At 36.8% G+C, this 72,089-nt stretch overlaps 2 protein-coding genes across 5 annotated transcripts; one reads left to right on the forward strand and one right to left on the reverse strand.

Annotated features, from left to right (window-relative positions):
• Nucleotides 1–4,438: 4,438 nt before the first annotated feature.
• LOC107609496 (RAP release 2, galactose-binding-like domain protein, putative (DUF1997)) lies at nt 4,439–33,010 on the reverse strand. Of its 4 annotated transcripts, XR_002350105.2 has the most exons (8): nt 32,702–33,010; nt 32,382–32,572; nt 32,146–32,191; nt 23,553–23,573; nt 23,382–23,464; nt 23,154–23,270; nt 9,060–9,281; nt 4,439–4,919 (listed from the first exon to the last, which is right to left on the reverse strand). XR_002350105.2 is itself a non-coding variant. In XM_016311484.3 (7 exons), the coding sequence occupies exons 1-7, from the start codon at nt 32,889–32,891 to the stop codon at nt 4,848–4,850; spliced, it is 720 nt and encodes a 239-aa protein (XP_016166970.1). In that variant the 5' UTR covers nt 32,892–33,010; the 3' UTR covers nt 4,439–4,847. The 4 variants fall into 4 exon arrangements, 3 of the variants coding, with proteins under 3 accessions (XP_016166970.1, XP_020961651.1, XP_016166972.1); XM_016311484.3 differs by lacking the exon at nt 9,060–9,281; XM_021105992.2 differs by lacking the exon at nt 9,060–9,281 and having other exon boundaries at nt 4,439–4,948.
• A 308-nt stretch (nt 33,011–33,318) lies between these two features.
• On the forward strand, nt 33,319–35,280 carry LOC110264675 (uncharacterized). The gene is made up of 5 exons (XM_021106755.2): nt 33,319–33,502; nt 34,099–34,133; nt 34,216–34,492; nt 34,584–35,074; nt 35,149–35,280. Exons 1-5 carry the CDS (start codon nt 33,319–33,321, stop codon nt 35,278–35,280), a joined length of 1,119 nt encoding a protein of 372 aa, XP_020962414.2.
• Nucleotides 35,281–72,089: the final 36,809 nt, after the last annotated feature.

Genomic DNA, 72,089 nt, shown 5'->3' on the forward strand with positions numbered 1-72,089 from the left:
ATACACCTAATATTTTAATATTTTTTTAAACCACCACCCACACCAGCCAATCACGGCTCTCCCTTCAACCCCAACACCTCCAAGGCTGTTTCATTTCCTCTTTGTGGCCAAAAACTTAGAGACAAAAGCGAGAAAAATTCTTGGTTGTTGATCTTCAATGCTTGATTTTCTCTGAACTAAAACCCAAATCAAAACTCTAATCTCGTCAAAATGATCCTCTCTTCTTTCTTTTCAGAACCATGTGACTTATCGAGACTAGAAATAAGGTGAGATGGCTATTCTCCTTCCCTTTGAATTCGGTTTCAAGAACACATGCATAAACGTGTGTTTTCTTGATATTCATCCATAGGTATCATGCTTAGCTTAACTTGAGGGCCAAGAAACGTCAAATTTCAGCACGATTAAGGTGAGAAATCTCATTGTAACTGGTGAGTGAAGGTTTGGTCAGTTAGGGTTTTGAGGGTTTAAAGTTGTTTTTGATGTGATTTAGGAGGAAAAAGTCCTCTAGGAACACCTTGAAGCATAGCCGAATAAGAAGCTAAAAATCAAGGTAGGGTTTGGTAAAATTTATCTTGATTTTTTGTGATTATGATATGGTTTGGTTATGCTTGAAATTTATTGCTTATATGAGAGATTCATGATGAAATTTTGGTGAAAATTTGATAAAAATCAAGCTATGAATTTCATGTTCTTGGAAGCTAGAAAAACCAAAATCCTAACCCTCAAATTAAGATCGAAATTGTGTTGAAATTAAGTGGAAATTAAGGGGTTTTGGTGGCGGTAAAAACCGGTTACCGAAAAGATTGAAAAACAGGTAAGAATCTGAAGAATTTATGAAGAACAAGAAGAACACTTTGAGTTTGATGAAGAACAACGAAGAATCACCTTTTATCTTGGGAGGGGCCAAAGTGCAAATATTTTTGTGTTAGAGGGTATAAATACCAAAGTTTAATGGGTTAAAGTATAAATATCAAAAGTTAAGGGGGTCAAAATATACTTTTTATAAAATTTGCAGGGTCAAACTATAATTTTCGAAAAATTGGATTAAAATATTATTAAAATAATAATATAATAGCAAAAGGCAATTTTTCGTAAAAGCCTTTAGAAGACAACTTTAAGCTCAGAATCTCATAATTATCTTCATAAATTACTTAGAGAGTGGTGATAACATATTAGTGAGATAAAGATAAAAGAAAGATAAAATGTTGAAGAAAAGATAAAAATCAAAGAGAAAGTCGGTAAAGTCTTAATGGTAAAGATAAATGGTGATTAGTGAAGTGTTCTAGGACCAATATAGTTAGTATTTGAATTGCAGCTAGGGTTAGGTATTACATGAAAAGTCGTATTAGTTTAGCATAGACATAATGAACCTATGTTTGGGACAGGCTAACTATTCATACCGAAATTGACATAAGTTATATATACAAAAGTTAAGAAGAGAAACAAGAGCAGCACAAAGAGGCAAAGAGAAAAGAGGTAAATTAGAATGAGCATAAAGAGTTGAATCTTATGGTATAATCATCTATTGTATGTTCATCTACTGCGTGGTGAAGGTAGTCAAATATAGATAGTGGTACGACCACAGAACGCTTTCCAGTGATACACAGCTATTGAGAGCTGCACCTGCAACTGATAGCCTGGGGTCACTTGCAGAGGATATCAATTCATACATGGCTAGGAATGTCATACCTGTAAGGCGGAGTCTGCTTACAGAGAATATGATGGATATGTCAGTTAGGGGTCATATGTATGTGGTGGTTGTGGTTGACAATTACAATGAGGGTTACCACAAACATTAGATTGGTATGAATCATGGTATGGCTCTTGATCGTAGTACATTGGGGGAGGTTGTTGCCATGAAGGTTGATCAAATGCTTGAGGCTCCTCCCATCTTTGATTGCTCTATCCTTGATGCATGTTGTCATTGTAGCTTCCATTCCCTACAACATAGTTTGAACCAAACTCATAGCCAAAGGAGTGAGAATTCATAGTAGCTAGAGGAAATGAAAACAAAAACTAACAAGAAACAAAGAAAACCAAAGCCTAAAACTAGCAAAAACTAACAAAGAAGCAAAAAAGCAAACATATTCACAATATTCACATATACACAATAACCAATAACAAGCACACATTGCAATTCCCCGACAACGGCGCCAAAAACTTGATGTAGTATTTTCGTCGGTTAGGAATTTCACACAAATAATTCCGTTGATAGTATAGTTCCCAACCAACAAATAATACTCAATCAAAGTTTAAAAGTTTTGGTTGTCACAAGTCCAACCCAATAAAAGTAACCGAGAGTATTAGTCCCGGGTCGTCTTCTCAAGGAATTGCAGTGAGGTATACGTATTATTGGTTACGGTATCCAATGGGTGGGTCGGTAAAAGTGCAAGAAATTAAATGGCTAGATAATAAAGCAAACAATTAAAGAAAGCAATTAATAAAGACAGACATTCATGGCAAGGATTGAGAATATAGGCTTTCTATCCTAGTCACTAATCATAACAATAATTAACAAGAGCTTATCCTATTTCATCATCTCCAACATTGGAAGAAGGTACAATAGAAAGTCAAATAAGACTAGTTAATCTCAATCCAAAAGTCCTAGTCAACTTACTAATTGAATTAGCAAAACACTAGCGTCAATGGAAACAATATTAACTAACAACTCTAGATCACCAACATAAGTTGGGTATTAATGACTCAATATTGCCTAATTTCTCTTTCCAAGCCAAGAATGCTCAAAAATCTATTCTAACATCCAACCAAGCATTTTATCAAACACTTGGAAGGCATAAAAGGAAAGCATAATAAATTGCAAGAAATATAAATTCTACAACTACCAATTGTAAGAAAATAACAATGACAACTCAAATCAACAATAAAAGAACATCAAACATCAAAATGCATTAAATGAAAGCCAAATCCAACAATAGATCATACACATAAAAAGAGGCATAAAGAGAAAAATTAACAAGAAGAAACTAGGGAATTAAACTACTAGAACATGAAAATGTAAAAGAAACAAGATGAAAACAAAAATTTAAACCTAGATCTAAGATGAAAATTAACCTAAGAACCCTAATTCTAGAGAGAAGAGGGAGATTCTCTCTCTAGAAAACTAACCTACATGCTTCCTAACCTAATCTAATTGCTATCCCCTTTGTCCATTCTTCAATTCTGCATGAAATAACCTCAGAAATGAGTTGGATTTGGGCCTGAAAAGGTCAGAAATCACCCCCAGCGAATTCACTTTAAGTGAGTCACATGCCGCTCGTCACGCGTGCGCGTGGACGACGCGTGCGCGTGGCTTTGCAAATGTCCTTCTCACGCGTACGCGTGGGTGACGCGTGCGCGTGGCCTTCAATTCTCCAAATGCTCATTTCTTCATTAATTCTCCACTTTGCATGCTTTTCTCTTCACTTCTTCCATCCAATACTTGCCTTATGAATCTGAAATCACTCAACAAACATATCAAGGCATCGAATGGAATTAAGGTGAATTAAAATTGGCAAATTTAAGGCCTAGAAAGCATGTTTTCACTCTTAAGCACAAATTCAGGGAGAATTACAAAACCATGCTATTTCATTGAATAAATGTGAGATAAATTAATAAAATCCCCCAAATTAAGCACAAGATAAACTACAAAATTGAGGTTTATCAAAATGACAACCTATAGAGACGACAGACCATAGAGGAGATAGGTCACTTAACATTTTTGTGTAAAAAATGGGAATGGAATGAAAAAGAAAATACTCAAATGACTTAGATATGTGCAGATTGTATTAGAAAAATCTAACTCGCAATTAGATAAAATCTTCAATCTAAATCGTCACTTTACAATCTCTACAAAATTTTCTATGTTTGATATTTGGAAATATCTATTAGATACAAATTTATAGAAAATTGAGTTTGCCTTAAAACTAAGTTTAAATATCTATTGGAAATATCTATTGAATAACTATAGTTTGAGATATTTATAGAATACTAATAGTATGTTAGACTAATTGATTACACTAATTTTCTATTATAAATTTGTAACGAATTTATCTACCTAATTAAATTTAAATTTGATTTTGAACTGAATTCAGACAATATAATTTTCTCATCTTTTCATATAGTCAAAGATTATTTAGATCCAATAAATATAAAATTATGACTATATCAATACTAAAATTAGTGTTGCCATATTTTCAAATTTTAAATTAGATATGTTAATTTTTTAAGTACATTATCTTAGTTTTTTTGAGTTTAAATTTTAAATTAATATAAATTTAACTAATTAATTATCAAATAATAAATATGATCCAAAACAACTGAGATATTACAGGATATGTACTAGTAAAGTAAAGAGGCAATATAATGTTCAATATTTAACTGAAATCTCATTAGTAAACTCATTTTCTATTATCTTGACAGGAGAAGAAAAAAAAAAAAAGAAACAAAAGAATCATTTTTTATTACCCAAAAAAATGTCTGCAAGTCATAAAAGAAGAAAATAGCAGCATTTTGTGAGAGACTTATGATAGAACACATTCCCCAACCCTTAAACAAGCTCTGCTGCATTTTCTTCCCCCAACCTGCTACTTACTATAGTATAACGCATGCACAAAAGTTACATTGCCATAACGCTTGCAATTACCACTATGTTGTAGTGACTGACTGAGTAGCTCTAATTTTGCTGATTTCCACACTCCTACTATTACGTCGAAAAGGTATCATAAAAATATAGTGAAATAACAAACCAACTTGCATGCATATGCTACAATCGGATTTTGTTTAAACTATAACCAGTTAACCACTAGAATTTACTTCCAGCACCAGCTGCAATCGCTATTGACGAGATTTCATATTTCACCAGTACCAAGTGGCTCCCTTGAGGTATCGCCAGAAGCCCACGCATGATAATCCTTCACTAACTGCTCACAGGAATTTGACAAAAAATAATCTAAAATAAGAAAAATGAATAAGATGTGTCATAAAAATTATTGGGGTAATAAGAAAGAAATTATACGCAAACATACTTCAATATTGAACCATAAACTCTAAGCAGAATCTGTGAACACTTTTGTTTTCTTTTTAACCCGGAAATGCACCTCAAATATGTCTCCGCAACTCAATCTACACAACTATTTGGTGATGACAGGTAATGCTGCCATTCAGGCGAGTAACAGCAACTTTGAACAATTTGTACAAAAATTGGCTAAGTTGGATGTTAACAAATAGGATGAAGTGGAATATTCAAAGGAATAATTCTTCAAAGGAGATGGCAGCGAGCAAAAGTATGATGACGGGGTAGAGCTCACCATGAAATCTCTTCAGGTTTCACTCAAAAGGCTTAACGGCAGAATGGAAACGTCACACTTCGGAATGGTCCCATCACTAGAGCACGAGCAAAGAAGTTCAAGGAGAGCTTTGAAAACTTGACAACACTCATACATGAGGAATTAAGCAAGTTTTAACCAAGAGAGAAAAGACAAAGTCCATTTGGCTAAGTCAGGACAGCAAGAGGCCCAATAATACTTTTCAAATTCAGTGAAAGGCATAAATTATTATTAATTTTCAAAATTATTAGACCTATATTTTAATTTGCTTTGTTATTAAGGTTTATTAGAAGATTTGATTTACTTAATAATATTTTTAAGAATTTTAAATTTAAATCAAATCTGATCTATTCTAATAAGATCAAATTTGATTTAAATTATCTTATCTTATTTTTTAGCTAATTTGTTAGGAATCTATTTAAACACTTTTTGTGACACAATTTACACTTTTTGATGAATAAAATTTTCAATTGCTTTATGCACGTTTTTATATTGTGTGATTAAGTGCTTGTTTGGGCGCCATTAAATCGATAAAAAAATATCTTTTCCAATGAAAAAAGATCCTTTTTTTTTATTTTTTACCGTATTTGGCAAATTTCTAATAATAAAACTAAAAGCACTAGAAAAAAATCATTTTTTTGAAAAGTTAAAATTTACATCTTTTTTTAAGAGATCTTTTTCCTTAAAAAAAAGATGTTTTTTAAAAAATAAATGAATAAAAAAGTACTTTTATCTTATTTTACCCAAACATAATTGATAGATAAAAAGATCTTTTTACATGAAATATCCAAATATAAAATCACTTTTACCAAAAATGGCGTCTAAACAAACCCTAAGTGAAGTGAGTGATTTGCTACGCTTGTTGCATGAAGAAGATTGAAAAATTCAACCTAAGGTGACTCTGCGTGGTAGTTTCTTCAACTTCAGCCTTCTGATCTAGGTTGTCAAGGACAAGTTCTTTGAAGGTCTAATAGGGAATCTCTTCCAGTGACCTGAATTGCTAAGAACATGTATCTTAGAGGTCTAGTAGGAAAATCTATCCTCCTCTTTAATTCTTCAGATTTTTTCATTAAGGTTTTCATCTGCCAATTTTGTTTCATCCTACTGCTTCCACTACTTTTCTACACCCTTTCGTTCCCGTGCTGTCCTTTCTTATTCTTCTTCCTTCTCCCTTCCAATCCTTCCCTTAGGACTTTAATGCTTTGTCTTTATTAAACTCCTTAAATTTATCATCTGGTATCAGTTACAGGTCATAGGTAAATTCTTATTTATCTACACGTTCTAAGGTTCTTGTTTAGTCTCTATTTTTCTCTTCAATTTTTGTAGATTTACTTTAGAGAAAAAAAACCAAAATTATTATTTAAATTTTGTTTCTGCAATTACTATAGTCTACAAAAAAAAACGTCGCCCAAAAAAAGTTGAAAAAAAAGATCAATTATACAGTTTTCAATCTTTTTTTTCAAGATTCTACAAAAAAAATCATAAATTTTTCACATTTGCCTTTAGCTTTTCCAGAATTACTTTGGGTTTAAATTAAAATTCAAATTTTCTAATTTGAATCACCTTAGTGTCACTCATTGTTTTCTTTCCTTTGTCACATACTTTAGTTGTCTTCGTGTCAAATTGAAAGTATCTATCATTCAGATTATCTTAGTTTGGTGCCTCAATTTCTTATTTTCTTAAGTGCAACTTGTTAATACAATTCAAGAAAGGAAAAAGACAAGAGCGGTAAGATCAAATGAGGATAAAAGCCAGAAATTGAGTGTAAACACGAGTGTTCTAATCCAAATGATACACGTGAGAAGAGTTCTGTGAGGTTTTTTTCTTTCATAGGTTCTTCAATGGCAACAAAACCAACCCAATATGTGATGGATGAAGAGGAAGAGATTCAAGATTCAAAACTTACTTTCCGATTCAACGCAATCACTGCCATACTCGAAAGGGTTCAACATCTTGATGACATGGATTCAAGAATTAATTCTTCATCCCCTACTCGAAGAGCGCAATCCCAAAAATCTATTCATAATTATTTTGAGGAGTCTGAGAAGGAGGCTTCGTCCAGATTTCAGCGTCATTGACAACGGAAAGATGTTGATAGTAACATCAATGCTATCAAAATGCGCATCCTAGAATTTAAAGGCAGAAGTGACCTTGAGGCTTACCTGGAGTGAGAACGGAAGGTGGAGCTCATATTTCAGTGTCATAACTACTCTGAGGTGAAAAAGGTGAGACTCGCAGCTGTAGAATTCTCAGATTATGCCCTTGTCTAGTGGAGGAGCAAGAAAAAAAATAGAAGACGGATTGAAAAACCACAAATTCAATCTTGAAAAAAGATGAAGAAGGTTATGCGACAGCGGTTCGTACCTTTTTACTCCTATAGGGAGATACATCATCGGCTCCAATGGTTATACCAAGGATCTAAGTCCGTAGATAAATATCATAAAGAGATGGAAATGCTGCTAATCAAGGCAAATATCGAGGAGGAATCCATAGCTACTATGGCACGTTTCTTAAATAGGTTAAACTAAGACATTGCAAATACCGTTGAACGTCACCCATTTGTGCAAATGAAAGACTTGGTGAATCTAGCTATAAAGGTGGAAAAACAACAAAGAGCGAAGGAGCTGCGAAATTCTTCCAACCCTACTTCAAGGTGGGATTCTAGATGTGCTAATTTCGGGGAGAAAAATGGCTCCAAAACTACTGAATCAAAGGAGAAGCCTACAGACCAACACAAGATGAACTCACCTAATTCTACATCTAAACCTCCCTCACAGCAAATTGAAATTACTTGCTTTAAGTGCTTCAGAATAGGTCATTATGCTTCTGAGTGTCCAAATAAAAGGACAATGATCATCATAGTAAATGATTTTTTCTCCAAAACTGTTAACTCAGATAAGTGAGGACAGACCATATTTGGCGGATGCTACAAATGATGATGTCGTTGAGTATGCTGTTAGCGGCAAGGCCCTTGTACCTAGGAAAATCTTAAATGTCGAAGCCAAGGACGATTGTCTAAAATAGCGTGAGAACATCTTTCACACGAAAATTATGTTAGGAAGCAAGGTTGAACTCATGATAATTGATGTTGGAAGTTATACAAACGTTGCTGGCTCTACCATGGTTGAAAAATTGAGATTGAAATGCACCAAATACCTTAACCCTTACAAACTGGAGTTGCTAAGTGATGTTGGCAAACTGAAGATTGTGAAGCAAGCCCATATACAGTTCTCTATTGGGAGATATAGTGATGAAGTACTATGTAATGTGGTACTCGTATAAGCTTGTCATCTACTCCTAGAGTGTCCATAGCAGTTTGATAGGAGGGTGTTTCATGATTGTTTCACAAATCGATATTCCTTTACATACGTTGGGAAGAATATTACTCTTGCACATTTATCTCTTAAAAAAGTGTACTTGGAGCAATTGAGCATGCACGAATCCACGAAAGTTTTTACGACGAGAGAATTGAAAAACAAGAGTGTAAAAAGAAGGTTCTGAGAGAATAAAAAACTGAGAAAAAGAGTCAAGGTCTGAGTGAAAGAGAGTGGTAAGAGAGAAAAGTCCATGGATTTAAAAGAGAGTAAGAATGAAAACAAGATGTGTTTTTATGCAAAAGAGAGGGATCTGAAGAGTGCTAGTTTAGGGAAAAAAGCATTGGTGTTAGTGAGATCTAGAGAGTCACTATTGAAAAATTTTGAGATGTCTTTTCAGAGGATATGCCACCAGGTTTACCTCCTTTACGAGACATTGAACATCAAGTTGACTTTGTCCCTAGCACAAGCATTCCAAACCAACCATCTTACCAGACCAATCCTGAGAAGACAAAAAAGCTGTAACAAGTCGAGGACCTCTTGGCTAAGGGTTTTGTGAGAAAAAGCATGAGCCCTTGTGCTATTCCAGTACTTTTAGTGCCCAAGAAGGATGGCTCATAGAGAATGCGTGTTGACTGCAAAGCTGTAAACAAAATTACGGTAAAGTATCGTCATCCTATTCCTAGAGTTGATATGCTTGATGAATTGCATGGTTTTGTTATTTTTATTAAAATAGATTTAAGGAGTGATTATCATCAAATAAGAATGAAACCTGGTGATAAATGAAAAATAACTTTTAAAACTAAATATGAATTGTATGAGTGGTTAGTTATGCCATTGGATTGACTAATACACCTTACATTCTTGAGATTAATGGATCACGTTTTGAGATCATTTTTAAGAAAATTTGTAGTTGTTTATTTTGATGATATCCTTATTTACAGTAAATGTCTTGAATGATCATATTTTGAATGTTCAGTCTATTTTAGAGGTATTTAGAATGAGAAAATTGTATGCTAATCTCCAGAAGTGCTCATTTTGTTTGAGTATAGTAGTGTTCCTGGATTTCGTGATAAGTTTTGAGGGGATTAAGGTAGATGACAAGAAGGTGAAGACTATTAAAGAATGGCCCACACCTCAAAGTGTCTTTGACATTAGAAGTTTTCATGGCCTTGTTTGTTAAAACAATTTTCACTATTGCTACACCTTTAACTGAAATCATCAAGAAACATGTAAACTTTAAATGGGATCGAGAACAAGAACTTGCTTTTAACACTTTGAAAGATTTGTTGTGTTCTGCTCTCATTCTCATTTTTCCCGATTTGTCTAAGACTTTTGAAATCGAATGTGACGCTTCTAAGATTGATAATAGGTGCTGTTTTGATACAAGGAAAAGCGAGCAATCGCCTATTTCAGTGAGAAATTGAATGGAGCTCGCCTCAACTACTCAACTTAAGATAAGGAGTTATACACCTTGGTGAGAGCTTTAGAATTATAGCAATTTTACTTGCTACCTAAGGAATTTTGGGTGCACAATGACCATGAATCCCTAAAACACTTGAAAGGCCAAGGAAAGCTAAACAAACGCCATGCTAAATGGATAGAATTTTTTTAATACTTTCCATATGTAATTGCCTATTAGCAAGATGAAAAGAATGTGGTTGTTGATGCATTATCTAGGAGGTATTTCTTAATCGCTACTATTACTTCTAAGTTGTTAGATTTTGAGTGTATGAAGGAATTATATGCAATTGATTTTGATTTTGCCTCTATATGTGCTGCATGTGAGCATGATGGTTTCCTTTTTTGAGGTAATAGGATTTGTGTACGTACTTGTTCGATTAGGGAGTTACTTGTTCTAGAATCATATAGTGGGGGTTTAATGCATCATTTTGATGTGTATAAGACTTTGGATGTTTTATCTGAGCATTTTTATTGGCCAAACATGTGTAGAGATGTTAAAAAATTTTGTTCTAAATGTGTTGCATGTAAACAAGCTAAATCTAAGTCATTACCACATGCTTTGTATACTTTTTTATCCGTTCCTATGCATCCATAGGTTGAAATTATATGGACTTTGGTCTTGGTTTTCCTAGAACTAGGAGAGGTCGAGATAGTATTTATGTTGTTGTAGAATGGTTTAGTAAAATGGCTCATTTTATTGCATGTCATAAAATTGATTATGCAACAAACATTGCTGATCTGTTCTTTAGAGAGATTGTGTGTTTACATGATATTCCCCCAAACTATTGTTTTTGATCGTGATGTAAAATTCTGAAGTCACTTTCGAAAAGAGTTGCGAGGTAAGTTGGAAACAAAATTATTATACTCCACTACTTGTCATCCTCAGATTAATGGTCAAACTGAAGTAGTAAATAGGACATTGGGTACGTTATTGTGTGTTGTTGTCGGTAAAAATTTGAAAACCTGGAAGACTGTTAACCTTTTATTGAGTTTACTTTTAATGGGACAATTCATTCTTCCACTGATTTTTTGCCCTTTGAACTTGTCTATGGTTTTGATCCTCTAACTGTTTTGGATTTAATGCCTTTATTTTTGAGTAATCTTGTTAGTTTAGATGGAGCAAGCAAGGCTAGAAAGGTTAAAGCAATACATGCAATAACTCGTGACCTGATTGAGAGGAAGAACAAAGCCACGACTTAAAGGGTAAATACGGGTAAAAAACATATAGTCTTCGAACCAGGAGATTGGAGTTGGGTTTATTTAAGAAAAGAGAGATTTTCTACTCAAAGGAAGTCTAAACTTGATGCAAGAGGAGATAACTCATCCCAAGTGCTTGAGAAGATCAATGATAAGACCTACAAAATTGATCTACCAGGTGAATATAATGTCTCCACTACTTTCAATGTTTCTTATCTCTCTTCTTTTGATATGGAGACAAATTATAGAACGAATCTTTTTAGGAAAAGAGAGAATAATACATGTTCGGGAAGACAATTGGAGCATTTTAAGACAAAATGATAGAATGAAAATTTCACACTTTCGAAGAGCCCCATCATTAGAGCACGTGCAAAGAAGCTCAAGGAGAGCTTTGGAAACTTGATAGCACTCATACATGAGGAATTGCAACAAATTCTAATCAAAGGAGAAAGGATAAAGTCTATTGGGCTAAATTAGGACAACAAAAAATTCAACAATACTAATTCAATGAAAGGCATAAATTATTATTAATTTTTGAAATTATTTAGTCTATATTTTAGTTTGCTTTGATGTTAGGGTTTATTAGAAAATTTGATTTGCTTAATAATATTTTTAAAAATTTTAAATTTAAATCAAATCTGATCTAATCCAATAAGAACAAATCTAATTTAAATTCTTATCTTTTAGCTAGTTTGTTAGGAGTCTATTTAAAAACTTTTTGTGAGACAATTTACGTAATTTTTAATGAATAAATTTTTTAGTTATTTTATGCACATTTTTATTGTGTGATTAAATGAGGTGAGTGATTTGTTTCGCTTGTTGCAGGAAGAAGATTGAAGAATCCAACCTAAGGTGATTCTGCGTGGTGGTTTCTTCAACTTCATCCCTCTAATATAGGTTGCCAAGGACAAATTCTTTGAAAGACTAGTAGAGAATCTCTTCCAGTGACCTAAGTTACTAAGAACAAGTAAGTATTTTAGAGGTCTAATAGAAAAATCTATTCTCTTCTTTAATAATTCAGTTTTTTTATTAAGGTTTTCATCTGCCCTTTTTGTTTCATCCTACTGCTTCCACTATTTCTCTATACCCTTTCATTTTTGTGGTGTCCTTTCTTATTCTTCTTCCTCCCTTTTTCCCCTCCCCCAATCCTTCTGTTGGAACTTTAATGCTTTGTCTTTATTAAATCCCTTAAATTTATCAAAAGGGCTCATTTTAGATATTCAAGAAGTCGATATTCAACACACCTTTTGGCTTGAGTTGGGGATGTTGATTTAATCTCGATAAAGGATTCGATTGAGAGCTTGGAGGACATTGGGGCCAACTTCCATAAGATGAGCATTGTTTGGGGAGAAAAAGGAATTCTTAGAAAAATTATAAAAGACCCTACACTTTACACGTCTAAAATTTCTTGGACGACCACACTCAAGACCTTATGGAATAATGGAGAGGGGTACATGGTTACCTCAGCTAAGCCTTACTTGGAGAATGGATAGCTAGAGAAAGGCAACAACTCATTTGAAGAATTCAACCTCCTAAAAGCCACCAAGGAGGGAGCAAGACCATGCGATAAATCTCAAGGAAAGAGCATCCATGCCTCCTGTTAGGTCCTATCGGTACCCGTTTTCTCAAAAGAATGAGATCATTGAGCAAATGTTAGGTGCAGGAATTATTCGGGACAACACCAGTCCCTGTTCAAGCCCTGTCATATTAGTCAGGTAAAAGGAGGGTGGCGTTTTTGGGTAGATTACCGAGCTATAAACAAAATAACAATTCTTGAAAATTTTCCTATACCAATCACAGCAGACTTGTTAGATGAAATTAGGGGGGCTTTTCGGAGCTGGACCTAAAGTCGGGGTACCATCAGACTTGTATGAGGAAAAATGGACATTGAGAAGACAGCATTTGTATTCATGAAGGGCATTATGAGCTCTTAGTTATGCTTTTTGGGTTAGAAAATGCACCATCAACTTTTAAAGCACCAATGAATAAGGTGCCGAAGCCCTTGTGGAAATTCACCTTTGTATTCTGCAATATCATCTTAACACAACTACTCAAAGAATAAGTTCCGGTGGAATGTGGAGGCCCAATCGGCATTTGATAGTTTCAAAAGAGCTTTAACAACACTTTTGATTCTTCTTGACCCTTGTTTTGAGAAATCTGGCAAAGAGAGTAAGGGGTTGTACTAATTCAGGAGGGCAAGCAGTACTTGAGCCACATACTCTCAGATCCCAACAAAAACCAGTGCACGAAAGAGAACTTATGGCAATAGTGTTGGTTGTCCAAAAGTGGAGGCATTACTTGCTGGGCAGAAAGTTTACTTTGCACATGGATCAAAAGAGGCTCAATTTTTTTTGTGATCAAAAGCTAATGAGGGAGAAAGAGTATAAGTGGGTGGTAGGCTATGATGTTGAGAGAAAACACAAGGCAGGAACTGAGAATTGGGTGGCTGACGCACTCTAATGCAAATTGAATTTTTCCGCAATTTCTGCAATATATTTCATGTCTGTCTAGGCCTTGAAACTAGGGTTAAGCAAGACGAAAAGCTGGGAAAAATTCAATAAGCACTATTGACAAGAGAAACTGCTTCTCAAGTCTTCGATGTGACAAAGAGATGGTTGTATTATAAGAATGGCATAGTGGTACCGAAGGATTCACCAGAGATAACTCTTATTTTACAAGAATTTCATGATAGAGCTTTAGGGGATCATTCAGAATTATTTAGAAATCATAACAAGGTGTTCGCTTTGCTTTGGTGGAAAGGGATAAAGCGTAGTATCCATAACTACATTCAACGGGGTGATGTTTGCAACCGGAATAAGTACGAGAGACTCTTTCGCCTGCAGGGTTGTTACATCCGCTATCAACACCCTCTCGGGTGCGGGCAGATGCGTTCATTAGGGCTGTGTTTGGTTTTAAGAACATGACAAAACAAGACAATGATTACAAGACACAAAGGACAGAAACACAACAATTAGTGTTTTTGTATTTTGTTTGGTGATGAACTAAATATAAGATAAAACAAATCATAAAAAGTCTAATTTATCTTCATTTTTTTCTTTACATAAAATTTAGAATAAAAATTAAAATAATAAAAAATATAATTATGAAAATTTGATGGTGATAATAAAAGAAAAAATAAGTCGTGTCTCCATTCAGTGTCTCTGTCCTACCAATAAAAAAGACACAAAATATACTAATTCAATGTTTTATGACATAATGTCTCTGTTCATGTCTCATCTGCCAAACACGATTGTGTCTCTATATCCATGTCTTAATGTCCTGTGCTTATAAACAAACGCAGCCTAAGAGATTGTGAAAGGCTTGTGGTATGGACACCATTATAGTGATGGTGGATAAGTTCACCAAGTACAGGCATTTTATTGGTTTCTCTCATCCCTTCTCTACTCCAGACGTAGCAACACTATTTGTTAAAGGAGATACAAAAATTGCAATGCTTTTCCCACTATCATTGTCACTAATCGGGAATAGTTGTTTTTGTGTACATTCTGGTCTGAGGTGTTCAAAGAAGCTAGCACTAAGCTCAAATTTATCTGAGCTTACCACCCTCAATCAGACAGTCAAAAGGAAGTAATTAATAGATGCTTGGAAACATACCTTTGATGTTTGTTGGTACTATACCAAAGCAGTGGCCAAAATGGTTGAGTTGGGCAGAGCTCCGGTTCAACATTACTTGCAAACCCGCAGCCAACACTGCATCTTTCAAACTCCTCTATGGAAGAAATCCTCCCACACTCCTCAATGGGGACAGACTTCCCTCAGCATTAGTAGAGGTAAATCGGTTGGTGAATGAATCGGGTGCTATGTTACACAAGCTTAAGTGGCAATTGCAAAAGGCCCAAAATTGCATGAAATCGCTGGCCAACAAGAAAAGGAGGGAAGTCAATTTGAGGAAGGAAACATGGTTTACTTGAAGTTGCAGCCATATAGGCTAAAATCCTTTGCCAATAAGGTTAATCAGAAATTAAACCCAAGGTATTATGGTCCATATGAAGTGCTTGAGAAGATTCGGACAGTTGTATTTAGGCTCAAACTTCCTCCAAATTCAACTGTGCATCCTGTATTCCATGTATCTTTACTCAAGAAATGCATGGCAGAAAATGTAACAAGCAAACCATTGCCACTCGAATTGACAATAGATTTGGAATTGAAACTGCAACCATCTGAGGTCTTGGCAGTGCATTAGAACTCTCAGGGACAGTTTGAAGACTTGACATGCTGATTAGGTGGCCTACATGGCAAATTTTGAGAGCTCAAAGAGTTAGAGAAAATCATCATGTTCAACTTTCCAGACTTCTACCTTGAGGACAAGGTGGTAGTTCAGGAAGGGGTATTGGTTAGGGACAAAGGTCCTAATGGAGTTAAAGTTCACAAAAGGAACAGGTCCTTAGGTATTTCGAGCAGAGTTAGAAATATGACTAAAGCAAAGATAGCTGAGGGGGTCTCTAACTAATTGTTGAGTTAAGCACTAGGTGTGTGAGGAATGTAAGGATTGCATGTGAGGGCGTAAAACCGTTAGAGCAGAAAGGGGATACTTGTATGGACGTAAGAGAGTAGAGGGTTAGGCTGAATATTGGTTAGGTATTTTCCACTCTTATTGCTTTTCTTTCAAAAGTTCTCTTCCAAATTCCTCTTCACTGATTCTTTAATATTAGTGTAATAGGTACTGAAAAATGCAATTCCTTGTATTTCTTCTTTGTGGTTGCTACCATGGAGCTTGAATACAACTTTTGGGAAGTATTTAACGCTATTAAATGAACATATATGTGTTTGCTGTAACGGGCTAGGATTGTGTTACCGTTGTGCTATGCTTTATGCTTCAATATAAAGAAAGACTAGATGACTAGCAATGATAAGTTTAATCATTCCTTTTTCTTAAGACTTTAACATGGCAAAACAAAATCATTAGAATTAGCCCATCTAGTGTTCCAAGGGTACCACATCCTTTTTGTTCACTGACAAGGCAGTATTTATCTGTCAATTCTTCTGTCTGGGCAAGTCTTCTGCCCATTGATGCACTGACCAGTGCCTAGCAACAGACCGACGCCCACCATTGTTTCCGTGTTTCATTGTTTGGGACAACATAAGCCACGCAAATAAAACTTAATCCCAAAGTTATCACGCTTTGCTATGATAAGTGACTTCACGATAATTTAAATTACTTTTTCGAGAGTTACGACAAGTATATATTTCTAAAATAAAAAAGTTGACTAGATCAAATCAAAATCAGATTTCTAATTTCTTTCATAAATCTTTTATGTAAATAGAATTAGTTATAAATCTTTTTCTTTTAGTTTAGCTTAATTTTTTAGAAATTTTATGATTAGAAATTTTTTCTTTATTTTAGACTAGTATTTTTTCCTTCTTTTCTATTTTCTAATTATTTCTATTTCTGTAATTCTTCTATAAAGAGGATGTTTCCTGTACATTTGACAGAATATTATATTCAAACACTTCAACTTGGTATTAGAGCAGGATCTCTGTACTGTGTCTCTGATTTATAGCTATGGCTGACTATTCCTCAGTCATTAATCCTGAACAGAAGGAGAACACCACTCCTACTCCATCAGATTTAAAATATGAGCAACGGGTACTAGTTAGTGGCGACTCCCATTCAGTTCAGATCACCACATTTCGACTCAATGGGTCAAACTACCTGAGGTGGTCTCAATCAGTTCAAATGTGTATACATGGAAGAGGGAATATTAGATATCTCACTGACCCACTATATAATGTGTGGGATACCGAAAATTCCATAGTGATAACATGGCTGGTGAACTCAATGGAGGAGGATATCAGTAGTAACTACATTTACTATACCACTGCCAAAGGATAGTGTCAAGGAGATATATTCCTATGTCCCTTAACTGCACCTCAAACTTGAATGCACCATGGATTGTCGATTCAGGTGCATCTGATCATATAACCAGTCTCTCCCCTTTATTTAAAACTTATTCTCCTTACTTTGAAAATGAGAAAATTTGAATTGCTGATGGTAGTTTTTCATTTATTGCTGGAAAAGGTACAATTAAATTGTCCAAAAATATTGACCTAAGAAGTGTCCTACATGTACCAAAGCTTTCTTGTAATCTTCTCTCTATTAGTAAAATCTGCAAGGATTCCAATTGCGTTGTGACATTCTTCGACACTCATGGTATTTTTCAAGATCGGACCTCGGGGAAGATGATTGGCAGCACTAATAATGGATGGGCTTTATCATTTTGAGGATATTTCGAAGGATAAAGTAGTTCAAGGATTTAGTGGTATAAGTTTTATGCCTATAAAGGACCAAAGAATGCTCTGGCACAATAGACTAAGACACCCTAATTTTTCATATCTCAAGCATTTGTTTCCAAGTTTGTTTAAGAATATCGATTCTTTCTTACTTAAATGTAAAAGTTGTATTCGTTCAAAGAGTCATAGAGTTCCTTATTACTCTCAACCTTATCATGCATTCAAACATTTCCACTTGATTCATAGTAATGTATGGGATCCATCGAAAATAACAACTCAATTTGAAAAAAAATGGTTTGTAACTTTTATCAATGACTACACACGACTATGTTGGATCTATCTCATGCATGAAAAATTCGAGATTTTTCTAAAATTTTTCAGTATTTTTCAACAATGGTAGAAACACAATGACACAAAAATTTCAATATTAAGTGATAATGGCACTGAATATTTTAATAAAAATCTTGGTGAATTTCTTCAAAAGAAAGGTATTCAACATGAATCTACAAGCTCCAATACACCCCAACAAAACAGCATTGCTGAAAGAAAGAATAAACATCTTCTTGAAGTAGCACGTGCCATTATGTTTGAGGGTAATGTTCCAAAGTATTTATGGGGAGATGCTCTCCTAACAGCAACCTATCTCATAAATCAAATGCCCACACATGTATTAAATTACTGCACACCATTGGATACTTACAAAAAAAAATTTTCAGTATGTAAGTTGCATTCTGACTCACCTTTAAAAGTATTTGGTTGCACTGTGTTTTTGCACACACCTTCATATCGAAGTAAACTTGATCCAAAGACAGAAAAATGCATTTTTATTGGCTATTCCCCAAGTCAAAAAAGTTATAAATGTTTCAATCCACACACCAAGAAATTTCATGTAAGCATGGATGTAACTTTTTTGGAACATAACCTTTTTTCATAAAAATTCTCTTCAGGGAGAGAGTCTAAGTGAAGAAAATTTTTTGCATGAACCTTTACCCACTCCTATCTTACATATTGAGGATACAACTTTTACTAATCAAGTAAATTCTGAAACAATTGCAAAACAAGATTTGGAAACCAATTCTGAAATTGTGCCAGAATTAGTTCGAATCCAAACAGGAAAAGAAATACCACAATCACAAAGGAGCTTCGGTGTTATGTTCGGAAATATCCCAAGAAGATTAGAGACCAGCCCATCATCTCTATACCAACCCAATCTGAAAACTCGAAAGACAGCCCAACTGTAGTACTTCAGGAACTTTCAGGTAAATCTGAAATTGTCACTTCTAATAATAACTTGCCAATAGCCCTTAGGAAAGAAACCAGAACTTGCACCAAAAAGATACTCAAAACCAACATCAACCATCCTATTTTCAATTACGTCTCGTACCAAAATCTTTCTAAAAAATATCAAACTTTTACTTTTAAAATTACAAATCTGTTTGAGCCTAGAAACATAGAAGAAGCACTAGATGATCCCAATTGGAAATTAGCAATGATGGAAGAGTGGCATGCACTTAAAAAGAATGAAACTTGGGAGATTGTAGATCTGCCACAGAATACAAAATTGGTTGGCTGCAGGTGGGTTTTCACCATCAAGTGCAACGCTGATGGAAGCATAGAGAGGTATAAGGCTAAGTTAGTAGCTACGGGATTTACACAAACCTATGAAGTAGACTATCGAGAGACTTTTGCTCCAGTTACTAAACTCAGCTCTGTGTGGATTCTCTTATCTCTTGCTGCGAATTACAATTGGCTGTAAAAAATGCTTTCCTGAATGGGGAGGTAGAGGAAGAGGTGTTCATGAAACTTCCACCTGGATTTGAGGCTAAACTAGGGAGGAATAAAGTGTACAAATTAAAAAAATCTCTCTATGGATTGAAACAATCCCCAAGAGCTTGGTTTGAACGATTTGAAATGATGGTGAAGGGACTTGGTTATATTCAAAACCAAGCTGACCATATACTTTTCTATAAACATTCAGCAGCTAATAAAACTGTCATCCTAATTGTATATGTAGATGACGTTATTCTGACAGGTGATAATTTTTTGGAGCTAAAAAATTTGAAGAAGCTTGCCAAAGCATTTGAAATCAAAAAACTTGGCCCATTAAAATACCTTATTGGAATTGAATTTGCAAGGTATAAGAAAGGCATTTTTATGAACCAAGGAAATTACATCCTAGATCTTTTAAAAGAGACGGATTTACTTGGTTGTAAAGCTACTGAAACACTTAGAGTCTATCCTAAAATTGAAGCCAGCTGAACCAGAAAATGTAATGGACAAAAGGAGATATCAGCGGTTGGCAGGGAGGCTAATCTATTTATCCTATACACACCCGCATATAGTCTTTGGTGTGAGCATGGTAAGCCAGTTTATGCATTCACCTGGTCAAGAACACATGGATATTGTCTTTTGAATCCAAGGTACTTGAAAGGGTCACCTGAAAAAGGGTTACTCTACAAAAAACATGGACATCTTCAAGTAGAAGCCTATACAGATACGGATTGGGTTGGGAATGTCATGGATAGAAGGTCAACATCTGAGTATTGTACTTTTGTTGGCAGAATCCTGGTTAGTTGGAGGAGTAAAAAACAGAGCGTTATGGCACGAAGTAGTACAGAAGCTGAGTTTAGAGCAGTGGCTCATGAAATATGTGAAGCATTATGGGTAGAAAAAATCCTACAAGAACTAAGTTCCCATTTCTCCACCAATGAGGTTGTATTGTGACAACAAATCTGCAATTTCTATTTCTTATAATCCAATGCTACATGATGGCACTAAACATGTTGAAGTTGACAAGCATTTTATCAGGAAAAAAATTGAGAGAGGACAGATTTACATCTCGAATGTTCCGACCACGAAACAATTAGCAGATGTTCTAATTAAAGGATTACCCAAGAAAACTTTTGATAGCGTAATAAGCAAGCTGTCAATGAATGATATCTTCAATCCAGCTTTAGGGGGAGCGTTGACTAGATCAAATCAAAATCAGATTCCTAATTCCTTTCATGAATATTTTATGTTCTTTTTTTTTTTTTTTGGTTTAGCTTAATTTTAGGAATTTTATGATTAGAAATCTTTTCTTTATTTTAAACTAATATTTTTTCCTTCTTTCCTATTTTCTAATTATTTCTATTTCTGTAATTTCTCTATAAAAAAAAATGATTTCATGTACATTTGATAGAATATTATATTCAAACACTTCAACTAAAAAACATGCAACCTATTCCAGATCCATTTCAGTTCTTAAAAAATCACTACATAAATGAAATTGTTTTCTAGAAAACTGAGCTCATAAACCATTAGTGCTCTATATCATATTAGTTTAGAATACAACACAAAATGATATTGTCAAATTCGTTTTCAACTTGCCCACAAGTACATAATTACAAGTATACAAGCAACGCATTAAAAGCACCGCCTCCATGAACTCTTTTTTCCCCCAACCTTTATTGCATTTTAAAGCTCTTCCTAAACCTAAGTTGGTATTTTCAAAGAAGTCAAAACACAATCTTTCTTTTAAGAATTTTGACAGAAGGTCATTACAAATCAGCTTTTCAAATACAAAGAATCTTTCAAATCTCACATATTCATAGTTTAACAAGCATAAGCTAATAAAAAAATAATTCAATAAAGACAACATATTGCTCTATGATGCAATGAAATGCTACTTGTCACCTAAGATTAAAATCTAAGAAAAAGTGCCAACATTGTTCATAAAGAAAATAAGGAATTCAGATTCAGAATAGTAATGTTTAACACAGCACAAACCAAAATAACAATTATCACATATTTTCAGATTCATTAGAGCAACACAAGTACTTAGATAAATAACTCAGAATCTTGTGCAACTCAATTAGCCCCCACGACCGCTACAATCCCATAACAAAGGGAGCTAGTACTTTAGAATTATCTGTTGAATTCTTTTTCAACTTTTATACCATAGATGAGTTATTTCCATGAATGTGAATTCCTTAGGATGACACAATATCATCTTTAGAGCAGCATATGAACCAGAATATCATAGTTAATTAAACCACATTCTTGTGATGACACAAAATATCATCTATAGAGCATACACAGCCAGAAAATCATAACTAATTCAACCACATACTACAACTATGGGACTCTAACAAAGTGAATTATGCAAGAAAATTTAAACCAGAAGTATCATTCAACCTCAATGTACCACTCTAGGAAAGACATATTTCATGCACATGTCAGCAGTAATATTAGAACAGTAATCACAGGAAAGCAAAAGGAAGATTCGAATGATAGAGTTGAAGACGCAATAATTGGACAGGAAAAATCCCACCCTTGCCATTTAGCTATGTGAGGAAAAAAGTGAGGCAGAGAAGAATGACGGAGACTGAGCCAGCTAATGTAACCACCTTGCCATCTGGCAATGCGAGTGTGGAGGGGATCTGAAATTCCTTTAGGAGACATTGCAGGAGCAGAGAGGTCAGACCTTGAGAATTAGACTCGGAACCTTAGGAATGAGGATGGTTCTTGAAATCCTATCACCACTTTTTCCTTCCATTTCTATTTTCATACAGCTTTCAATCCATCAATTGGATAATGGTGAAACCTCTCTGGTACACTCCATTTTCTCCATTTTTCTGTTACTTTTGCATTGCTTTATTTCTTACCTATGATACCAGTTGTTACAGAATGAGAGCTAGGGTCTAAAGTTTATGCCCCCAAAACTTCAATCCTGGCTTTTTTTTTACTCTCACTTTTCTTTTGTCATTATTCTTTTGTCCATAGGGGCAGGACTGGGTATTTAAAAGGACCAAAAGAATATTATCATTGCTTTTATATTTTTTGCCCAAAACAGGCACCAACCATTAATAAGTACAAAGTAACACTATTTCGGAAAATTTAGGTTGCATGCACAAGCAGAAATGGCCAAAATTAAAGCCTAAAGGCCTCATACTTTTTTCTTGAGATCATGTTTGAAATCATCTCTTAAAAGCTTCATGAGAAGCATGGCTCTTTTGTCAAAGTTCCAAACAAAACAGCATGGCACCGATGCGTCCTAAAATCCCACTCATCCTTTTGATGTGTTTCGAGATATGATCTCAAACTATCCTAGCATTTTTTCTTTTTCATCAGCAACTTCTGAAACACTCAGTTAGATGATTTATGTGGCTTTTAATGTGTTTCGATGATATTTTCATTAAGAACAAAAGCATAATTTGAAGCAATGTGCTAAAATACAACGGATAATAAAGTCACCTTCATATTCATTTGGGACATTATACATAATAAAACTTGATTCACCTTGTATTGAAGTGATATTATAATATCAAATCCAAATAATTAAAATTTGGAAATTCCTACTTATGCTTTTTAATAAATACTTTCTATGCCCAGAAAATAAAGGGGTACTTATAGGCACACTCAACCTCTCTTAATAAGGTCTTGCAGCCCCCTTCTCTCTCCGTCAAATTATAAACCCTCTTAATAAGGGGTTAGATGCAAGAAAATTCATTATTAACCCCCACGTGGCCGACATGCCAAGCAGGGGGCCTCTCTTTTCATTTAAATTCTTAAAGTCTCAATATTTTCTTTAGGAGAAAATAAAATTAAGATTAAAACAAACCTGTGACATAAACCGGGGAAGCATAATCCTAAGTATTTGTTCAAGGACCTGAGTTCCAGCAGACTCAATCGCTTGCTTTGGTATTACTCGGAAGGCGAAAGGAATTTCAATGCTTACCTGGGTTCCACAAAAAAAAAATCTGAACAAAATTTTAACTAATATATGTGGGGGAGACGTGGGAAGCGGGGAATAGAAAAATGCAAGTTAGTGGTAGAAAATCACTAGTACCTCAATTAAAGTATCTGATGTGAGTTTATGCACCAATGACATGTCAGAATCACTGTCACATGATATCCGGTTCACCATTAAAGCTGCATTACCATCTTAAAGTATTGAAAAGGCATTCCAGAAAGTAGCATAAACCGAATAGTATGACTTTGTGCAGATTTTTTTTTTAACCTTTCCTCATTAAGGGCACAACTGCACAAGAGTTTATAATCATAGTGTTTGCATATTACAATGGAGACAGCTAGTAAACTTCATCAAAAAGCAGTAATAAGCAGAACAAGGATCAGCTTTTATGGTAAGTATTTGAAAGTCATTCTATGTTTTAGTTTGCAAACAGACGGACAACAGTACCTACAAGCCAAAAGCTTCACAAGAGAGAGAACCCATTCTACCTTGCTATGTTATTGTGGAGAAAAATAGGAGAAAAAACTCATTGCTTTCATTTCATCCAAAACAAGGTATATATAGAGATATCTATCATAAATGCTAAAGTTCTAACTACCAACTGCATGTTGACTTTCAACACTCCTTCTCAAGCTTGAGGATATAGAATTATAGACCATAATACCAAGTTTGTTATATAAGTAACTTACTCTGAGGCCTCTTAAAGCCATAGTTAAAATATCTACCAATTGGTCATTTGAACTAACAAAACTTGTGGTGATATCTCCAAATAGAATCATTTGTCTCTAGTAAAATAGTAGTCAACCTTGATGTGTTTAGTCCTCTCAGAAAAGGCTGGATTATAGGCAATACACAGACCTGAACATACAAGACTGATAGACTCTTCTTCTAAATTGGAATTCTTCAAGAAGTTGCTTCAGCCACATAAGTTCACATAAAGTTAATGCAATAGCACGATATTTTACCTCAGCACTAGATCATCCAACCGCATCTTGTGTAAGGAGGAGAATTTAGAATAGGGAAAAAATTATTCATTCAGAGGGAAATTAAGAAGAATCAAGAGGGAGAGAGATAATTCTATTGATAGAATTCTAAAGAAAGAAAGATACAAATTACTCAATTCATGGTTACCTCATTCTATTACTACTATTCTATTTATAGTAAATTCAACTCCTAATTAAAAAATTTTAATTAGAATATAGACCCATTTTTACTAACATTACATTCCCCTTAATGTCAAGGTTGTAGAAAAAATTAAATCCTAATTAAAATATAAATTCTTATTACAAATAATAAAAATAATAGTTACTCTTAAAATAATATTTTCTATTTTATTTCTATTCTACTACTAAAAAAACAAAATTACTACCAAAATCCCATTGTTTAAAATAAATTCTGAGTCCACTTAAAATAAGTTGGTATACCAAAATCTTCTAAGACCTGCACATTAGAGATTGAGCCCAAAATGAATATGGTTAGGCCCAAGATTCCAAAGCAGAACCCTAATGTGGCTTCACCCTCAACTTCCTTCCAGAACATTCTCTTATCACAAGCCACTCCCTCGCCGCCCAACCACACCACCGCTGGAGCATGGCTACGGTTACTGGCGCCACCAGTACTTCTTCCCTCCAGTCACCACCTTGCACTTCTTCCTTGCTCGCGACCCACCGCTGAACGAACCAACAACCTAGTGTCGCCGCCGCATCACGATCCCAGGGAAACGATGCCTCCATGAGTGGTGGTGGCCTAGCCACCATCGAAAGTCCGTGACTGAACCTGAACCCACGAAATCGGAGATCTCAGCCTTTCCCTGTCGCTGCTCCATGAAGGTAAATGGAAGCCGTTTGGTCTTCGTTGCTCCGCTTTCCTTCTTGCCGGTGCCATTCTCGGTGCCGCTATTGGTCGTGCTTCGCCCACCGCCACTACTCTTAGTGGTTCTGCCGCCGTCGATATCACTGTCTTCCTCGACCAGTTTTGTTCCCCTCCAGGTACGACCGCCGGCATCCAGAGATTGCATTCCGGCATACAGCTAAGTTGGTTCCTGAATCAAAAACTCCAATTGCAGATTTGGAATTCTAGTTGATTCCTTCTCTAAATCTGCACCTTCAGAATCTGAATTGTGGCTGAAATGGAAGGCTCTGAGTGTTGTATTAGAATGCTCTTCTGTTGTAGTAATTTGAATGTTTTTCAATTCGGTTGTTCTTGTTACCGGAAGAATATTTTTCTGATGCATTTGAAGAATATTCGTGCAATCAAAGACATATATGATGGGACCACAACTAGTGTGAACACTCAACGTGGTGTGACAGAGGAATTTCCTATTGGTATAAGATTACACTAGAGATCATCCTTAAATCCACACCTTTTCACATTAGTCTTGGAAGCACTCACAGAGCACATCCAAGAACCTGTGTCATGGTGCATGCTTTTTGCCGATGATATCGTTCTTATGGGAGAGTCAAGGGAAGACCTAAATAAGAAGTTAGACTTATGGAAAGAAGCTCTAGATGTGTATAGTCTGCGCATAAGCCGTAGCAAAACGGAATATATAGAATGTAAGTTCGATCTGAAAAGGTAAAACCCTAATATAGAGGTAAAAATTGGAAAAAACATTCTACGAAAAGTTAAAAGTTTAAGTATCTTAGGTGCATCATACAGGATAATGGAGAGATTGAACATAATGTAAATCATAGGATCCAAGCAGGTTGGTCAAAATGGTGAAATGCATCTAGTTTTATATGTAACAAAAAAGTGCCTTTAAAATTTAAAGGTAAATTCTATCGCACTGCTATAAGACCGACTATGCTTTATGGTACGGAGTGTTGGACGACCAAAGGGGAGCACTAACATAAACTGAGTGTGGTAGAGATGAAGATGTTGAGATAGATGAGTGGTCATACGCGATTGGATAAAATAAGAAACGAAAATATAAGGGAGAGAGTTGGAGTAGCACCCATTGTGGAAAAGATGGTAGAATCGCGTCTCAGGTGGTTTGGACATGTGAGAAGAAGACCGATAGAACACTCAGTCAGGAAGGTGGATGAAATAGAAGATGGACAAGGGGTAAAAAGCAAAAGAAGACCTAAGAAGACCATCCATGATGTGGTCAAACAAAAATCTACATGTAAACGATCTCTTTGTAGACATGATATATGACAGAGCTCAATAGCGTCGTTTGATTCATGTAGCTGACCCCACCTAGTGAGACAAGGCTTTGTTGTTGTTGTGAATTTGAAATTCTGGATCTGGAATTGTTAATGCATCCTGTAATTTTGTTGATGAATTGTTGTAGATCTAAATCTGTTGTTGGGACGTTAGGTAGGGTTTGGAACAGAGACAAACACAAAGAGACTGAGACTAAGGCAGAGACTGAGAGACTGAGATTGAGAGATAGAGACTGAAATAAGTCTCAGTATTGTGTTTGGTGTAAAGTGGGAGACAAAGACTGAAAGAAGAATGAAGCTCTAATTTAATTTGCACAAAGGATAAAGTTGGAATTAATTAATTGAAATGGGAGTATTTTAGGTATAAAATGTTATTAAAGTTTCAGTCTCCGTCTTCAAATATTTCAGTTCCGTGTGTCCCCACTTTTTGGAATTACTGAAATACTAAAATTTCTTGAAATTTTAGTACCAGTCTCTGAGCCAAACAAACATGATACTGAATTTTAGTCCCTCAGTTTCCGTTCCAGTACCTCAAAATAAATGCTACCTTATTGTTGGCTTTTACACTTCTGAAAATGGATATTTCCATCATTATTCATAAAATTTTGCTAAATAAAATGTATCCCAAAGAGTTTGAGGATCATCAAAGATAATATCTCTATGGATATAATTTTCCAATCCATTGAGAAAATTCTTCAATTTTTCAGCATTATTCAAACCCAAACGTTAAGCATAAGATAAAAAAGCTATAAAATACTCAACTACACAACTACACTTCCAATTTGTTCCATTAGAGGTGAGATCACCAACCTACCATGAGAATGGAAAATGTTAGTCCATGAAAGCACCAATGTGAAGAGGAGAATTTAGAATAGGGAAAGAATTAATCATCCAGAGGGAAATTAGGAGGAAGAATCAAGAGGGAGAGATAATTCTATTGATAAAATTCCAAAGAAAGAAAAATATAAACTATTCAATTCAGGGTTACCTCAATCTATTACTACTATTCTATTTATCATAAATTCTACTCCTAATGAGAATTTCTTAATTGGACTATAGGTCCATTTTTACTCCTAACATCTTGTTTCTTACTTTTCCAAGAGATAAGATTGCCAGGTATAAACACAATTCCCCAAGTTGGGATAAGTATTCACCTGGAGCTTTAGGAATAGAGGCAGAAGACAAAGACGACAAACAAATACAGTAGTTGAAAGAGACACGATGCTAACTCAAAGCAACATAATGTGGAGAAAGGTTATGGGAAACGTATACCTTTGCGAAGGGCAATAGGAAGGCGAAAGAGATTGGGCCAGATCCGATAAAGGAGTCGGCATCGAAGATGAGTCCAAAATAGCTTGTGCAAGGCCAGTGTGGTTGAAGAATGTATGGTTGATGGTGCATCAGTACGACGATGATAGACCTGAATGCAAAGGCAATGATTGGGAGGTATAGGTGTTAGATTAGGAGGGGAATGGTATGAGGTACAAAAGCCATGGGTAAAGTAGGTAGGGGTAAGTCATCACCAATAGTTTTAGGTTGTAAAGGGGTGGAGGAATAGGGAACACCATCAAAGGTGACATTAGCAGACACAAAATAACGACGTAAGATGAGAGAACAACAACGATAACCTTTTTGTGACCAAGCATACCAAAAAGCGAAAACACATTTAAGGGACTTAGTAGAAAGTTTATCAAGTCCTGGGATAAGATTGTGGACAAAACAAGTAGAACCAAAGATATGTGTAGGAAGACAATGCATGGGAGTACGAAGAAATAAAACCGTGTGTGGAGATTTATGACTTAAAACTAAAGAAGCCATGTGATTAATGAGATAACATGCAAAGCGGACAACAACTCCGTAGAAAGTAATGGGAACAGGATTATAAAGACGAGGAGTTCTAATGATCTCAATTAAATGACAATTTTTGCACTCAACCAGCCCATTTTGTTGAGGGGTATGAGCACATCATGTTTGATGAAGGACACTGTTCGCCATAAAACTTTGAAATGGATGAGACATGTATTCTTTGGTATTGTCACTACGGGGTGTATGTATGGGAATTGAGTTTGTATTTCTTTGTAGAACTTATTAAGGATGGAAAGCAACTTAAAATGATTTTCCATTAAAAATAACTAAGTACAACAAAAATAATCATCAACATAAGTAACAAAATATTTGAATCCTAAAGTAGACGCAATCCGACTCGGACCCCAAATATCTGAGTGAACTAGAACAAAAGGTGACGATACTCGTTTATTGACACTTGTAAAAGAACTACAAGTGTGTTTCCAAATTGACACAACTCACATGATAAACTGGATAAATTGAAGATGGGAGGAACCATTATCTTAAGATTGGGAAGGTTAGGTGTCCTAACTAAGCATGGATGGTGAGAGGACTAGTGGAGAGGTAGTAGATACGATGGAGAAAGAATTTAAAGGTCATTGCACCCACATCAGACGCCAACCATCCGATCCTGTATAAAGGAAGAATCTTCAATGAAAGAGATCATACATTTTAAAGAACATGTTCAACGCCTAATAGATAAAAGGATAAGAGGATAATTAGGGACAATGACCATATTTTGGGCGTTGCTATGCTGAATTGAAATTGCTATTACGGGAACGACCCCAAGCATGAGTTTTTGAGATAAGCTGACGCATCAATGGAATTTGATACTAGCAGATTCAGAAGAATGTTTAGTAGGAACCCAAAGTAATGAAGACCAAATTTTAATCAGGGACGGAATATTTTGGGACTCAAGAATTAAATCACAAATACCAACAGGTAAAACCATACAAAGCCATGAGCATAAAGAATGTGTTTCGTTGTTCCAACTCTTTTTCCAGGAAAGTAGGAGGAGGCAATAATTCATTGATATCATTGAAAGCACTGAAAATTTTTCCTAAATATGCAGACATAGAACCATCAATCTGTCGAAGAGCAACAACATTCATAAGGTTTTGACAAAACCCATAAAATCGTTGTGTATGGTTAATGCGAAGTACCTTTGCCAAAATCAAAACAGCTTCACATGTGACATGATATGGTGTAAATGATATGGTGTTTTTGATAACGCTATAGAGTTGGGCATCAATCTTAATCCACTTGGGACGAACAATGTCATCAATTTCTGCAGCCTTTTGGTGTGATGTTATGAAACCAGAAAGAAACATAGAAATAGCAAGCAACAGAAAGAAAAAAACAAGGCAGTAAATGCTTCAGTGGCAAAAAGGGAAAATCACATACAACTGTAGATAGAAAGTGATTTGTTCAGCAAAACACAACCTATTCTAGAAAGGAGACAACTAGGCAAGTTGGGCGGTGCGAACGGTGGCAGAATATAGTGGTGGATGCGCCCTCACATGCCGGCAGAAGTCACGGCAAGATCTTTCATGTCAGAGAGGAGCGGCAGCGGCACGTGGCTTGTTAGATGGCGTCTCCAAAACAAGGTTGTACGGTGGAGGACAAGGCAAAGCTGACAGAGTGTCAGTCAAATTTCTCGGCGGGTCAAGGCAGCAGCAGCATTGCAAGATCAGTTCTGATGGCAGCAGAGGATGGTCAATAGAGGTGGCAAACCGGCCGAAGTTCGTCAAGCCGTCCTGTTTAACCAGCCAAAAAGGTAGGTCGGGCTTGGATTTTAGTCTGCAAAAGTTAATGTCTGCCAAACCCACCCCACTTAACTCGCAGGCTTTGGTGGGGCAGGCTGACGAGCAACCGCCTAATTTTTTTTTACATAAAAGCCAAAAAATTAAGTATTTTTATATTTTTAAATTAATTTTTGGTTGATTTATAAGTTTTATCAAGTATTTCATATAATTCATTGTATCAAGTTATAAATTTTATTTTTTATTTTAATTAACATAATAAAAAATTTTAAAATTTTTCAAAAGAAAAAAAAAACTTATGGCCAGCTTGCAAACAAAGCGAGGTGGGCTAGAATTTGTTAACCGCCTAATTTGATGGGGGCACGGCGGGCCAGCCCGTTTATTGGCGGGGAGGAGTGGGCTGCCCGTTTGCCACCCTTAGTGGCCAAAATGTGCTTTGTTGGGCTGCTTGAGAGAACATGGTAGGGAATATTCGAGTGATCTAAAAGACACACGATTCTACAAAAAGGATCACAAAAAGAGAATGGATCCTTTTAGTACACAATGAGTTTTCTCGCTAGGCTCTGATATCATGTTAATCCAAAGAAAATAGGAGAAAGATCTCATTGTTTTCATGTCATCCAAAAAGAGGTATATATATAGAGATATCTATCAACTATTATCAAAAATGCTAAGTTACTAACTATCAACTACATGCATAAATGCTAAGCTGCTAACTATCAACCATCAACTACATCCTGACTAATAGTACTGAATATTTAAACCTTGATAACTCTATCAATTTGAAAAATAGTAAATAAATAAATAAAAAGAAAACAATAATAATAACAACAACAACAACTAGCTGCTAGTGAATCCCAACAACAGTTCAATCAATAGCATTAAAGATGTATAAGTCCAACAACAATCATATCAATATAATACGGGCAATAAAAAGGCTGATAATACTATATAAGCACCCAAAATCAATGTCTCTGAACTCATAAACCTTTGAACAATAAATAAAAAATTTTGTGCTTTTAGAATATAAGAGAATATTTTTGTTCTAAATGCCCAAAAACAACCATAACAGACATAAAATTAACACTGCACGGATACATCCAAAATATTTCAAATTTCAAAGTTAATTAAATCATATTATCAATTGTATCATGAGCTGGCAAGGGTCACATTTACCTGTGATAATGATATTATTGTTTTAGTTAAAGATATTAATTTGTCAGTTTTCTTCAGTAAACAATGCATACTAAAATGATTTAGAAAAGAGGGATATTTTGCAACAACAGAAACTCGTTTGAGAGAACATACAGGAAGGGCTTGAACTGTACTCACATTTCAGACCATTCCTTCCCTTGCCTTAAAAGAAGTAAACTACTAACACAAATTTACCCTTAAAGTTCCAGGTCTAACATCAAGGCAATATCATCATATCCATGCTATATAACATATTTGTGCCTTATCACATCTGTATTTCATACTTCATATAACAAACTCTCCAGTTTAAAAGAAATGAAGCACATGATTGCTCATAGTATGGACGAGTTAGCATCGTTTCCTTAAGTGCCAACATATTAGAACTAACCCAAAGCCAGAATGGGCAAAAGTTGTAGTCATTTCAAAGTTAAAAGCTCAAGATAATGATTTTCTGAATGGTAGGGTCAATCAAGGTAACAATCACCTTATTCCAAACATCTCACCTACACTGAGACAAACGTAAAATGAACGAGTAAATAGATAAAAGTACACCTGAAAGAGTTTGGATTAATCAAAAAATACACACTAAGATTCATAATATCAAAGTATACCCCAAAGATTATTTTCAATGGACAAAAATACACGCCAAAGATTCGTAAATATCAAACCCTTACTAATAGTATAACACTTTTGTCTATTGAAAACAATCTCTGAGGTGTACTTTTGTATTTAGGAATATTTAGTGTGTACTTTTGTCCATCCCAAACTCCTTCATGTGTATTTTGTTCATTTGTTCAAACTAGAATTTTAAATTTACCCAAAAAATTATTAAAAAAATCAATAACTTTCTGGTTTCTACATAGATTGTAATATGCAGCAAACAGTAAAACTCACCATCAAACTTGTCATTCTGAGAAGCCACCATGGGCGAGCCCTCCAGCTGTCAACAATGGTAAAACCACAAATAAACATGCTACGAAATGCAGATTAAAAAGAGAAAAAGATCAAATTATTAAATAAAAATGGCAGCCCAACCTGACGCTTGGCCGATTCTACAACTTGAACCACCTGACCTTAAGGACACAGAGACAAGTAAAAGTAAAAATAGAAGAGGAAAAAGAGAACCACACCTTGCAGGACAAGAGCTTGATGCAACAACCATCAGGTTGTTCTTCCACCTTAACAAGCAAAACCGGAATAACCTCAAAGTTGAAGAACTTAAACCCGTAAACGTAACACCTGAAGGTGTTATCATTCACGCGTTCAATCCTCTCCGCGTCTAACACAGAATACTGACTAGCCGGCAACCGCATGTACTCAACTACAAGCACCCAAAAGAAAATGAGATAACTGAAACGTCAAAATCATGAATCCAACGAATTTACCCAAATTACAAGCATTATAAAGACAAAGTGAAAGAAAGGGTAACTATCAAACTCTCTAACATTACTTAGTGGACGTTCAAGTTGCCTAACGGAAATGGACTCCTTACGCCGAGCAACGAACCGGGCTTTCTCGGTGAGAGCTGCTGAAGCACGAAGGGAAAGGCGAGGGGACTGTAAAAAGCATTGGGTGCACAACGATGCAGCAGGGAACGAATACGGAACGGAAGGACCCAGCGAGGCGTTGCCCAGTGCCATCCCAAAGAGGTTGGTTTAAAAAAGGATAGCGCTAGTGACTGGGAAAGACCGGAAGATGTGGTCAGAAAGAGGGAACAAATACTTCGTTTAACAAAGGAAAGGAAAGAATTATCGGCTTTGATTTTTTTTTTTTTTTTAAGATAAACGGCGCAGAATTTATAGTTACTTTTTCTTTTTATTTCTTTTTTACTTGATGGAAAAGTCAAATTTCCGTAATTAATTTGGAAAAAGTTTGTGGAGTTAAGATACTTAACTATCGATTTAATATTTGAAACGGGCCTGCTACACATACAAGTAAAAACGATATACAAGTTTTACAAGTTGTCCCAACCCATAAAAAACACATGCGCAGTGATGAGCATTGAATGGAGCGTCATTTACACGCGCTTCACTCAAACGGTTACGCTTCGCGTAAACCGCCCCCTTAATGGCAAACTCTTCCACTTCTTCCACTTCTCAAAGCCATTCAGAGAAAAAGCAACCCTTCCATTTTCGAGCAACGTTCGAAACTCAAGATATACACCTCGTCGCTAACATTCGAAAACTCCATCAACACACCATAGAACTCTCGATCAAGAATCTCCAGAGAGAACAAAGCTATAATACTCAAGGTACGTTACATTACCATTGCTGTATATTTTCCATATTTCGAACTAGGTTTTACTGTTCTTCTACGTTGTTGTACGTTCTACTGTTCTTCTTGCTCTACGTCTCATTTTACAGTTTATAATGTTCTACTTGTTTTAGGTTTCACTGTTATTCTTGATTCTATGTTACACTGTTCTTCTTCGTTCTTCTAGGTGTTACTGTTCTTGTTCTTCCAGTTCTTCTGGTAACTGATTTTTGGGAGTATATTCCGTAGTTTGGTGGGTGTATATGAGCTAATATACATGGGTGTATATGGCGCAAATTGTTGGGTGTATTTTTCTGAACTGATATACTGTAATAGCCAGCAGTTGCAACTGTTCTTATATTTGCTTGTCCATGGGTGTATATTGCTTGACCTTGTATATTGATGCATGTTTGAGTGATACCTGACTGATATATATGGGTGTATCTGAATCATATCTATGGGTGTATTTGACAGATATATATGGGTGTATCTAAATCATATATATGGGTGTATCTTACTGTTATCTATGGGTGTATCTAACTCATATATATGGGTGTATCTTACTGATAACTTTGGGTGTATTTTTCATTTCAAAGAAAATGACAGCAAGAAACCAACCTGGAAGAAATGTAAGAACAAATATATGTCTTACCTGAAATCAGTTTTATATAATAGAAACATATCTGACTATAATTTTGTTTCTGTTTACAGCAAACCAAAGACCTCAAGTGTGCAACACATCTCCTAAGTGATAAATTCAGAAACATGAGTGAGGAGAAGAAAACAATTGTGAGGGATTTGGGATTCGGTGGCTTGATGCACATCCCACCACTAAGGGTGCATCACCAAGTGTTAAGGGAGCTGGCTAACAACTTCAAATTGGGGGAGAACAGACTGAAAACCGGATACGGTTCTTTTAAAATAAACCCAAGAAAAATAGGTCATGCGCTTGGCATCAACGCAACAGATAACTCGCTAAAAATTATGGGTGTATATTAACTAACGCTTGGGTGTATTTTAGTTGATGCTTGGGTGTATTTGATTCGATATTCATACTTTGTTGTTTTTCCTTTTTGTAGGAGATCTATTTCCTCAGAAAGTTGATTATAAGAAACTTTCTGAGGATGACAAAGTAATTTTTAGAAGATTCCAGGGTAGGACCCTCAAAAGTCTTACAAATGAGATGATGGATATTAGCGTTGGTAACGAAGAGGATCGCCTAATGTTCAAGAGGATTTTCATCCTCTATATACAGATGGCGTTCCTTTTGCCAATGACAATAAACAAAATCTCACCTGTACACCTGGCCCCAATTTTTGAGATGGACAGCATAACGGAGCGAAACTGGGGAGGGCATGTTTTGACCTTTATCGTCAAGGGCATAACCGACTACAAGGAGAAAAAGAAGAAGGCAATTGATGGCTGCCTCTTTGCCTTGGTGATAATATACTTTCATCTTTCTAAAAATAAAGGCAAGAAGAGGGCTGAAAGACCACCAAAACCCTGGATTGCCAACTGGAGTAAGGAGCAGTTGGTCGAAAGAATGAATGCAGAAACAGAGGAAATTTTGGTAAGTTGAACATAATATGTTGGGTGTATATTTATTTATCTGAATGCTGCTAAATAAATTATCTGATATTTCAGGGGATTGTAAAGATGGCACAAACAAGAGAGAAAATGAAAAAAATAGAGAAAACAGAAAAAAACAACAAATCAAAAAAACAAAAAAAAAATGAAGGCAAGTTCAACATCGTCTTCGGAGGAAGAAACAACTGATAGTGACAGTTCTACCTCTGAGTCTGAGACTCAAGAAGACTCGGAGGATTCAGCAAGAAAACAACCCAGCAAAAAGGGAACAAAGTAAGTACCATAGTTGGGTGTATTTTCTTTCTCGGGTTGGGTGTATTTTGTTTATCAATTTGGTTGTATGTTGTTTATTAACTTGGGTGTATTTCGTTTGTTGTGTTGGGTGTATATTGTCCATTCAGTTAGTTGTATCTTGTGCATTCATCTGGGTGTATTTTATATCTTTACTATGTTCTAAATAGTGATTGTTTGCCTTCCAAAATGGATTCCAAAAAAAGGAAGAGTCAAGAGGATTCAGATTCTTATTCAGAATCCGAATCAACTGATGAGTAATGTTCTGAAATTATTACTCCTTTCTTTTGGCTTCATTATCAAGATTTTGTGTATTAACTGAAGTGTCTCTTATTAACTTATAGAAGCGAAGAATCATCACCGGTGGAGAAGCAAAGAAAAAAGAAAAAGAAACAAAGAACACCAAAAAAGTAAGCACTTCTTTGGACAATATTCTGTGATAAAATTAATTTTTTATTTCTGATTCATACTTATTTTTTCCACCCAGAACACAATCCAAAAAGAAAAAGGTTGTTGCTGAGCATTCATCTCCTGAAGAAGATCAATCCTATGATGGGTACAGTAATACGTAAGCTATATTACCGTCATCATCATAATTATTTTAGTTAACATCTTCTTTTATGAATGTAGTGAGAGATATGAAATATCAAGTGAAGATCTAGATGAATTGTTAAGAAAAAACGATGAAAATTCTGGTGCACAGAGGTATGTCTTGATGGGGTGTATATTTCAGATTTTACTGTGTTTTCTTTGCTAATAATTGTTTCTTGTTTCGCAGGGAAAATGAAGCTGACATGCGATCGACAAAAGGTCGCTATGTCTCTTCTGAAACGTAAGATGCTTTATTTAATAAAATCTTTTTATCATGATTTACGTGTATCATATTTTGTCTGAAATAACATGAAATCTGTTCAGAATACCGGATGTCAACTTGGGAAGTGATGATCCTTCCTCTCAAAGACACACAGAACAAAGTAGTGTAAACAGGCCTGCAGAGAGCACGTAATTTCTCTTTCAAAGAACCGTTACTTTCGTTCTTTTATTACCTTCTGCTTCTAATTCTGTATATATTTTTTTTAGAAAAAAAGCCCTTTATTATTTTATTCGAGAAAAAAAGGCAGGAAAAAAAAGCAAAAACTGCAAGTATGTAAGTTCTCAAAAAACAAAGTCTGTGTTCCTTTTGAATTGTTTGGGTGTATTTTAGGTTGAGTCTGGTTCAAGAGTCAGCTAGTGAGCCGGCTGATTCGAATATAATGGTTGTGAGGGAAGAGACAGCATCGGAAGCGCTTGAAATGTGAGTTTTTCAAGAATATTTCAACCTTATAACCTTATTATTTTCAAAGGCGTTGTTAACCTTTCATTTTTCTTCTTGTTTAGAGTTCCGATTCAAGTTTTCGTGCCAGTGTCCCAAACAACCACCGTGCCGGAATTTGAAGAAACACCTGAGACAGAATTTTATGCAACCCCTCTGCTACAAATTGAAGGAACTACAAAAACGTAAGAAATAGTATTGGGTGTATATTTGTTTCTAGTTTGGGTGTATATTTGGTTACAGTTCGGGTGTATATTTGTTTTGAATTTGGGTGTATATTTGCTTACAGTTTGCGTGTATATTGTTCCTGAATAGTTTTTTTTCGTCATGATTAATTTGATGTGCCGGGCAGTACTCCTGAACCCCCCCAACAACTTGAAGAAAGCACAGCCACACTTCCCCCAGCTCCATCTAAAAGGTAAGTTCATCAGAGTAAAATCAATGTATGGGTGTATATTGGGTTACAGTTTGGGTGTATATTGTTCCTGAATAATTTTTCTTATGTCATGATTAAATTTCTGTGCCATGCAGCACTCTTGAACCCCCACCCCAAAAAAAACTTGAAGAAAGCACACCCACGCTTCCGCCAGCTCCATCTAAAAGGTAAGTTCATCAGACTAAAATCAATCTTTGCTTATCATCCGTATATTCTGACTCTCACAATACGTTATACATGATCACACAGTTATCCAGCCGAAGAAGACGCTGCTGCGCTGATGATGATGGCACGGACAGCATCGTATGTTCCTAAAACAGATCCAATGCCATCATTCAGCCTGGGCTTCACTGATTCAAGCCAAGAAGAAGCAGCAACGCAGGAGGGAGCGTCAACGCAGGAGGCAGACAGGGCAAAAACACCAGAAACTGCAAATTTGCTGGAACAACTAGAGGATTTGGTACAAAAAATAGCAAGCAGTGCAGCGAAAGAAGAAAGTAAAAGTCCACAAATTCAAAAGGAGACTGGCGGAGAAAGTTCTGGGAAGTTTGAAACTCCTGCGAGAATAAATCAAAATACGGATGATATGAAAGAGAAGTGCTACATCTGGGCGACGCGAGTGAAGACATACGCAGATGACAGTACTAATGAGTTTGACAACCTGTGCACTCTGATTGCCCAAGACAAATACATTTTGAATAGAATGCACCTTGCATCGCTCCAGGCAGGAACTTATATAGAATCTGAGGTAATATTAGAATAACATTAATGTTTTAACACCAAAGTTAAATGCATTGTTTATTAATGTAAATTGATTTCGGCATATATTTCTAGATTGTATCTGCCATGTGCCTCATCCTCAACCAGAAAAATGATAAAAGGTTTCGAGAACAAGTATACTGTCTCCCCCCTGATATTGTGGTAAGTGTTACTTCTATGAATTTTGGCTGTATTTTCTGTATTCCTTAGGGTGTATATTCTCTTATCAACGGGTCTGTTTTTCTATTCATTTGGGTGTATTTTTTACGTTCAATTGGGTGTAAGTTGTGTAGTCACTTGGGTGTATTTTCAGTATTTCATTTGTTGTTTCACAATTGTTGTAGAGCATGGCCGTTTCGAAGCACCCAAACGGGGAATTCATATCACCTAAAACCAATAAGGAATTCAATGTGGAAGACTACCCAATGTTTATTCCCTTCATAGATGGAAAAAAAATTAGCTTCACATCGATATGTGAGTTTTCATTTGTAAAATTTGTTAGTACCGTTCTTTACTTATATGCCAAATAAAATAACACACTGTTGAAATGTGGCAATCCTTCAGATTTTTGTGCCTGTTTGCTACTAGGGCCATTGGTGGATATGGGTGATTGATACAACAAAGGGGAGATTTTATATACTTGACCCGCTACACAAGAAAGCTCCAAGCGATGGGAGAAAGCAGCTTAATAAATTCACTGTAAGTTGGCTCTGTGTTCTTTATTTTAATAGATAGGTGTATTTCAATTCAATATAAGGTGTATGTATGTTTTGATTTGGGTGTAAGTATGTTCTCTTTTGGGTGTATTTCATTCGGGTGTATTACTGATTTGTTTTATTTTTTAAGGGATATGTAATTTCAAGAATTAGAGCATATACCGGTGGGGCACCTCTGAAGAAGAATGAGTTGGAAATTAAAACAACATACGTTAAAATCTCAGGCCAAAAATCAAGGTATAAAATTGTGACTCTGAACATTAAACTTTCCTAAATGAGATTTGTAATTTATTTTCTTCGTTTTCAGCTATGACTGTGCTATTTACGTTATGAAGTGGCTTGAGTTAATTGAGCCGAAAAACATTAAAAGGGCGAAGTATGAATAGGATAATTGGCCACAGGTAACTGTCTTTAAAACTATATAACTATGTATTACTTTACTGGAATTAATATTGTTGTTTAAACAGAATATACTTTTTAATTGTAGGAGGAGGCGGACCACTATAGAGTAGAATATGCTTCGCGGATACTATTCAGTGAAATGAATAAAGATAGAGATCAAGCAATTAGAGCGAGTAATACAATAAGACTGTCCAAGCCATCGTCAGTCTTATTGAGTCCATTTTGTCAGATAAATTCTACTGATGTAGAAACTAAGTAATCTAACTGCTAGCTAGTTTGTAAATTGAACAAATGCTGTAAAAATTTGCCATTTATAAACAACTTCTGTTCAATGAAATTTTTTTCCATAGTTAAACTGTCTGTCCTGTTAAACTGTCTGTACTGTATTCAAAAGTTCTGTATTACAGGTAGTAAAATATGAAAGAAAACATCAAGGCAGATCTAAACACAAATTATAAACTTTTACACCCAACGGAAGTTTAATATACACCCAAGATTGCTTCAATATACACCCGAACTGTCTGTGCTGTTAAACTATTTGTGCTGTATTCAAAATGTATGAATTACAGGTACTATAATATGAAGAAAAACATCAAATCAAATATACACCTATAACCTGCGATTTTTTACACCCAACCAAAGTTGAATATACACCCTGAAATCTATCCCCCGCCTTGAACCCTAAACACTTAAAACCTAAACCCTTACCCCTAACCTGTAAACCCTAAAACCCTAAACCCTAATATTATATATATGTATCTATATGTAAAATGTGAATCACAAGAAAATTCAGAAAAATACACCCAAAAGAACAGTGCTTTTACACCCAAATTCTGTAACTATATAGCCAAAGAGTTATCCCCTGCTCCTGGTACCCTAAACTGATAATTCATAACATGTCCTTGATATTAGCTGGAATTTGAATGCACCACTGCTGCGGCATCAAACAAGTTTATCTGAATATAAGAAACTCACATATTAGCTAAACTATTAACGAGAAAAATAAACTCAATCACCACAAATTTAAAGAACATTACTTTTACCTCGCTTAAAACTTTCGTTTTCTTCTTCTTTGTGGCATTTGCGATCTGTTTGTCCAACTTTGAACCTAGCCTATTTTTTGGACGTTCTCTTGTTCGAATCCTTGCGGGCTTTGAAGCTCGTTAACGGATTCTAAGTTGGCGTCTTCGTGGGATAAAGAAGATGTCCCCTTCTTTTTGGCTTTTAATGATTCCATCTCAGCCATAACGTTATCGTACGCACGGTGCAGAATTGCAGTCAGCTCCTCCGATTCGGATGCAAATTCGTAAATATTTTGCGAATGAAAAACCAATTGGTCAAACCTCTTGCTTCTTGGCTCCAACAGTGGCTCGTCGTGGCTGCTCTTGATGTGTGTGTGTCGCCTCTTTACCTTCTTGCTCCATCGTTCCAGTATATATCTCGGTGACACTTGGCTTACTCGTTCAAAGCTTAACACGCTTAGTGCGTGACGACAAAGTATACCTCTCGACTCGAATAATAAGCATTGGCATTTTACCTCGGCTGCAACTGAGTCATAAGTAACCACAAACTTGTTGAATATTGAGCTGGAAACTTGTTCTCCAACTTCGTATACTGAATAGCCTAGAGCGGAATTCGTTAATCTGGTGATGCAATTCGCCTTTCCTCTGAATTGCGCTTGGACTTCCCTAAACTTTTGATGAGTGTACACATCTTGAAACTGAGCTTCAATGGAGGATTTGGTTGCACACGGAATGACCGTATGAAAATCTGCAGCATCTGATTCTCTCTCTGTCTGCTCCCGGCTTCCGAGGCAATTATCGTATTGTTTGACGAACTGATAAGCAAGCTGTTCCGGGTGATAAACTTGTTAAAAAATGAATGCATGCTCTTGCTCCTTTGTGTGCTTCTCATCCCTACCCAGAAGTGGTGATCCAGATAGATAGGAACCCATATATGACGATCTTTATACAGATCTGCATAATACACACAAACACAGACTATAAATACACCCGAAAAAAAATGTAAGTTACACCTCTGCTGCAGATTTTTAACAAACATTACCTGAAAGCCACTTGTTGTCCACAAGACCAAAATTCAGCAGGAAATCATTCCAATTCCTATCGAATGAGTCTTTGCTATGAGAGTTCCAAACAACTTGGCTCATTTCTTGTTTGATATCTGCATGTCCCTTGTACCCGTTTAATTTGCTTGGTATCTTCTTCATGATGTGCCAAATACACCAACGGTGAATTGTTGTTGGCATACAGGCCTCTAAAGCCCTTTTCATTGATGCACATTGATCGGTGAGAAACCCTTTCGGAGCGTTTCCTCCCATGCAACGAAGCCAACATTCAAATAACCATTTGAATGATTCAATTTCTTCGTTTTTCATCAAAGAGCATCCGAGAAGTGTTGACTGACCGTGGTGATTCACCCCGACAAAAGAACCACAAACCAAATTATACCTGAAACAAATTACTATAGTGTAGAATACAAAATCATTAGGTACACCCAACAAACGCTTCGTATACACCCAAAAAAATAGCCAATATACACCTCTGCTGCGGATTCATAAAAATACGTTAATTTAGCATCATAAACAGGGACAATTTGTTACCTGTTTGTATTGTAGGTGGTGTCAAATGAAATAACGTCTCCGAAATACTCAAAGGCAGCTCTACTTCTTGCATCGGCCCAAAAAGCCAGCTTAATCGATTGATCCTCCTCGAGTTCGAGCTCAAAAAAGAAATTCTGATTCTTCTCTTTCATTCTTAACAAATATTTCCCAAATTCCTTTGCATCTTCTTGTTCGGAAACATTCCGCACTTCCCTGGTAATGAAATTCCTCACATCCTTTTCAATAAAATTTAACTCGCGGTGACCCCCAGCAGCCGCGACAAATGATTGGTAAGTTTTGCTTGGTCTGATACCAGCCTCCTCATTATTCTCTATTGTACGACGAATGGACATGCTTAGTTTCCTGTGCTGTTTGAGCATCTCTACTTTACTTGGACAGCAAGGGTGTGAATGATCCAGCACAACCTTTGAAATGATCCAAGCACCGACATCCTTCAATGTGTGTATATAAATTCTTGCAGGATAGTTTAAACCGGCTGTCAGATTAGTCTTTTCGGTCGGAGATATTTTAGATTTCCATTTTCCCTCTCTGCTACATGTAATCAATTGATTCTTAATCTCGTTTCCCTTCCTATTTGTGCTCCGAACTCTTGTAGAAAAACCTGCAGCCTTGGCATAGTTCTTGTAAAATTTTCCAGCATCTTCAAGGGTGGTAAAGGTCATTCTAACCTTCGGAACAAACTGGTTATCAACAACAGAAAGAGGCTGCAGAATACACCATGTCAAAAACTAAAAACACACCCAATCATGTCTGATATAATACACCCGAACGACAACAACTCAGCTAAAAACAGAAAAACCCATAAACTGTAAATACACTCACACTTCTCGAAAAAATACACCCAAAAAAGTTCTGATCTACACCCGAGCGTCTGCTATAAATTCTAGATAATTAAGCAAAACTAATACATTACATTCAATCGACAGATTCATGTTAACGTGTTACTTCAATGTTCAGGAAGTTTTTAGCTACACAATGCTATTCAAATGACTGCAACAAAATTCAGAGTATGTAAATCAAACCTCAGGGACTTCGTTAGATTCAAATTCATAATCCACTTCGCCCTAATTCAGTTGACAATCTGAGCTTGAATCATCCATAATCTTCAAAACGAGTTCAAACTTTGATTTCAGAAAACAACAAATCAAATAGAAAACAAAGCTGGAGTTGCATAGAGAAGAACTAACGTAAATGACGAAGAACATACCAGTGAGAAAGGAGAGGAAAAGAACGACGGAGAAGAAGGAGAGAAGACGCGCGAGAAGAAGAACGAGCAAATCCGCAAATAACGAAAACGAAGAAGGAAAGAAATATTTTAAATTTGGTAGTTAGATAAAAGCGGGAGCCCTAATATAGCGCGTGTATACGACGTATGTGTAGCAGCGCGTTTTAGATTTTATTTGTTAATGAACTTGTAAAGCATACAAGCCATTAGGGCTTGTATGTAGAGCTTTTCTGTAATTGAAAGAGACAAAAAGTCTTCTAAAAATGTTATCAATAAAAAATTTTGTTTGATAATTTAAAAATACGATAAAACTAATCAATAAATATTATATTTTTTATAAGTGATAAAAAAATTTTGTATTTAATAAATAACATTTATTTTCAAACTTTTTGCAGATAAGTTTTTATTTTTATTTTTCAAAAGAAAATACCATTCACAATGAATTTTTTTTAAAAAAAATCACTTGACATAAAATTACCAAATTTAAAGATAAAAAGTGTCATAGCCTGGCACAAATGCACCCAGGCCCATTAAGGATAAAGGCCCCAAAGGTGGCCCCCTCCAATTAGCCGACCTCCTAAGATGTCGGTGATGCGGGCAGAAATTGGCCGATTAAGAATTTATAATATAAGAACAGCGTTGTAAATACAGTTCTTAACCAGCTAAAATCCGCTTATCAATTTAGAAAGGGTGTCACAAAATTAGAATAAAAATACTGGAAGTATGAATCCCAGGTCGTCTCCCAACGAGTTGACAAAAGGGTGTTATCTTATAAATCAGGAGTTTTTCGAGAATTTTTAAGAGTTGAATAACAGAAAATAAATAATTGTAAATTAATGCAATGAAAATTAAAAGAGATTTATATATTCAGAATAAAAAGTCTTGACTGGGAGAATGATTAATTGGAAGTTATGTCCTTGTTGAATTCTCTCAAGTGTAGTATAAAGAGGTTGTTGTTTTCACTTAGTTAACCCTTACTAAATAATGGAAAGTCAAGTGATTGAGCTAACTCTTATTCGCAAATCCTAGTCCTCTCCCTTGGGAAGGTCTAGCGTTAGTAAATAGAGAATTAGCCAACAACTTCCAATTTAACTAATCACTTGAGCATTCTAACTCTAGGATCTCCATCTAATCAACCCCCAAGTCATGTTGGGAGTCTACTCCATTGACATAAAAACTACTTGTACAAAATTAAAAAGGGAATAAAAGGAAGACATGATAAACAATAACTGAGAATTAATTAAAAGTAAAAGTAATCATTTGCATTAATAAATTCTAAAATAATCCAATTATAACTCTGAACAAAGATTAAGGATATGGAAGAGTAAGGGAATAAGAAAACAAACTAGAATAATAACTTCAACGGAGGTAATGACTCTTTTCAATATCCAAAGCAAAAGCATAAAACTAAAAATATGTGAATGTAAAAGAAAACCTAGAGGAAGGATAATTTCTCTCTAAGATTCAAAACTAAAACTAAAACTACGCTAATGAGAATCTGTCTTGAGTCTCTACTCGTTCCTTGGCTATAGTCTGTATTTCTAGGCCGGAAACTAGGTCCAAACTCGGCCCAAAATCACCCCCAGCGTTTTCTGTGATTTCTGCAAATCGTGCATGTCACGCGTACGCGTCAAGCACGCGCACGCATCGTCTAGCAGAACTCCAATCCATGCGTACGCGTCAGGTACGCGCATGCGTCACTGTAAAAATCTCCAAATTGCGCGCACGCGTGAGCCATGAGTGTGCGTCGATGCTCGCTGGTTGTCTCATTTATTTCTTGTGCTCCTTCCATTTCTGCAAGCTTCCTCTCCATCCTCTAAGCCATTCCTGCCTTACAAAGCCTGAAACACTAAACACACAGATCACGGTATCGAATAGTATAAAGGGGAATTAAAATACACAAATTAAAGGCTTAGGAAGCAAGTTTTCAACCATAGAACAAAACTAGGAAGGAATTATAAAAACATGCAATTCGTATGAATAAGTGTGCAAAGACTTGATGAAACCACTCAATTGAGCACAAGATAAACCATAAAATAGTGGTTTATCAAACTCCCCACACTTAAACATTAGCATGTCCTCATGCCCAGCTCAAGGAGATCAAAAGAATAAATAGAGAAAAGTAAGACTCATGAAATGCATCCTATGTATGAATGCAACTATATGCTAAGATGATTCTGTCTACTTGGTTAAAAATAAATAAGTTCTTCAAGACAAACATAAATCAGATATCACTAATTAAGATCATACAGTAAAGAAAAGTGGACTTGTAAGAAGACAGCTCATGAAAGCAGGGAACATAGAATCAAGCATTAAACCTTTACTGATAGTGTATATGCACTGTAATCACTCAAGTGTATAGGGTAATCACTCTACTCTTCTCTAGTCATGCTTTCTAAACTTTGTTCTTTACCTAACCAATCAACAAATATTTAAAGTACCAATTGCAAACATCATGAGGTCTTTTCAAGGTTGTAATGGGGTTAAGGTAAAGGTGAGGGTATATATATATGGCTAAGTGAGCTATAAATTGAATCATTGACTAACCTAAGCTCTCACCTATACACACTCTATATACTTCTTAAATCATGCCTAGCTACCAAAAATTCCTATTTTTGTATCTCATACTCATGCATCAACTTTTCTTTAATTTTATCACATATGCATTGATTTTTTTCATTAGCTTAATATTGGGGTAATTTTGTCCCCTTATTTATTTATTTATTTATGGAATATTTTTGGATTTTTTTTTATTGAAAGTAATAGTAAACATAACATATCAATGCACATGGATTTTTTTTTAATTTTTCTGGTCTCACATGAGTAGGTACCCAAATTCCTAATATTTTATCATAACACATTTCCCATTAACCCATGTTCCCACAATTTCCCCACACTTAGTTGATACACAATCTCTAACTTAAGCTAACCAAAGATTCAATTGGGATAATTAATTATTTTTCTACTTAAGGCTAGTGATATGGTAGGATACATAATAAATGAGGATTAAAAGGCTAAATGTGGCTAACAAAGGTAATTGAAGGGGTAGGCTATTTGGGATAAGTGAGCTAATAATCAAATAATGGCCTCAATCATATGCAAGCATGCGAATACACTAAACATTGGACATATAGAAAAGAACAAAGTAAAGATTACAATTATAGAGAAGAAAATACACAAGAATAAAATATCATGGTTAGATGATGTAACCATACAATTAGGCTAAAAAATCTCACTAGGTTGTGTGTTCTTGGCTATAATTCATGTTCCAATTTACAGTCTTCAAACAAGTTTAACAAAAAAGTTTTAATTTAAATTAGTGAAATATTATAAAATAGGATCTTGAAAAAGAATTTATTACTTTAACTAAGCAAACATACATGCAAACAATTATTATCATGCAATCCATTCTATCTAACAAAAGAAAAACTAAAATATTGGTGTTAAGAGAGAGAGATTACCTTCGAAAGTCAGGTACTGACCGACCTCCCCACACTTAAAGCTTGGCACCGTCCTCGGTGCCATCAGTTAGGAACAAAAGGGGGCTTGTAACAGCATCTCCACTGTCGGGATTGTCATGGCTCCCGGTGCTAGTAGGTGAGGTGGAGTCCGAAGTGTCTGGTTCTTCTTCAGGTGGGTGGTTACCAACAATCAACTCCTTGAGGTATGTAAATTGGCGCTTGTTACGGTGCTCCATTTGCTTTGCCTGCCGGTCAAGCCGGTCCAACCTCTGAAGTATCTGTAGGAGCAACTGATTTGTTGAAGGTGCTTGTGATGTGGAAGGAGAAGGAGTATCTCCGGCCGGGTCTGCGGTCTGGCTGATAGTGGCTGCTGGAGGTCTGATGTACTTCCCGTTAGGGACAATCTGATCATCCCGCGGAAGTATAGTCTTGGTGTCCCTAGCTCTGTAGGAGACTCTGGCTGCTGAGACTAGATCTGAAACCAAGGTAGGAAAGGGTAGGTTGCTCGCAATCTGTACGTGTCCCATGGCATGCCGGAGGTGTCTTGGTAAGTTGAGAGGCTAGTCTGTAAGGATACACTAGAGGAGAACAGCCATATCTACAGTGAAGGAGGACTCGTGAGTGCTCGGAAAGATGTAGTGGGACATAATCTGTGCCCACACTCGAACCTCCAAGGTAAGTGCTGAAGCCAATATGCCCTTAGGTCAGGATCGATGGTATCCATAGATCCATCTGCTGTCCGGTTGTGCTATAACTCTGAGGACGTCGTCCCAATTGAATTGGTATGTCTGGCGTTTGATAGAGGCTTCTTGGTATGCGTCCAATCCTTCTGGGGCAGAAGGGAGATCTAAGGCTCGCTGAATGGCCCCTTCAGAGATAGGGACTTGCTTCTGACGGACATAGACAGACTGCAGGGTTGGCATGTGAAAATTGGAGTAGAATTCAACTACCCATGAAAGGTTAACCTGTTGTGGCTGTCTCCATAAGAATCTCCATTGTCTGCACTCAATGCGGGGCTCTACAAACTCAATAATGTGGGTAGGGAGGATGAGTAGATGATCATTGTTGTAGTTCCACTCAGTCAGGACGGGGAACATCTGCTCACAGTAGCGGTTAGTGAACCGCGCAGTGTCCCTTGCTGGAAAGGCTTTCTCTGTTTCATCGACCTTGATGATCCTCTTGACTCGCTTTGTAGATGGCTTGACTGATGTTGAGGATGGTTCCGTAGCTAGCGCTCTTTTTGTTCCTCTCCTTACCGATGGTTTGGGAGCAGCTTTCTCTTTACCCTTCTTGGTGGCTATCCTGAAAAGGGAAAAGGAAAGTAACATGTAAAGCCAATGGTTAAAGCAAGGAGGAGGACAGTACAAGTGATAATTGATGCCAAGGTAAAGAAGGATGTCGTTAAGACATGGTCGTGACTACATGTGATCAGTTCATCAATGGAAATATAGCAAGTGCATAGTATGGCAAGTAGATGCAAGATGTTTTTTCGCATGCCGGCAAAGGCATGAGTAGCATAGATTAAGCATCAATAGCTAAAATGTATTATCACTCGTAACAAACTAACGATCACATTTGAATTGACAATTATATTCAATTAATAAAATATTAAAAGGATTTTGTGAAAAACATGCATTAGAGTAGAAGGATAGAATAATTAAAAATGCACAATGCCATACGGGCTTTTTCACAAACACTTAATATGCATGGTAAATATGGTATTGAAAGTATTAAATTTGAACATGCAAGTAATCCAAAAATAATTAGTGATAACTGTCAAACAACTCCTTAATAATCCACAAGCAATTATGGAAGAAAATAATCACCCAATTATATTTCTAACACCAAGTAAAATAATACAAAAATAAATAAATAATGAGGAGAGAAGAAAGAAAATAGAAAGAAAGAACCTTGAGAAGAAGGTGACAAAGAGATGTAATAGAGAATGTGAGGTGAAGAAAATATGATGAAAGGGGGAAGAGAAAGAAAATAATAAAGAAAGAAGAAGGGGAAAAAGAATGGAGAATAAAGAAGAAAGAAGAGAAAGAAAGAAGAAAGAGGAAAGAAATTAGGATTGGAAAAGAAAAGATAAGAAAAGTGGCGGCGCAGGATTCTGGTGGTGTTGCGCGGGTGACGCGCACGCGTACTCCACGCGTACGCGTGGGTCGCGCAAATTGTAAGGCGACGCGTAGGCATCGGTCATGTGTACGCGTGACCGTGCTTGTGCTACTCGTGCGAAGGCAGCCTTGTGCGTGCACAACTCTCTGTTCGTCTTGGGGTGTGTGCCAAAATGGTATACGACGTGTGCGCCTCAATGACGCGTACGCGTGAGTATGCAGAATTTGAAAATGACGCGCACGCGTCAGGGACACGTACGCATAAGTGACTTAGTGCCTTGGGCACAGTTCCCGCACCAGGCCATCACAACTTTCGGCCTGACACCTTTTTACGTCGATTTTCCTAGGTCACGCGTGCGCGTCATTGACGCGACGCGTGAGGTGCCAAATATTCAAATGACGCGCACGTGTGAGGGATGCGTGCGCGTGGTGATGCTTGTGCGATTGGCACACTTTCTGCATTGCTCCCATGTAATTTTCTGCCATTTTTTTATGCAATATGTAGATGCAAATGTAGACTATATGCAGAAATCATGAGAAGAGTCACTAATTGAACTAAGAAGAGAGAAAAGAACGATCATACCATTGTGGGTTGTCTCCCACCTAGCACTTTACTTTAACGTCATTAAGTTGGATGGTCTTCAGGCTCATTCTGCTTCTGTTGGTGGATCCTCCAAGAGGAAGACCTCTAGCTCTTTGTGTTCCTTCATCTTCTCACCATGATAAAGCTTTAAGCGATGTCCATTGATCTTGATGAAATTGGGACTTGAAAAATGACTCAGGTGGAAGACTCCATATGACTCTACTTTCTCCACTCTGTAGGGACCTTCCCATCTGAATCTCAGCTTTCCTGGCATGAGTCTCAACCTGGAGTTGTAAAGGAGAACCAGATCTCCAGGTCTGAACTCTCTTCTTTTGATATGCTTGTCATGCACAGCCTTCACTTTTTCTTTGTATAATCTGAAGTTGTCATAAGCTTCGAGTCGAAGGGTCTCCAGTTCTGCCAGTTGCAGCTTTCTTTCAGCACCAGCTTTCTCAAATTCTATGTTGCACTCCCTCATAGCCCAGAAAGCCTTGTGTTCTACCTCCACCGGGAGGTGGCAAGCCTTTCCGTACACTAAACGGAAGGGACTCATCCCAATGGGTGTCTTGTACGCTGTCCGATACGCCTAGAGCGCATCAACAAATTTGGTGCTCCAGTCCTTCCTATGAGGCTTTATTATCTTCTTCAGAATGCACATTATTTCTCTGTTAGACACCTCTGCTTGCCCATTGGTCTGGAGATGGTAAGCTGTTGCCACTTTGTGAACGATCCTATGCTTCTTTAGTAGTCCTGCTAGTCTCCTGTTACAAAAGTGAGTGCTTTGATCACTCATGATTGCTCGTGGTGATCCAAAGCGACATATAATATGGTTTCTAATAAAGAAGATAACAGTGTTAGCAGCATCAGTGCGGGTAGGAATTGCTTCCACAAATTTAGAAACATAATCTACAGCTAACATTATATAAAGATAACCACTAGAGTTTGGAAATGGACCCATGAAGTCAATGCCCCAAACATAAAAAATTTCACAGAAAAGCATAATCTGTTGGGGCATCTCATCCTTCTTGGATATATTACCAAACCTTTGGTATGGGACTAGATTTACAGAAGGTAGTAGCATCTTTAAAAAGAGTAGGCCACCAGAATCCACAGTCTAAAATTTTTCTAGCTGTTCTTTGAGGGCCAAAATGTCCTCCACTCTCAGAAGAGTGGCAGGCCTCTAAAATGGACTGGAATTCTGATTAGGACACACACCTTCTAATTACCTAGTTAGCACCACACCTCCATAAATATGGGTCATCCCATATATAATATTTAAACTCGCTTTTCAGCTTGTCCCTTTGATGCTTAGTAAAATTAGGAGGGAAAGTATGACTAACTAGATAATTAGCTATAGGTGCATACCAAGGAACTACTTCAGATACTGCGTGCAAGTTATCAAATGAAAAAGCTTCATTGATAGGAGTGGAGTCAGTCTTAATGTGCTCAAGGTGACTCAAGTGGTCTGGCACTAAATTCTGGTTACCACTCCTATCCTTAATTTCTAAATCAAATTCTTGTAGCAACAGTATCTAACGTATTAACCTTGGTTTGGACTCCTTTTTAGCTAATAAATATTTTAGATATGCATGGTCTGAGTACACTACCACCTTAGTACCAAGTAAATAGGCTCGAAATTTATCCAGAGTAAAAACAATAGCCAGAAGCTCTTTTTCAGTGGTAGTGTAATTTGACTGAGTAGCGTTTAAGGTCTTAGAAGCATAAGCAATTACGAAAGGATCCTTACCTTCATGCTGAGCCAGCATCATTCCTATTGCATGGTTGGAAGCATCACACATAATCTCAAACGGCTGGCTCCAGTCTGGTCCTCTCACAATCGGGGCTTGAGTTAAGGTGATCTTCAGCTGATCAAATGCATTCATGCAGTCTTTACTCAACTCGAACTTAATATCTTTCTACAGCAGTCTGGATAAAGGCAATGCTACCTTACTGAAGTCCTTGATAAATCTCCTTTAGAAACCTGCATGGCCAAGGAACGAACGGACTTCCCTCACAGAGGAGGGGTAAGATAAACTAGAAATGACATCCACATTTGCTGGATCAACAGAAATACCAGTATTAGAAACAACATGTCCTAGTACAATACATTGTTTTACCATAAAGTGACATTTTTCAAAATTTAAAACAAGGTTTGAACTAACACACATGTCTAATACTCTAGCTAAACTATCCAAGCAAAGGCTAAATGAGTCACCATATATGCTAAAGTCATCCATGAAAACTTCCATACAGTTCTCAATAAGATCTAAGAAGATACTCATCATGCGTCTTTGAAAAGTAGCCGGTGCATTACATAAGCCAAAAGGCATCCTTTTGTATGCATACATTCCAAAGGGACATGTAAAAGTAGTATTCTCTTGATCTTCAGGAGCTATATGAATTTGAAAATAGCCTGTATAACCATCTAAAAAGCAATAATGTGATTTACCTGACAGGCGATCAAGCATCTGATCAATAAATGGCAAGGGGTAATGATCCTTGCGAGTAGCTTGGTTGAGACGCTTGTAATCAATGCAAACTCTCCATGAGTTCTGCACTCTAGTTGTCAGGAGTTCTCCATGCTTATTCTTTACTGTTGTGACTCTAGACTTCTTGGGCACCACTTGTACTGGACTGACCCATTCACTATCTGAGATGGGGTAGATGATGTCTGCTTCAAGTAGCCTGGTCACTTCTTTCTTGACAACTTCTAAGATGGTGGGATTCAGTCTTCTTCGGGGTTAACGGACAGGTCTTGCTTCCTCTTCTAAAAATATTCTGTGCTCACAAACTTAAGGGCTGATGCCTACTATATCCGCCAAGCTCCACCCAATTGCTTTCTTGTGTCTTCTCAGCACACTGAGCAGTTGCTCCTCCTATTGGGAAGTGAGTTCCCTTGCGATGATAATTGGGAGCTTCTGATTATCCTCAAGGTAAGCATACTTGAGGTGGGGTGGAAGGGGCTTTAATTCCAATTTCTGATCATGGCTAGGCACTTGATCATCTGGAGCCAGTGATGGTTGTAACGTGTCTTCATCTTGTCCAGGGGATGTCCCCACACTTGCATCTTACTCCATGTGCCTCTCTTCTACTTCCTCTTGGTTAACTACAGCTACCGTCTCATCAATGATGTCGCACTGGAAGATGGAATGATCTTCAGGAGGATGCTTCATAGCTTCATCCAGATTGAAGCTCACTGCTCTACCATCTATCTCAAAAGAGTATGTTTCTGAGAAGGCATCCAGCTTGAATTTTGAAGTCTTCAGGAATGGCCTTCTAAGCAGGATGGATGATGGTCTTCCTGAGTCATTAGGGGGTATTTCCAAAATATAGAAGTCAATAGGAAATGTGAGCCCCTTAATTCTCACCAGCACGTCCTCAACAATTCCAACCACAGAGATAATGCTTTTATCTACTAAAACAAACCGAGCTGCCGACCTTTTTAAGGGAGGGAGCCTCAAAGCATCATATACAGACAATGGCATTATACTAATACACGCTCTTAAATCACACATAAAGTCAGGAAATTTCACACTATCTATAGTAATAGTAACCATGCGTGGACTTGGGTCACTACATTTTTTAGGTATATCACCTACCAATGCAAAAATAGAACTACCTAGAGGAATAGTTTCTAAATTCTGTAATTTATCTTTGCACAAATCTTTTAGAAATTTAGCATATTTAGGTACCGGCTGAATGTCATCAAAAAGTGAAATGCTTACCTCAACCTTTTTGAATATTTCTACCATTTTAGGGTCTAGTTCCATCTACTTTCTGGACTTCCTAGCAAGGTGCAAAAATGGGATAGGAATGGCACCACTTGCAGCTTCTACGTCCCTTGGTGCTCCATTCCCTGGCTGAGCTGCTTCTTCTTCAACCAAGTCTTGTACTACATCCTCTGCTTCAACATCCTCTGCCTCCATAACGCCTTCAACTTGTATGTTTTCCTCTGAGCTTGGCTCCTCATGATTCCTCTCTTGCAGTGTGGTTCCGGACCTCAAAGTGATGGCATTGATGCCACCTTTGAGGTTAGGTATAGGTTGAGAAGGGATTGTACTGGAGCTTGAAGGTTGGGTGTTGGAGGTGCTCGACGATCCTGTATGAGAGACGAGAGCTTGTATAGCAGAAGTTAAACCAGTAAGTGTGTTTTCCATGGTCGTTTCTCTTTGTGCAAGAGAGTGAAGCAACTCGTCATTGGGAGAGGAAGATGGGTAAGTGATTTGGGAGACCTGCTATTGGTTGTTCTGAGGCGCTTGGGACTGCCTTTGGTGAGGTGCTCTCTAAGGCTGGTTTTGGTTCTGCTGTCTGTTGTTGTTGTTTCACCTCTGATTTCCATTATTGTCTCTGCCTCCTCTATTGTAGTTGTCCCTCCATCCCTGGTTGGAATTATCTCTCCACCCCTGGTTAGAGTTGTCTTGCCAACCTTGATTGTAATTTCCACCTTGGTTGTAATTTCCGCCTTGTTGATTGTATCCTTGATTCGGACGGTCATAAAAATTATGAGTAGCTGCCAAGGTGTTGTCTTCTTGTTGGAGCTGCGAACACTCATCAGTGTAATAAGTGTAATTAGCACATATTCCGCATACTCTTTGAGGAACCAACTGTTGACTTTGTTGTGGTGAGGGGGTTGAGGTTGTTGTTGATTTAGCTGTATCTGCTTCAGTAGGTTGGTCATCTCACATATAGCATGTGTGAAGGTAGTAGTCTTACTACTAGAGGAAACCTCTGCAATAGCCTTGGGATGGTTGTTCCTGTGCCTGTGATTTCGAGTGGACTCAGCTAGGTCGTTAATTAGTTGCCACGCTTCATCTGTGGTCTTGTACTTTTTCAGAGAACCTTTACTTGTACCATCCAATATGGTCTTATCCCGAGGCTTCATGCCTTGAGTGAAGTAGCTGATCAACACCAATTTGTCAATCATGTGATGGGGGCATGCGTCCAGAAGATTCTTGAAGCACTTCCAATACTCATAAAGAGTCTCTGATTCGCCTTGAATAATGCAGGAGATCTATTTTCTTAGTCTATATGTAACTTTAGCTGGAAAGTATTTTTCCAAGAATTCTCTCCTGAGCGTATCCCAGTTAGTAACGGTCGCTTCAGGTTGAGTGTAGTACCACTCCCTCGTCTTTCCCTCAAGAGAAAACAGGAAGGTGGTTAGCAGAATAGAAGTTTCATCTGCACCATGACGCCTAACAGTAGAATAGGCTGTCTGAAAATCCCTGAGGTGCTTGATAGGCTCCTGAGCAGGTAAGCCATGAAACTTGGGCATCAAGTTGATTAATGCAGTCTTCAGTTCAAAATTTGTAGCCAGATTTGGGTGATGCCCTTGATACAGTTACAGAGTAAAGTCTGGGGCTCCAGCTTCCTGGAGAGTAATCCTCCTGGGTTTTGCCATATTACCTGCACGTAAATCATTAGAATTAGTAGAAAAGGAGCTTGTTTCTTCCTCAGATGGAGCTTCAGATTCGCCCTGAGATAAGACTGGTGAATTGATAATAACCACTTCACCACCCTCAGAGGCTAACCTACGCCAAGCTCGCCTAATACTTAAAAGAGTTCTTTCAATTTCAGGATCAAACGCGGCTAAGCTCGGATCAGGCAGTGAACGCGTCATTCAATGAAAGAAACATATAGCTCATGGTAATAAAATAAAATAAAATATGCAAAAATTAAAAATATGTACACTAACTAATAATTTAGCACACAATTGCAACTCCCCGGCAATGGCGCCAAAAATTGATGCGGGTAGAAATTGGCCGATTAAGAATTTATAATATAAGAACAGCGTTGTAAGTACAGTTCTTAACCAGCTAAAATCCGCTTATCAATTTAGAAAGGGTGTCACAAAATTAGAATAAAAATACTGGGAGTATGAATCCCAGGTCGTCTCCCAACGAGTTGACAAAAGGGTGCTATCTTATTAATCATTAATTTTTCGAGAATTTTTGAGAGTTGAATAACAGGAAATAAGTAATTGTAAATTAACGCAATGAAAATTAAAAGAGATTTATATATTCAGAATAAAAAGCCTTGACTGGGGGAATGATTAATTGGAAGTTCTGTCCTTGTTGGAATTCTCTCAAGTGTAGTATAAAGAGGTTGTTGTTTTTACTTAGTTAACCCTTATTAAATAAAGGAAAGTCAAGTGATTGAGCTAACTCTTATTCGCAAATCCTAGTCCTCTCCCTTGGGAAGGTCTAGCGTTAGTAAACAGAGAATTAGCCAACAACTTCCAATTTAACTAATCACTTGAGCATTCCAACTCTAGGGTCTCTAACTAATCAACCTCCAAGTCAAGTTGGGAGTCTACTCCATTGAGATAAAAACTACTTGCACAGAATTAAAAAGGGAATAAAAGGAAGACATGATAAACAATAACTGAGAATTAATTAAAAGTAAAAGTAATCCTTTGCATTAATAAATTCTAAAAATAATCCAATTATAACTCTGAGCAAAGATTAAGGATATGGAAGAATAAGGGAATAAGAAAACAAACTAGAATAATAACTTCAACGGAGGTAATGACTCTTCTCAATATCCAAAGCAAAAGCATAAAACTAAAAATATGTGAATGTAAAAGAAAACCTAGAAGAAGGGTAATTTCTCTCTAAGATTCAAAACTAAAACTAAAACTACGCTAATGAGAATCTGTCTTGAGTCTCTGCTCGTTTCCTGGCTCTAGTCTGTGTTTCTAGGCCAGAAACTGGGTCCAAAATCGGCCCAAAATCGCTCCCAGCGTTTTCTGTGATTTCTGCAGATCGCGCGTGTCATGCGTACGCGTCAAGCACACGCACGCGTCGTCTAGCAGAACTCCAATCCACGCATATGCGACAGGTACGCGCACGCGTCACTGTAAACATCTCCAGATTGCGCGCACGCGTGAGCCATGCGTGCGCATCGATGCTCGCTGGTTGTCTCCTTTATTTCTTGTGCTCCTTCCATTTCTGCAAGCTTTCTCTCCATCCTCTAAGCCATTCTTACCTTACAAAGCCTGAAACACTGAAGACACAGATCACGGCATCGAATGGTATAAAGGGGAATTAAAATACACAAATTAAAGGCTTAGGAAGCAAGTTTTCAACCATAGAACAAAACTAGGAAGAAATTGTAAAACCATGCAATTCATATGAATAAGTGTGCAAAGACTTGATGAAATCACTCAATTGAGTACAAGATAAACCATAAAATAGTGGTTTATCAGTCGGACACGACAAGGAAGTTCAATTCCACTTATCTAAATAAGTAACTGCCTCCCTAAATATCTCCTACTATCTCTACCCCCTTTACAAGGTAGATCTCAACAAACTCCCAAGATAAAGGGAATGGTTATCCACATCAAAGCTGGAACTACTCCGAAAGGTGGTTATCTATTCTACAACTTAGAAAAAAGAGGATACAACTTAGAAAAACTTTGAAGGTATCATAATTATACTCCTGGTGTGAAATTTATAATCCACAACTAACCGACAAGTGCACCGGATCGTACTAAGTAATAAACTCAGGTTAGTGAGTATCAATTCCATGAGAATTAATGGAGTAAGCAAGCAATTATTGATTTGTTGTTCTAGTTAGATAGGTTAAAATGAGAGGGTTGAGTATCAAATAACATAAAAGATAGTAAAGTAAGAGAAGCAAACAATAAATGGTTGATAAAACAATATGAGAATAGAGTTAAGGCTTTGGAGATGTTTAAATGTCTAGATTAATATTCAATATCAACTACCTTGATCATGCAATGATTTAGTTTATGGAAAACTCAAGTGATTAAATTTATATTCCTAGGTAATCCAATCTCCTCTAATTCAACCAACCGTCAATTCCTTGATCAATCAATTTGTATAAGAGGATTAAGTCCAATTTCTAATTTATAAGCCACTCAAACCCCAAGAACCCAAAAATTATACAGTTATATGTCACGTACCGCATTAAACCCAGATAATTAAGAATTTGTGAGAAAGTGGTTTCAAGTTGTAATTCTAATGATATAGCTTTTCGAATATTCAATAGAATTTAAGTTAGATTAGAGTTATTTTCCAATACTCACGAATCGGTAGGATGAAGAACAAAACCAATTCTTAAACAATAATAACTGCATTAATCAAGAGTAGAAAAACAAATGATTATTAATCCATCAAAGTAAATAGAGCTCCTAACCTTAACAATGGAAGTTTAGTTGCTCATGGTGTGTAGAAAACCCTAGCAGAGAAAAATGTAAAATTGCATAATTAAAAAATAGAAGAAGAGAAGTCCCCCTGAGGGCGAATCTCAATCTTATTTATAGTCCTAATTAAGATTGATTTAAAACATAAATAAAACCCTAACAAATCATTTCTAATTATTATTTGATTTGAAATCAAATCATATTTACTTCCGTCGATTCCTTGCAAATGTGTGGTCTTCATTGTGAAACACGCTACCAACATTAAATGCCGGTGACTAAGTGTTTAGTGCCAACCAAATAGAATGGCTTGCACGCAACAAAAGGGTTTCGATGCTAAACGCTGGGGTGGGTGATAAACCATAATATTATGGTTTATCTTGTGTTGAATTGAGTAGATTTTATCAACTTATCTTGCATTTATTCACTGAATTCGCATGCTTTTATGATTTCCTCTTATTTGTACTTGAATGACTGAAGTATGCTATTTGAAACTTTAATTGATTGATTTATTTCACTTATTCATTTCATTTGCTATAGGGTGAGAATGGCATGGAAAAGTGAAGTAGATAGCATACAAAAGTGAGGAATCATGAAGAATTGGAAGTTTGGTGTAAGAACCATAATTAATTAACTGTTTAATTAAAATAATTTAATTGCTCGAAATAGGTTCAACAAATTATAGTATTAATTAGAAAATTTAAATATGATATTTGGACTCAATAAATTTTTCTGAGTTGCAAAATTACATAAAAATGCATACCAGTAAATTAGCCAGCAGTACCGGCTTAAATATATCTCGTATTGTGTGAGAGTGATAAAAATAGTAGAAAAACTTAGAAAAACATTTAGAATTGAAAATCGGGTGCTAATTCTAAAGGTTTGGCCCAAAATTGTGCCAAACGGGCTAAAAACGTTAACGGATTGGACCGGTCCCAAGTTGGGCCCAAGCCATATATATATATATATATATGCTTAAATGAAGGCCATTCAGCCTCATTCATTACTTAAACATAAAATTACAGCTGCTAGGTTAAGAGTGAAATGGGAGAGAAGAGTTACTATTCACTTCCTCACTCTTTTGATCATAACTTGAGCTACGGTGCTCCGATTCGTGAACAGTTTGTGGTTACGTGAAGCTCTTGCTGAGCTCGATAGTTTCATCTAATCAAAGTGGTAAGATTTTTGAAAATCCCTGCCTAGTTCTCAGCCCTTAAGAATTATAAAAATTTGGTTTGGTTTTTAAGTGAATTTTGTGATTTGGTTGTTTAGGTGCCAACCAATAGTGAAGAATAATTGGGTTTTATCCCCCAATTTCTGTGATTAAAGTAAAAAATCCCAAATCACTTGTGGTTTTATGTATATATGGAACTCTATTCGATGCTTGGGAGCCCAGCCAAAAAAAGTGGAAGGCTGTTCAGATTCCAGGCTGCATGGGCCACTCACCCTTCCTATAATGGTGTTATTCATCAAGCTTAGAATGGTACTTGCACCCACCTTTACGGCAAGCTTCGGAGAGTCCAACAGGCTTCACAAGATTTCAATTCTCGTATTTTTGGGAACATTTTTGTCAAGAAAAGAAATCTTAAAAGCAAGCTCGATGATTTGCAAAGAAGATTGGAATCTAGTGACGAGGCTGCTCTTAAAGAGGAGGAACGTAGGTACATGGAGGAATATAATTTGGTCCTAGCCCAGGAGGAAATGCTCTGGTTTCAGAAGTCCCGGGAGCAATGGGTAAGATATGGTGACAGAAATACGAAATTTTTTCATATGCAGACAATTATTAGACGGAAAGCAAACAAAATTCATGGGCTCTTTGTGAGTGATGGGTCCTGGTCTTCTGATTCAGAACTTCTCCAGAAGGAGGCGTTGGTGTAACGAACCAATTTCTGGTACGTCATGATCATACTAGAAACTGAGCGCTACCAACTTGTCTACCTAATTATTATCTATTATTTATTATATGAGCCTGATTCGTTGTTAAAAGCGTAGTTATTTTACAAGGTACTTTTTTTTAAAAAACATTTGGATTAACAAACAGTATCATTCATAATCAATTCACAACTGATAATATATAAAACAATTATAAACAACCACACATAAATACATCATAAGCAGTTGACAATATTCGGTGATCCAGCCTTTATTATATTATAGAATTTTAGTTAGAACACCCCTAGACATAGCTAGATAATAACTATATACATATATATATACATACAACATCCCAGGTCCTGACCTGTTCAAGAAGTCCCAAAGCTGGCGCCCAGGCTAGCATAGAATCTATACTCACCTAGTCCCTCGAAACTACTAAAGCAAGGGAAAGTACGTTCTAGGTCTTCAAAACTCAAGTCAGGTGGATCGTCATCAAAAGGTGGAAGGTCATCTACTAATCCTCTGCACGATCATATGTCATCAAAGAACGTTTCTCAAGTACTTCATCGAGTGGCCACATAACAGCAACATCGTACGGAGGACTTAGGTTAAAGTTTGTAGATAAGCAGGGTGCAGACGTTGGCTGGCCTCACAGTATATACATATAAATAGGTAACGGAGTTCACTCTAGACTCAGAAGACTACCTAGAGCGGAATCCTCTTTGTAGAACAGTCATCAGCAAACTACGGAAGGGTACTCATGCTTCCATCTGAAGGGGGAAGGGAGAGAGAAGGGGTAAGAACTGGGGAGTTCTTAGTAGGGCCGGGGTTATTAGTTACGTTCCTTAATTTCGTGTTGTTTAGCAGATGAATAGTAGAATACCGATAAGCAGTAGAAAAAAAAAAAACAGATAAATAGAGAAAAAAGAGAAAACAAAAAGCAAAACACAAACAAAAGAATACAAGTAAACAAAACACAGACACAGAGAATAGAATGAAAACAAAGAAGGCATACATTCAAACAACAATCATAACAGAGGAAATGTGCAACCAAATATGATGCATGTCTAGCCCTAGTGCAGGTAATGAGCTCATCTGTCGGTTACATACCCGCTCCCGACGTTACCCAACAACCTCTGTCTGGATAAGGCTTTCCTGTTGGCAATATCCACTGCAAGCAACCTTTGTCTTGCAGGGTATCCACTGCAAGCAACCTTTGTCTTGCAGGGCAGCACTTATTAGCCGATATACGCCCAACAGACTCACTGTAAACAACCTTTGTCTTACAGGAGCAACAACATACTCGCTGTAAGCAACCTCTGTCTTACAGGAGCAACAACACACTCACTGTAAGCAACTTCTGTCTTACAGGAGCACACTCATCTCGATACCTTTGTAAGCAACCTCTGTCTTACAGCAAAGCATTATAGCAAGGTATCCCAGGAAAGCATTCTCAGTGGTCATACCACCATCTATCTGACTGCCTCTCTGCAGCAGATTCTTACATAATCATTCTCATTATCATCATTCATTAACATTCTCATTATTCATCATCACTTTCACATTCTTATGCAGTACCTCTTTCTTTCTCTGTTCAATCATGCTATACAAACTCTACAATTTTTACTTTTACAACATCTTAACTCAAACCATTTCTCTTTATCACATTACTCTTTTCTCTTTGTCTTTTTACTTTGCTCTTATTACTCTTTTCTCTGTATCCCTTTATTCTTCTCTGGTTACTCTATTCTCTGTGTTTCTTTACTCTGCTTTGATTTCTCTGCTTAACATATGTATTTAAAGCTTATGTAAATTTTGATATGAATAGTTAGTCTGTTCCAAGTATAGGTTCATTAAGTCTATACTGAAACAGTTTAACTTTTCATATTATACCTAACCCTAGTTGGAACTCAAGAACTAACTATGTTGCCCTAGTTCGTTCACTAATCTCTGTCTGTTTTTCTGTCATTAAAATTTTACAGACTTTTTCTTCGACTTTTATCTTTTCTTCAAATTTTTATCTTTCCTTTATCTTTGCCTCACTAACATATTACCACTCCCTAAGTGTTTTATGAAGGTAAGTATAAGATTCTGCACTTAAAGTTGTCTTTCTAAAGCTTTTACAGAAAACTGCCGTTTCCGCATTATTTTATTATTTTTATTAAAATAATATTTTTAATTAAATATTATTATTTAATATTTTATTATTATTTATTATTTTATCATTAAATTTTTGAAAATTACCCCACTTTAACTTTTAACCTTTAAAATTCACTTTTTACCACCTGTAACTTTTAATATTTCTACTTTAACCACCCAAACTTTCAGAAATTACAAAATAACCCCCCAAACACCAAATTAATTAATTCCTTGCCCTTTTATGAATCAAAAAGGTGTTCTTCATTGTTCTTCACCACACTCAAAGTGTTCTTCGTGTTCTTCGTAAATTCTTCAGATTTTTCTTTGTTTTTACCCGTTTTTCAGTCTTTTCAGCAACTGATTTTTACCATAATTCATAATAAATTAGCAGCCACTAAAACCCCATCTTTTCTACATTATTTTAACACAAATTGAACCCAATTTAAGGGTTAGGGTTAGAAAGAGAGAACTTTTGTGTGGTCTAGAAATCAGAATAAATTCTCGTTGCAAGTATAGCTTCTAAACTAACAAAAGTCCTTTCTTACAAACGTTTTAGTTGTCACAAGTAACAAACCCCTTAAAAATTGATAACCAAAGTATTTAAACCTCGGGTCGTCTTCTCAAGGAACTGCAGGGAAGTATGTTCTTATTATTGGTTATGAAGATTGTAAATTGGGGTTTTGAAGATGAGGAACAAGTAATTTAAATGGCAAGTAAAATAAATAAATAACTGTAAAATAAACTTTTGGCAAGGTATGAGAATTTGGAAGTCCTATCCTAGTTATCCTTATCAATGATGATGAAAATTGAATCTTAATTCCACTTAGTTAACCTTTACTTAAATCAAAGGAAGGTCAAGCGACTAATTAGTTTGATCTTCAGAACCTAGTTACTTCCTAAGAAAAGATTGGGATTATTGAAGTTTAATTCAATTAGCAAAGGTAACAATTATCAATCATGTTGAGTTTGATAACTCCTGAGTTACTGATTTCTTAACCATGACCGAAAGGAAAAAAATAGATCTATTTGAATAAAAATGCCTTCAGATTGGGAGCAACACTAACATAAATAAAAAGAAAGCAATCATAAACTAAAATACCTCAATTAACATTAATTCAAAAGAACAATATGTAACATAGAAAAATTCATAAATTAAATTGAGAAAATAAGTAATTAAAAAGGAATATTGAACCTGATAAAAAGAGATAATCCTGAAAGCCAAAGAAATCCTAATTCTAAATCCTAAAAGAGAGAGGAGAAAACCTCCCTCTAAAAACTATATCTAAATCATGAAAAATAACTAATTGGAGAGTCATTTTTGAATGGATGCAGTCCCCCACTTCATAACCTCTGATCTGTGCCTTCTGGACTTAGATTTGGGCCAAAAAGGGCTTCAGAAATCACTAGGAGCATTTTTTGTAATTTCTGGTGTGTGGCCTATGTCACGCGTCCGCGTGGGTCACGCGGTCGCGTCATTTGGAGTTTTCCTTATCACGCAGTCGCTTCAGTCATGTGCGTCCACGTCAATCACGCGATCGCGTCACTACCATTTTGCGCTGGCATGCGGCCGCGTCGTCCATGCGATCGCGTCACTGCCAGTTTCTCCAAAAACTCCGTTTTGTTCTTTCCTTCCATTTTTGTATGTTTCCTTTCCATCCTTTAAGTCATTCCTACCTTAGAAGATCTGAAACTACTCAACACACGAATCACGGCATCGAATGGAAATAAAGGGTAATTAAAATAGTTATTTTTAAAGCATAGGAAACATGTTTTTTTTCACATACATCACATAATAAGGAAGGGAAAGAAAAACCATGCAATTTTCATGAATAAGTAAGTGAAGGATTGAATAAATCACTTAATTTGAGCACAAAATATATCATAAAATATGGGTTTATCAACCTCCCCACACTTAAACAATAGCATGTCCTCATGCAAAATCCAAGATAAAGAGTAAGGTAAGGTTAAAGTGGTGGAATCTCATGCAATGCAATCTATTCTAAATGGAACTACCTAAATGAATCATGCAATTCTAAATTTTTTTTTCACTTATATATAAAGCTTACATGTAGTTGAATTAATTCACATTCTCAAGGAATCATTTTCCTTGAGAATGTGAATTAATTCAACTACATAGATATATGATAAAGCACTTTTACAATTGAGATGGGAGAGAAAGACATTTTACAAGCTTGCAAGACAATTAACAATTTAAGCAGAGATATATGTTGATGAGCTATTGAACCCTCACTGGATTTTCTGTTTACTCTCTAGTTACTCAGTGTTTATTAGGTTAATCACTCTATTCTTCTTTCTATCCTTACTTTCTATAACTTTGTTCTTCATCTAACCAATCAACAATTATAGAATATAGGCATACAAAAATCATGAGGTCTTTAATTTAGGTTGTAATGGGGCCAAGGTAAAGGTAAGGATATATGTATAAGGCTAAGTGAGCTAATAAGTGAATCCTTGATTAGTCTAAGACTTCACCTAACATACATACTTTGTAAAGCAAGAATTTCTTTACCTATTCACCCAAATTTTTCCACTTTTGATGTTACATGCTCATGCATTAGTTTTAATTTTGTCCCATGTGCATTGCTTTATTTTGCATTTGGGGAATTCTTTTGTATCCCCTTTATTCAAATACTGAAAAATATTTTTTTAATGCACATGATAATTCAATTATTTTGATTTCACATGAGCATGCTTCCCAAAATTTTTATTTTGAATTATTTTATTCTTTTTAACTTTCTACCCTTTGTTTTTATCATCCATGTTTCCAATAGGTTTTCCACACTTAAACAATACACACTTTCTATCTTAAGCTAACCAAGGATTCAACTTGGGATTTTTATTTTGTTTTTCTGCTTAAGGCTAGTATTGTGGTTTATAGAATAAGAGGGGATTTAAAGGCTCAAGGGGGCTAACAAGGGTGATGTAAAATGTAGGCTAATTTGGGATAAGTGAGCTAGAATCAAACAATGGCCTCAATCACTTTCTTGGTATGTATCTATATTCTATAATCGGACATATAGATTAAAATGAAGTAAAGAACACCAGAATAAAAAAAAGAAGGGCGGAACACACAGGAATAAAAATTATGGTTTGAATGTAACCATACAATTAAGCTCAAAACTGACAGGCTGTGTGTTCTCTAACTCAAAAATCATATATCAATTATATATGTCATGCAAGTAAAATTAAGAGTTCCCATTATTCTCAATGTAAATCTTAAGGTGGCTTTAAAGTTTTAGTGTTTCTCCTTGATGAAATGTTGTTAACTAACTAACATGTAATGCTTTATACAAGGTGTGTGGATTGTTTTTATTATGTTAAAGTCTCTAGTTTACTTTTTTTTTATATTTTCAATTTAAACTAAGTTATCTTATGCTAAAAAGGGTAAACTATACTAATTAATCCATATTTTCTATAACTAATAAGTTAGAATTACAACTAAACTAAATGGCTAAAATATGAGGTAAAGTGCAGCATGCAGAAATATAGTAAAAATACATGAAAATAACAATGTATAAGTACTGAGAAAATAAAAAATAAAAAGAAAAATACAGAAAAGTAGCAAAATAAAGTAAAAGAGTCTGTAGTGGTTCACCAAAAAAATACGCCAGAGATGGCGACCTCCCCACACTTAAAATGAAGCATCGTCCCTGATGCTCACTCAAGAAGGGGTGAAGGGGTGTCATCACTAGAAGGATGGGTAGCCGGAGTCTCTGTGGTGGTGGTCTGAGGATCTGCCTGCTGCAGAGGAGGTGCTGACTGAATAGGGATCATTGGGTCTGCAGCCTGAATCTGAGACGGGGCCTCCTGCTGTGATGCAGCCTGCTCCGTGCCTACCTGCACAGCCCCTCTCTGTGGATGGGTCTCTGCCTCATGATTATCCGCCTCCTCCTCAGATGGCTCTAATGGTGTGTCAGGCTCGGAGGGGATGTCGCTGCCAGAACGGATTATCAGCTTCAGGTGCTCATAACGTCGCTTGCAGCGATGCTCAGATCTCTCATATCGGTGCCGGTTGCGGCGCTCCATCTGGTCTAGCTGCTGAAACAGGTGGTGTACTAGGTGATAAACTGGCTCTGAGACAGGTGAAGGTGCAGTGGTGGTAGCAGGGGTAGCTGGGGTAGCTGTAGAGGAAGAGGGGCCAGCAGACAGTGTGGCTGTCTCACCAGGAGCTGTGAGGAATGGAGGTCTGTAGCCCAAAGCCAGAAAGTTCCTGCTGTGAGGGATAATCTTCTTGCATTCTGCAGTAGGTGGCTTCTCATCAGCATCCTTCCAAGGCACGTCAGCTCGACGGCCTAGTTGTGTAATCAGATATAGAAAGGGGAGAGTGCCTCGGACGTGGACCCTGGCCATGTAGTATCGGATGAAGCGTGGCAGGTACAGGTCCTTACCCTCCATCACACACCATAGGAGGGTGATCATAGCGGCAGGTAGCTCCGTCTCATGGGTACTCGGCATAACAAAGTTGCTCAGGATCTGATGCCATAGTCGAGCCTCATCATTCAAGTAAATTCGCTTGATTCCCTTAGGCATGGTGATGTTCTGACCCATGACCCATGGAACAGTCGGGTCAAGGGCTATCCTTGCCTTGACGGCATCCCAGTCAAACCTCATGAAGCGCATGTCCTCCTTAGCCTTTTGATAATCATCTGGCTGATCAGATTTAGGCAGAAGCTTCAGAATATCCTCAATGGCCTTTTCAGTGACCAGTATCTGCTTCTCTATTAGGTTCACTGCATCTAGGGAAGTTTTGAAGTAATTGTAGTAAAACTCTCTTACTCAAGAAGTATTGACCTCAGTCAGGTTTCTCTCCAGGAAGAACCAGCCTCTTTGTTTGATCTGATCAGAGGTGTATTGCTGGAGTTCTTCCGGAATTTTCAGAGTCTACTCCAGGTACAGGTTCCTGGAAGTTGTAAACACTAGATACTTTAACTCACAGTATTTGTTTGCAAACTTGATGGGATCAGTAGCAGGGAGTAGCTGGTCAGCCTTCTCCTGCAGGGTAAAGTGTTTCTCCCGCCAGGAGTCATCATGCATGATGTCCAGGATGGACATAGAGGATTTTCCTCTTTTACGTTTGCCAGTTGTTGCCTTACCTTTTCCTTTTTGTTGGGTGTCAGACATCCTGAAAAACAGAAATCAAGGATATAATAAAAACAGGAAAACAAGGAGGCAAATAACAAAAGAAGCACATAATGGCAAAGGAGCAGTAGAATGATGAAAATGAGTTAAGTAAATGTGCATTAAGGATTGTATAGGAGTTAGAAAACTGAGAAGAAAAATTCACAATCCAAAATGTAAGATCCATAGAATTCATGTTAATTAGGAAAACCACAAACATGCCTTGAGTTAAAATAAAAGTAAAGAGTGAGTCAAAAAGCAGAGGGGGTTGTTAGAAAGTTAAAAGTGGTGTGAAATTGAAAAAGAGGTTAGAAATAAAAAATTAGTGAGTTAGTAAAAAGAAAGTTAAGGTAAGCGGCATGATGATTGGTATCTAAGTAACAAGGATTCACAATTATAAGCTACAGGGAACTCATATTCAAACAAGGAAGTTGATGATGATTCATATGGATATAGAAATAGTAGAAATTGAAATCTAAACATAAAAAATGCAGATTATTATCCAGGAATTTAAAAAGAATAAGAAAGCTTGCCCTGGCATTCATGCAATGGTTTGGTAAAACCAGAGTAAATCAGAGTGCAAATTGCCAAAACCAAGACATGAATGAAAATCAAAACGGTTTACAGAAATTTGGGTAGCATTCCGGCTAAAATTGGATGTTCCCGGAAAATAAACAACAACAGAATAGTTCATATAAGTTAAAATAAACTGCAAATAGATATAAATAAGATGAACATGAAGGAACATTCGCAGTAGTAGCATGAATAGTAAGAACATCATATGAACAATACGTAGAGCATAGCAATAGCTGAATTACGAAAAGTATAAAGCAAGTAGCATGAACAGTGCAATTAATCATGCCTAAATCTACTAACCACATCCTAGGCAACCTAACCACCTAGAATTCACTACAACATGCATATCTAACTAGCCTAATTATGATCATAAACAAAAAATTATGGTATTAACTATGAATTGAAAGAAGGGTGGCGTTCAGCGGAACTTGGTAGGCGTATGAATGAAAGTGGGGTAGAGAGATGGTAGGGGGTGGCTGCGGTGGTAGCTGACACGGCGGTTGAGGGTGGTTGGCACGGCGGTGGTGGCTGTTCAGAGGCAGGGGGTTTCGGGTAGCGTAATAGGGGTAGGGTTTAAGAGGGAAGGAAAGGAAGGGGGTGTGGGTGGTGGGTGAAGGCGCGGCGGTGACGGCGCGGTAGGTGGTCGTTGTCGCGGAGGGGGTAGCGGTGGTGGAGGGAAGAAGAGGAAAGAAGAAGAAGAAAGAGAGGGAAGGAAGAAGGGGGTGGCGTTGCGGTGGGGTCTGGGTGGTCGACGGTGGGGCGGTGGTCGGTGGTGGTGGCTGGAAGTTGGTGGTGGTTGGTTGCAGAGAAGAGAGGAAGGAGAAGGGGGTTAGGCGGGCGCAAATGGGTAGGGTTTCGCGTGGCTGGGTGTTATCGAATTTGAATCCACGCGATCGCGTGGAGCACGCGGTCGCGTGGCTGGGGTGGAATGGGGTTGACGCGATCGCGTGAGTGATGTGATCACATGGAATGGGTAAAAGGATGAATGACGCGGTCGCGTGAGGCATGCGACCGCGTCGCTGGAAATTGTGCTAAACGCACAATTCCAGCGTCATTTCAGCGCAACTCTCTGTCTCCTTTGGGGTGTTGTGCAATCCAAGTGACGCGATCGCGTCGCTCACGCTTTCGCGTAGGATGGGTGTTGTGCAAGTGACGCAATCGCGTTAGAAATGCGACCGCGTGGGTCATTTTGTGCGAAACGTGCAACAGCCGCGCGATTCCAGCCCAACTTTCTGGGCGTTGGATCCTTATGTCGATTTCCAGATCACGCGGCCGCGTGAATGACGTGGACGTGTGGGAAGTGTTTTTCGTAACTGATGCGATCGCATGAGTGATGCGGTCGCATCGCGCGCCCTTTCTTTTTTTTTTATGCAGGTATGCAATTGTGTAGTATGCAATGCGAGTGAATAATATTCAGGTTCAATTGAAAAGTAAATAAAAATAAATAACATGAAATAAAACTGAAAAAGGAACGACCATACTATGGTGGGTTGTCTCCCACCTAGCACTTTTAGTTAAAGTCCTTAAGTTGGACATTGGATGAGCTTCCTGTTATGGCGGCTTATGCTTAAATTCATCCAGAAATCTCCACCAATGTTTGGAATGCCAATGGCCTCCGGGGTCCCAAACTAGGCATGTAAAGCTTCTGAGCAGCTTCAAACAGATTCTCAGGTTCCCGGGGTGGCGAATGTCAGAATAGATTCCAGGATCCCAAACTTTGCTTTTAAATCCGCCTTCGTCTTGATCTATATTTTCCATCCGGGCGGTTTAGAAAGTAGATTCTCACCATGGTGACCAAACGTTTTCCGAGATCCATTCGATTGATCATGATGCCAATCCGTGCACTTCGAGTTGAAGCGTGGAACCTTATTGAACCTTGTGCACCAGCTCTGAGTACGAGCGATTTCCTTCTTACTCTTAAAGCCGCAGAGAGCTCTAAGCTGGCCATCTGTTTCAAGCAACCCATATTCAAGTGGAAAAATAAAGCTAAAGGTTAAGGATTGTACCCATTTGAAGCTTGTATTGGGTGGTAATGGCCTTAGGATAGGTGTTTCCAGTGGTTCTGTAAGTTCTACTCCCTTGTTGAAAGAGAGAACTTTTGCATGGTCTAGAATTCAGAATAAATTCTCGTTGCAAGTATAGCTTCTAAACCAACAAAAGTCCTTTCTTACAAATGTTTTGGTTGTCACAAGTAACAAACCCCTTAAAAATTGATAACCGAAGTATTTAAACCTCGGGTCGTCTTCTCAAGGAACTGCAGGAAAGTATGTTCTTATTATTGGTTATGAAGATTGTAAATTGGGGTTTTGAAGATGAGGAACAAGTAATTTAAATGGCAAGTAAAATAAATAAATAATTGTAAAATAAACTTTTGGCAAGGTATGAGAAATTGAAAGTCCTATCCTAGTTATCCTTATCATTGATGATGAAAATTGAATCTTAATTCCACTTATTTAACCTTTACTTAAAGCAAAGGAAGGTCAAGCGACTAAATAGTTTGATCTTCAGATCCTAGTTACTTCCTAAGAAAAGATTGGGATTATTGAAGTTCAATTCAATTAGCAAAGGTAACAATTATCAATCATGTTGAGTTTGATAACTCATGAGTTACTGATTTCTTAACCATGACCGAAAGGGAAAAAGTAGATCTATTTGAATAAAAATGCCTTCAGATTGGGAGCAACAGTAACATAAATAAAAAAAAGCAATCATAAATTGAAATACCTTAATTACCATTAATTCAAAAGAACAATCTGTAACATAGAAGAATTCATAAATTAAATTGAGAAAATAAGTAATTAAAAAGGAATATTGAACCTGATAAAAAGAGATAATCCTGAAAGCCAAAGAAATCCTAATTCTAAATCCTAAAAGAGAGAGGAGAAAACCTCCCTTTAAAAACTATATCTAAATCATGAAAATAACTAATTGGAGAGTCGTTTTTGAATGGATGCATTCTCCCACTTCAAAACCTCTGATCTGTGCCTTCTGGACTTGGATTTGGGCCAAAAAGGGCTTCAAAAATCGCTAGGAGTATTTTCTGTAATTTTTGGTTCGTGGCCTCTGTCACGCGTCCGCGTGGGTCACGCGGTCGCGTCATCTGGAGTTTTCTTTATCACGCGGTCGCTTCAGTCATGCGTCCGCATCATATGCGTTTCGCTTAAGGCACGCGATCGCGTCAATCATGCGGTCACGTCACTGCCATTTTGCGCTGGCATGCGGCCGCGTCGTCCATGCAATCGCGTCACTGCCAGTTTCTCCAAAAACTCTGTTTTGTGCTTTCCTTCCATTTTTGTATGTTTCCTTTCCATCCATTAAGTCATTCCTACCTTAGAAGATCTGAAACTACTCAACGCATGAATCACGGCATCGAATGGAAATAAAGGGTAATTAATTATTTTTAAAGCATAGAAAACATGTTTTTTTCACATACATCACATAAAAAGGAAGGAAAAGTAAAACCATGCAATTTTCATGAATAAGTGAGTGAAGGATTGAATAAATCACTTAATTTGAGCACAAAATATATCATAAAATATGGGTTTATCAGGGTTTTGTTTTCCAGCAGCCATAAGAACACAAGTACATAGCTTGAATTTCATCAAATTTCGTCAAATTTTCACGAAATTTTCAACAAGAATCACTCATATAAACAATCAATTTCAAGCACAACCAAACCATATCATAATTACACAACTCAAACACAATCAATCAAGATTAAATTCGTCAAACCCTACCTGGTTTTGCTGCTCCTAATTCGGTTAGACTTTCAGGTGGTCCTTAAGCACTTTTTCCTCCTAAATCACATCAAGAACAACTTTAAATCCAAAAACTCTCAACTAACCAAATCTCACTCAGCACATTAGGAAGTGATTTCTAACCTTAGACTTGCTGTAAATTCACGTTTCTTGGCCCTCAAGTCAAGTTAAGCATGATTCCTAAGGAAAAACATCAAGAAAACACATGTTTTGCATGGTTTTCCTTGAAAACCGAATTGAAGAGGGAGGGAGACAGCCATCTCACCTTATTTCCAGCCTTGATATGTTATGTGGTTATGTAAAGGAAGAAGAGAGAATCATTTTGGTGAAATCGGAATTTTGATTTGAGTTTTAGTTCAGAAGAAATCAAGCTTTGAAGATTAAGTGTTCATGAAAGTTTCTCTCATTTATCTCTTGTTATTTTCGGCCAAAATGAAGAAATGAGACAGCCTTGGAGTGTCTTGGGGGTGTAGGATGAGTTTTGATTGGTTGGCTTGAAGGTGGATTAAAATAATATTAAAATATCTCAGGTGTATAACTACTAAAACTAGGTGTATCGAAACACACGTAAAAACATCTCTAAAAATTCTTTTCTGAGCTACTAGCATAAAAGACACTAGTAAAATATTTAATATGAGAATAAAACATGTATAATGAGGCCTTAGCAGTGCTAAAATCATCAGAGAGTGCCGGTGCTAAGCTGCACCAGTAAACTGTAAACCCGGTTAAACCGATTTCCTGTTTTTAACTAAAACAGACCAGGTAACCTTATAATATCATTCAAGAAGCTTCTAATACTAATATAATGATAATATTATCCTATTATCTCTCTTCTCTCATGAATCGAGTCCGGTTCGTCAAACTGAGACTATTTACGAAAAATAGAATCAAAACTCTTAACTGATACTGTTCAAAAACTGGGTTTTTCGTGACTACATTATCGAGCGTGCCTCAGAAAAGGTTCTATCTTAAAGATGACATAATGACAATGAGGATTGGGATACTTGATGATATATCAGAGGTTCTCCCCTTACTGATCTTCCGGAGGATTTCGTGCCTTTGGAAAAGATCTCGCATACTCGAAAATCAGGGTTGTTACAGTTGGCATTTTATAAGACTCTCTTTTATTCCACTGAACTGGTGGAGGTGGACTGTCTGGGAGATTTTCCAAAGCCCTCACTTAGCCGTGAGGCTTGTGAGAATCTCCTAAAGCCAGTCACGTTGTTGGAAATTAAAGCAACAATGGATAGTATAAGTCCTCTCAAAGCCCCGAGACCAGATGGATTTCAAGCGTACTTCTTCAAAGAATTTTGGGATGTTGTTGGGCAGGATGTGTGGGATTTAGTTTGAAAGGTTTTTCAGGGGGAGAGATTAATCCAGCTATGTTGGAAACGCTTATTGTGCTTA

Source organism: Arachis ipaensis, chromosome B7, assembly GCF_059453495.1.
Source record: "Arachis ipaensis isolate K30076 ecotype BB chromosome B7, ASM5945349v1, whole genome shotgun sequence".
Lineage (NCBI taxonomy): Eukaryota > Viridiplantae > Streptophyta > Magnoliopsida > Fabales > Fabaceae > Arachis > Arachis ipaensis.

Excerpts from the sequence above, each read along its gene's own strand:
- LOC107609496 (XM_016311484.3), bottom strand. The coding sequence starts at position 32,891 with ATGGCACTGGGCAACGCCTCGCTGGGTCCTTCCGTTCCGTATTCGTTC. Across the intron at positions 23,465-23,552 it reads TGTGCCCTTAATGAGGAAAG|CTTTAATGGTGAACCGGATA; the intron begins GTTAAAAAAAAA and ends ATGGTAATGCAG. Across the intron at positions 4,920-23,153 it reads TTCCCCGGTTTATGTCACAG|TTAGTGAAGGATTATCATGC; the intron begins GTTTGTTTTAAT and ends TCCTGTGAGCAG.
- LOC110264675 (XM_021106755.2), top strand. The coding sequence starts at position 33,319 with ATGGCAAACTCTTCCACTTCTTCCACTTCTCAAAGCCATTCAGAGAAA. Across the intron at positions 33,503-34,098 it reads ACAAAGCTATAATACTCAAG|AGAAAATGACAGCAAGAAAC; the intron begins GTACGTTACATT and ends TTTTCATTTCAA. Across the intron at positions 35,075-35,148 it reads CAGAAACAGAGGAAATTTTG|GGGATTGTAAAGATGGCACA; the intron begins GTAAGTTGAACA and ends CTGATATTTCAG.